We start from the raw sequence: 60,459 nt of genomic DNA, 5'->3' as shown, positions 1-60,459 counted from the left end.
AACAAAAAAATGGGGAAAAAAGGGAACAAATTGAGCCTTTGTGATGGCTGCTGCTTTTACATCCGTAGAACCAGTTTGAAATGGGTTCTTCATTAAGTGATCTGCTATGTGCAGACAGCACTGGTTCTTTCATTGACTTTACCCTGAACCGGGTCAGAAACTAGACTGGGGATGTTTGGGGAAAAAAGCAGCTGAACTCCAAAGAAAACCTTTGAAGGACCTTCATAGGGGTTGGAGAAAAAAGATTATTGGAGGAAAAAACGTTACTGGTTTCTTGGTAGCAAAATTACTATGATTAAAGACTTTTGCAGAAATATCCTGATATAATTTAATGCAGCATTACTTACACTATGAAATGGGTGTTTTTGATTCAAACAGAGTATGAGACTTTAGTAGGAATAATATAAAGTGTACACACTCCTGTTAAATCACCAAGTTTTTGTGATGTAAAATTTAGGCAAAAATCTGAAAATTAGAGGAAGGCCTGTAATACTTTATTGAAGCACGTTTTCTGGTTCAACTCGAGCATTCGGTCTTCTTGAGTTCACACCTGCCAAATATAATAACTTTGGCTAAATAAGCTCAGCTGTCTTAGGAGGATTTCTTCCGACATTTACATCCTTTAGCCAAAGCCGTCCTTTACAGAGAGGTTATAATAAGACCCAAAGGATCTCAGTGTACACAACGGGAGAAGGGTGCAACCTTTACAGTATTACATGCAGGACATAGACCACTGAAGACAGTCACCAATAGTTTAAGAAATATATACAAAAACTGGGTGTTTCTCTACAACTGATCAAATCTACATCTGACCGCACGCAGCCTCCGGTATTCTCTGTAGGGCTGCAACACTTTTCTTCAGGTGGAGTTTTTTTCTTGTGGATGAAATTATGAATAGTTATTTACAAAAAAATCAGTTTTCAAGCAAACCCTCGAGTTATTGCTATGAAATACGGGTTGTATTTTTCAGCATCATAGTTAGTCCAAGTATACATCCCAAATAACAAAAAATTACACTAAAATTAAAGTATACGAATGGCACAAGAGTCCAGAACTAAATCAGAAAATCTGCGGAGTCACCTGAAGATGCTGCGAACAAGAGATGGAGACCTTGGAGACGTTCTCCAAAGCTAAGTATACAAGATGTGGGATAACCAGACGTCTATCGTAGGAGACTGTACGCTTAAAACAAAAAACTTGCCTTTACAAACTGTTAAGTTTCAGGGTGTTTCTATTTATGCAACAAGGTTATTCCAGCTGTATACCAGCTTTTCGATTGTTCTTTCCCTTTAGTGGTTTTGTTAAGTGATTCGTGTAGGATGTCAAATATATGAAAAAGGGTTTAAAATGATTCATCAGGGACTCTTTTACATCCCAAAAACAGGGAAGTGAACACTTTCCTGTTATGAGCCACTGTATTTTGCTTTGTTTTTATTCTTATTTATTCTTATTTATTGTTTACTCGTTTCAATTATAAAGCACCTTCTTCCAACTCAAACAGTTTTCTATAAATAAATGACATTTTGTTTCTGCTTTTTATTAAGCATCCTAAAATCCTTCTTTCATACATGTATAAGTTTTATTTTCACCTTTTTACCTATAAATTACAATATAAAGCTCTTTAATGTTTTTTGTTCTAAATTGATATGTTTTAAAGCAGATATTGCAAAAACACTGATAAGGGCAACTTAACAGTAATCTTACCGAACTTTATAAGCAGCATAAAGTGACGGCAGCACAGAAAGGCTTTAAGCTAGTGGTGTCCAAACCTTTTGCCATGGGGACCAAGAATGCCAAACCTAAAGTAATGAATGTGTTCTTTTCCCTTATTAAAATTGGAAAAACATCGTTTTTATTTTTATCTGTTTTTATCTGTCTAATTTCTGTACAAATTGCATCGTAACTTATTTTTTAAAATCAAATGCATCAAACGCCTGAGTTGGCGAACCCAAATTTGTGCCATTCGTAAGGTTTGGTCGAGGGTCGCAAATGGCCCCCGGGTCACACTTTGGACACCCCTGCTTTAAGCTGAAACAATTGTCATAACCCAAAACCACCAACAGGATGAAGAAACTTATTTTGAGCTCAGCTCTACGTTACGTTTTACAAAGGTCAGCTTACCATTTGTCAAGTATATAAGAAATGACATTGGCTTGAAATTTTGCTAACACCAAATACACCACAAAAAATAAATAAAAATCACATGTACAGGTATGTTTAATTATACAGTTATACAAGTGTCCAACTGCAACATGTCAAACAGGAAACAGTGTAGCCTGAGGTTTTAGCCAAAACAGTCCTTGTGTAGCAACAGATTCAGTTTAATCACTATACTGCCAAGCATACATATTCCTGATTAAAAAGGCTTTAAATCAAAGACGCTGAGATCTTCCTTTAACGTCACTGTAGGCTGACTGGCAGTGTAACCTGATTGTTTTTAGTGGCATCTGTGTCATTGCCCTGTTGAATGATGTTAGAAGGCGACATCTGAGGAAATATAACCAAAGGAACCAAATGTGATGCACATGACAACCTGTATTAACAGTTCAGATGTTATGCTTAAAACACATTTATTGCTAATGTGTATCATTTCTTTTATTGTATTTAAGCTTTCCTCGGTCTGCCAGGACAACTGTATGAATTTACAGTGCCTTGCACAAGTATTTACATTTTGTCATGTTCCAACCACAAACTTCAATGTATTTTATTGGGATTTTATGTGAACGATCAACATAAAGTGGTGCATAATTGTGAAGTGGAAAGAAAAATGATACAAGGTTTTCTAAATTATTTACAAATAAAAATCTGAAAAGTGTGGGGTGCATTTGTACTCGGTGCTTTGTGTGGTGGAGAATTAATGCCGCACATGACTGAACACTTATCTCCACAGTGAATATGGTGGTGGCAGCATCATGCTGTGGGGATGCTTTTCTTCAGCAGGAACAGGGAAGCTGGTCAGAGTTTGGTAGAGACATGACCCAAAAACCTGCAGCTTCAGGTAGCAAAATTCAGTATTAAATTACTCCTTTGTGTTGGTCTATCACATAAAATCCCAATAAAATACATTGAGGTTTGCGGTTTTAATGTGACAAAAAAAAAGTTGGATGAGTATCAATATTTTTGCAAAGCACAGTAGAAGATTGTCAGTCTGATTTGTTTGTTGCACAGCCCAACGTCGTGTTAAGCTAATTATTTAGTTGTAGGCCGGAAGAGAAGTCTGTGTAAAAGACTTGTGTTTCTGTTCACAGCGGCAGTGAGTCACTGCTGTCTGAGTCCCCAAGTTATTTACAACAGCACCCATGTTTAGCATATCTGTATGCACATGTACAGCCATATGAAAAGGTTAGAGAAGCCATCTCAGCCTGCATAATAATCCCTCTACGTTAAGGAAAACAATAACAGTGGTATGTCCAGCATCTCCTAGAAACATCCGAGTACTGGGGTGTTTTCCAAACCAACAGTTGTAGGAAATGCTTTAAAATGCCAGAAACATGCAGTGCAAGAATTTGTGTACCCTTATAATTTTGCTGATCTGAATGCATGCAACAGCCGGATACTGATTACTTGCAACATCAAATTGATTGGATTAGCTTGTTAAGCCTTGAACTTCGTAGACAGGAGTGCGGAATCACGAGGGGAGGCATTTAATGTGTCCAAATTGCAAGTCGCACTTTTCTTCAACTCTCCTCTGAAGAGTGACGGCATGAGGTCCTCAAAGCAACTCTCAAAAGATCTGACAAGGACTGTTCAATGTCATGGTTTAGGGGAAGGCTAAAAAAGCTGCCTCGTTGGTTTAAACTGTCAGTTTCAACTCTAAGGAATGTAATCAGGTAATGGAAAGCCACAGGCATAGCTGCTGTTAAACCCAGAGCTGGCAGGCCAAGAAAAATCCAGGAGCGGTATTTTCTTAATGGTTACAGACAACCCAAAGATCACCTCAAACGACCTGCAAGAACATCTTGCTACAGATGGTGCATCTTTCTACAAAAAGAGCAGTTTGCTCAAAAAATCTCTGAATGGCAAGATGAGGAAATAAAAGCACGTTCACACCACAAACAGTAGCTTGTTGTGTGTGAAAAGCTTATTTAGACAAGCCGCTCAATGTGCTTCGGACAGATGAGACAAAAATCATGGCGGAAGAAAAACACCTACCCACAATAGGATTTGCTGGAGGTTCCATCATGCTGTGGGGCTTTGCAGAAAATTCAGAGATCAACCCTTATTAAAGTCCGGTTTGGGCTGAATTCAACCAGATATCAAGAAATTCTTCAAGATAAAGTTCAGGCATCAGCCACAAAGTTGCAGGGGTTGGATATTTGAACAAGACAATGACCCAAAACACAGTTCGAATCCACAAAGGCATTCGTGCAAAAGGAAGAAGTACAATGGACGTCAGAGTCCCCAGACTTGAATGTCATCGAAAATATATGGGATGATTTGAAGCAAGCTCGGCAGCCAGCGAGTTCAACCGAACTGAGGCTATTCTGTAGGGAAGAATGGTCAAACATACCTCCATCTAGGATCCCGACACTCAAAGGTTATAGGAGGCATCTAGAGGCTGTTATGTGTGGAAAAGGAGGATCAACTAAGCAATGATGCAATATCTCTGTTGGTGTGCCCATATTTACGCACCTCCCTAATTTTGTTATGATGCATATTGAAGTATCTGTAACTCCAATAAACTTAACGCCACCACTCAAATACTGTTTCCATAAGGCATGAAGAAAGGTTAAGAAGAGTTCCCAAGCTTTTTCATATGCCTGTGTGTATATTATACAGCATGGAGAATACATCCAGTGCAGACTTGTGCAACTGTCCATCTGGCTGTTCATATGCCCTCAGCAAAAACGACAAGCTTCTCAAAAGCTCCTGGAGCCCAGATATCCTGTCAAGGCAGCATAAAAGGAGAAATTATGGCTATTATTGTGGAATGTGCATTTCTAATCTACAGTCCGTCTGGACGAACAAAATGCCAACATTCAGTAACAATTAGTGGTATTCAAACACCTCTATTGCAGGTAAAATCACACTATGAAGAGGAGATGGTTGTGCTCTCTAGGAACTGAGAAGTTCATTTAAATACTTAAAGGGGTAGCACGTAATAACAGTCCAAATTATAGTCTGTGTCCAGAACCATGTGAATTTCAACTAAAACAGGAAAACTGCTCCCAGAAAATTCCCCTGACTGCCTGCAAGAACCTCAGGGAGCTCCGTCCTTCTCCTTGCCTCCCTGCTGTTCAGATTTATCCCACCTGGCAGACTAAACTCAGCTGGAGTGAGGATCAACAGAGATGGAGCAGGAGATGGAAAAGATTTTTTTTTAAAAGGCCCGATGGCTCATTAAAAGGAAGACGTCTCTGTACTGTCTCCTCAGATCGGACAGGGTATGGTATGAGGAAGACAGGAAGAGCAACTCAAACTCCCGAAGATCTGGAAACAAAGATCAGGAACAGAGTGGAGACAGAATAGGAAAGAATATAAAGGTTAGGGTGGAAAAGGGAAAAAAAAAAAGCTGTGCAATACTGCTTATTACATTTTTTAAATCGGAAAATGGGTTAGGCTTGATTTTCTCGTGCTTGGTCTGACTTAAAAAACAGACTCATCTTTTATTACTGGAATAAAGTCAAAACAGCAGGTAGAAGCTAGACATGGCAGACTTTGTAAAGGTGCACCTAGCAGGATATAGTGATATAGCTCATCTAGTAGTTGCCAGCTTCCACTTACCTTAATGCTCACCCTCTACCGATGATCCACATGGCCCTGTCTTTCAGTGTTTAACCCTTTCTCTCTCCTAGACATGGCAATTGACTGAGCTTTTACTGTAACTAACTCTATGTGCTCTCTTTCAGACTCTAACCTTGAAAACTGGCTCAGAGTTTATCTGTTCTTTCTTTCTAGGTGAAACGACTAAAGGAGCTACATCCATTAACATTTACTTTTCCTTCCCATAGAAAGTACTCCTGAATCAGTGCTTCTTTGTTCTCTTTGTGTCTCTGCTCTGTTCTCTCAAACCCCCAGTCAGTCGTGGCAGATGGCCGCTCACACTGAGCCTGGTTCTGCTGGAGGTTTCTTTCTGTTAAAAGGGAGTTTTTCCTCTCCACTGTCGCTACATGCATGCTCAGTATGAAGGATTGCTGCAAAGTCAACGCCAGTGACTGTCCACTGTCTCTACATGCTCATCTGGGAGGAGTGAATGCTGCAAGTCACTGACTGGATGCAATCTGCTGGGTTTCCTTAGATAGAAAAACCTTTTATCCAATTTGAATAAATAACTGAATCTGATTGCACTGTTCAATGATTAGGATTAATAGGAATGTATGTACCTGACTGTTGTGAAGTGCCTTGAGACGACATGTGTTGTGAATTGGCGCTATATAAATAAAACTGAATTGAATTGAATTATCATGGGCCAAATATGCCACACACACTATATGTAGCTGATGATTACAAGTAAAATTGAAAATGTGTGGCAAAAACCTATATAATTAGAGTATTTAATGGTCTTGTAATCCTGTATTGTAATCCTCATTTTCTCAGGTTTTACCTATCAGTTAGTGGGTGGGGCTAACAGTCAGCCAAAAGGTGATTGGTCTGCAGGTTAACTGACCAAACGCGAGGGCCCACTTACCATTTATTTCATGGTGGAATCTAGCACGGGAAAATGAAACAATGAACAGCAAACTAAAATAATTACAGATAATTTTAATATAATTGAAGTTTTAAATAGTTACATATTAATTTATCAGAAAAATATTACTAATTTTGAAACTTTGTTACAGAATTGTTTAAACCTTTGGTGTTTTATTAATGCCATTAGTAATTTCATTTACATAATCATGACTTTTCTGAAATTTAACAACTGCCAGTTTCAGTGATAAAAGTCTTTAAGAAGGAACGTGAGAATACGGTATTAAATACTGGAAAGTGTCAAAATTTGGCAGCAAGATTGATTCTGATCAGCTTACTTTTTGTGCAAAGTTGATTGTTAATGAAGCACTTCACCTGTGTCCCTTAAGGAGTAAAACATGCTTGCCAGAGAAATATGCAAAAAAAAAAACATTTCCAATTTTTATTTAAATCAAATCCATTATGAACTTCAGTTTCCACCATAATTTGTAACTCCTTAAATGCCAGTTTTGTAGAGTAAATATTTTCTTTAGAGAAAACTCATAGCTGAATTTTACCATCCCATATGTGCAACTTTGAGTTATTTTGGGGAGTATATTCCAAACATGGGAGTGTCAAAAATTGGCAACATTACTAATTCTGATCATTTTTTTGTTTTATATTTTGTGCTAAGTTTTTAAAAGTTGTCAAAAGGTTGATTTTGCTCATCCAGGTAAAGTGGCAGATTTATAGTACATGACCAAATAACCTCACCTTGTGGAAACAAACATGAAATTGTGAAGGGCTTTCAACACAAAAGATTGAAAAAACAAATTGAGGATTAAAAAAGGATATGAAAAAAAAATAGGGAATCAAAATTACCCCCAAACTACACAAATCCAGTGAAATTTGCATAAACACAGCAAAACTTGTTCTTAAATAAAAGTCAAAAAATGTCAAGTGACTGAGGATCAATCATTTGATAGATTGTGGCCTGTTTAGTCCTTGATTTCAAACTGTATTATCAACATTTACTTTGATTTAAATAAGATGAATTAAATTAACCTCTACAAAGTGTTTCAGTATTGGACAAATGGTGAAAATGGACCAAACACACGTATATCTACGCAGACACGGATATTTTAAAAAGGCTCTGCGGCGTTCCAGAACTGGGATTAGGATCAAAAGCTTGATTCGTACCGTCCTTTCCGGATGTTCCTGGATTGGCAGCGATGAAGGGAGGACAAAGAGCAGAAAAAGAATACCAGTGAGATCAACCAACCATAATTTATGCCTGAACCACACTGGGAAAAACATGCATGGGCTTCAAAAGCTTGAAGAGCGAAGCGGCAAACGGGAATCGGAAGAGCCTCCTATCATTTAGCATCTGCAGATTAAACTCTGCCACCACGGCTGTGTTTATCAGGATTTCTGAGATAATGACAGAAGATAATGTGTTTGTTCTTTTGGATGGTGCAGGCATGCCACAGCAAAGCTGGCACAAAGATAACAGCAAAGCAGAGTGTGAATAAAGCAGAAGGAAAACCAGCAGTGGAAAGAAAGATCTTGTTGATATGTTTCTAAATACAACTGAACCTTGCAGATTTAGTCTCATATGCTCATCTGCCCAGATTCGGGTTCATGACTGCATCCCGTCACAGCAGGCTTTAAGGCAGGAGCAGCAGCTCCTTCCTGCTTTCGAAGAAGGGACTTATTTTTACAACATACTGCATAAACCTTTGGTCAAATGAAGAAAAAAATTTTGTTGCAAGACACTTTTTTTCTAAATGAGGAAGTCACTGCTTTTATAAAAAACTACAGCAATTTATTCCAAAGCATTCCCTGTCTGTACCAAACACCGTCTTCAGTGGCACAATATTTTCCGATAACTGATCCTGGTGCTATGTTCGTCCGAGATAAACCCACATAATTACATGAATTATCAGACCGTTCTGCTGAGCATCAAACTGGCCATCGTTTCATCCTGATTCCCGACTACCTTCTGTAGGACAAATAGACTCTGGAAATGAGTGACTTTCCTGGAGCCATGTTGTAACGCTGAGACCTGCAGCGCATTGTACGTTCTGGTACTATTCATTCATAACGCGGACGAAGACCTCTTCAGGTTTTACAGATAAAGGCTTTAATTTGTTTACCTTGTTACTACTAAATTTGTAAAGGATTTGGCATTTTATTGCATAGAGAGTAGGTCAAATCTATCAGTCCTTTTAAATAAAAACCAAATAAAACCAAAAGCTGGTCAGATTTCTGTTATTTTAAAAAGAAATTACCAAAACACTAAAACCCAAAGAAATTGTGAAGAAAATTCCATGTAAAGAAATAGTTTATTAAAAATCCTCTGCAATTATTGACATAACTGCGGTTCCTTCTTAAACAATGTTTTTACTTCGAATACCATTCATTTAATATCAGTCCTGCAGGCCATGCAGAGACTAATGAGCGACTGAAGTTTAATAAGTCATAACTGAACAAACATGAAGACTGAACCATCTACAGCACATGCAGCAGCGTTAAAAAGCCCTTATGGTCTCTGTCAGGTCGGATCAAACAGCAAACCGAAGGAGCATCAAGCAGCAGCTGCAAGCATGTTTGGAGGAGCACAGCACACAGAGACACATGGAGATACACAGACATGCAAGGAGGCATGCCAGGACTCTTACTTAAATCCCCAGCCTGTGCCCCCCAGGATTATTGCAGCCAGCAGAATTGCACCAGCGACCGAACCTATTATGATATTGGTACCACTGGGACCTGTGGGAGCGAAGTCAACCAGTGAGAATCAGAGAATAGAGCGGGAATGCTGCAGAAGTATTAGCAGGAGTTTCACTGGTTTGTGTTGTAATGGAAAACTGCAGTCTGAAGGATCTGAGCAGGTCAAACTGAGGTCTGGGAGGAGAACCCGTAGGATTGCTGGAGAGGCTAAACAAAACCGTGACAGTACCTCTTCTACAAATACGGTCATTTGTCAAATATTGAGGTGAAAACTGAGGTCTGATTAATTTAGGAAACATGAGATTTATACTGTTAAGAAACTTTGTTGTAGGGAGATCTTGGAAGAAGTTGTGCAGACAGGGTTCCTTCTATTTCCTATTTAAAAATGCCAGACAACCTAAACTCGTGTTTTGTTGTACACTACGAGTTCTATAGTAAAATGACTATCATTTTTATTTGTTAAACCAGCCATTGTTCAGGGGATTCACTTTGTGATTGGCAGATAAATACACTAAAACAGCTCCGTGTGGTTACCTTTGTACTTCTCTAGGCCCTCTGGTGGGGTCGGAGTGGGAATGGAGTCGAACACGCTGCAGTCCTTTCCGGTGTAATCGGGATTACAGGTACACTTTACCTCGTTACTGCAGGTCTGAGAGGAAACAGGAAATCTTTAGCTTTCACAGATTTAAAATATATCCAGAAGAGGGACTCCCCCAGTAGACAGGTCATGCGGAGCCAGCGTTGGACCAGGCACTGACACGAAATGAACACCATAAGGCCCAGGTGGATGTGAAGCCCACAATTGCGGGCACACAGAAATCCGTCCAGGGAACAGAAACTAGCAAGGTTTCTGTATTTTCTACAGAGGATGACATGTGGGAACCCCTGTGGGCAGTTCTTTGGCAGCCCCCACTGTGGGTATCCTGCAGAAATCCCTCCAGTTGACCCAAAATGGTAAACATGTAGTAGGGCAGCAAACAGCACCGATGCATCGGTTGGTTCTGATCAAGTCCAATTGGGGATTACTCGTACTCGTCGTCTTCCGCTTATCCGGGACCGGGTCGCGGGGGCAGCAGACTCAGCAGAGACGCCCAGACGTCCCTCTCCCCAGACACCTCCTCCAGCTCCTCCGGGTGGAGCCAAAGGCGTTCCCAGGCCAGCCGAGAGACATAGTCCCTCCAGTGTGTCCTGGGCCGTCCCCTGGGCCTCCTCCCGGTGGGACGTGCCTGGAACACCTCCCGAGGAAGGCGTCCAGGAGGCATCCGGTATAGATGCCCAAGCCACCTCAACTGGCTCCTCTCGATGTGGAGGAGCAGCGGCTCTACTCTGAGCCCCTCCCGGATGGCCGAGCTCCTCACCCTATCTCTAAGGGAGTGCCCGGCCACCCTTCGGAAGAAGCTCATTTCAGCCACTTGTATCTGGGATCTCGTTCTTTCGGTCATGACACAAAGTTCATGGCCATAGGTGAGGGTAGGAACGTAGACCGACCAGTAAATTGAGAGCTTTGCTTTTCGGCTCAGCTCTCTCTTCACTACAACGGACCGGCACAGTGCCCCCATTACTGCGGCAGCCGCACCGATCCGTCTGTCGATCTCCCGCTCCATTTTTCCCTCACTCGTGAACAAGATACTTAAACTCCTCCACTTGAGGCAGGAACTCCCCTCCAACCTGAAGAGGACAAGCCACCCTTTTCCGGTCGAGTACCATGGCCTCGGACTTGGAAGAGCTGATCTTCATCCCAGCCGCTTCACACTTGGCTGCGAACTGCCACAGCGCATGCTGTGGGTCTTGGCTAGAGGGGGCCAGTAAAGGACCACGTCACCTGCAAAAAGAAGAGACGAAATCCACTGGTCCCCAAACCAGACCCCCTCCGGCCCTTGGCTGCGTCTAGAAATCCTGTCCATAAAAGTTATGAACAGGACCGGCGACAAAGGGCAGCCCTGCCGGAGTCCAACATGCACCGTGAACAGGTCCGACTTAGTGCCGACAATGTGGACCAAACTCCTGGTCTGCTTGTACAGAGACCAGATGGCCCTTAATAAAGGGCCCCCGATTCCATACTCCTGGAGCACCCCCCACAGGGCATCACGAGGGACACAGTCAAATGCCTTCTCCAGGTCCACAAAACACGTGAACCGGTTGGGCAAACTCCCATGAACCCTCAAGCACCCTGTACAGGGTATAGAGCTGGTCCAGTGTTCCACGGCCGGGACGAAAACCACACTGCCTGTACCCTGGCGTAGGCCTTACCAGGGAGGCTGAGGAGTGTGATCCCCCTGTAGTTGGAACACACCCTCCAGTCACCCTTCTTATGAAGGGGGACCACCACCCCAGTCTGCCAGTCCAGAGGCACTGTCCCCGACCGCCACGCAATGTTGAAGAGACGTGTCAACCATGACAGCCCCACAACATCCAGAGACTTGAGGTACTCAGGGCGGAGCTCATCCACCCCCGAAGCCCTGCCACCGTGGAGCTTTTTAACCACCTCGGTGACTTCAGCCTGGGTGATGAAAGAGTCTAACCCCGAGTCCCCAGCCTCTGTTTCCACCAGGGAATGCGTGATGGCAGGATTGAGGAGATCCTTGATGTACTCCTTCCACCGCCCGATAATGTCCTCAGTCGAGGTCAGCAGCCTCCCACCCCCACTGTAAACAGTGTTGGCGAAGCACTGCTTCCCCCTTCTGAGGCGCCGGACGGTTTGCCAGAATCGCTTCGAGGCCAACCGGTAGTCCTTCTCCATGGCCTCACCGAACTCCTCCCAGGCCCGAGTTTTTGCCTCTGCCACAGCCCGGGCCGCGGCACGCTTGGCCTCACGGTACCCGTCAGCCGCCTCAGCAGTCCCACAAGCCAACCACAGCCGATAGGACTCCTTCTTCAGCTTGACAGCATCCCTTACTGCCGGTGTCCACCACCGGGTTCTGGGATTGCCGCCGCGACAAGCACCGCAGACCTTACAGCCGCAGCTACGGGCAGCATTATCGACAATAGATGCGGAGAACAAGGTCCACTCGGACTCTATGTCGCCAACATCCCCCGGGATCTGGTCAAAGCTCTCCCGGAGATGGGAGTTGAATACATCCCTGGCCGAGGGCTAAGCCAGGCGTTCCCAGCAGACCCTCACTATGCGCTTGGGCCTGCCAAGTCTGTCCAGATTTCTCCTCCTCCAGCGGATCCAACTCACCACCAGGTGATGATCAGTGGACAGCTCAGTCCCTCTCTTCACCCAAGTGTCCAAAACATGCGGCCGAAGGTCTGATGATACGACAACAAAGTCGATCATCGACATCCTGCCTAGGGTGTCCTGGTGCCAAGTGCACTGATGGACACCCTTATGTTTGAACATGGTGTTCGTTATGGACAATCCGTGACTAGCACAGAAGTCCAATAACAAAACACCACTCGGATTCAGATCAGGGAGGCCATTCCTCTCGATCACGCCTCTCCAGGTGTCACTGTTGTTCCCCACGTGGGCGTTGAAGTCCCCCAGCTGAATAATAGAGTCCCCGGGAGGGGCACTATCCAGCACCCCCGACAGGGACACCAAGAAGGCCGGGTACTCTGCACTACCACTCGGCCCGTAGGCTGAAATGATAGTCAGAGACCTCTCCCCAACCCGAAGGCGCAGGGATACGACCCTCTCATCCACTGGGGTAAACCCCAACACGAGACGGCTGAGCTGGGGGTCAACAAGCAAACTCACACCAGCCCGCCGCCTCTCCCCGTGGGCCACTCTAGAGTAGAAGAGAGTCCAACCCCTCTCAAGGAGATGGGTTCCAGAGCCCACGCTGTGCGTGGAGGCGAGCCCGACTATTTCTAGTCGATATCTCTCGACCTCCCGCACAAGCTCAGGCTCCTTCCCCCTCAGCGAGGTGACATTCCACGTCCCTAGAGCCAACCTAAGCATCCGGGGATCGGGCCGCTGAGGTCTCCACCTTCGTCCGCCACCCAATCCTCTTCGCACTGGTCCCTCACGGTTCCCCCTGCAGATAGTGGGCCCACTGGGGGATGGCCTCGCGTCTCTCGTTCGGGCTTGGCCCGGCCGGGTCCCGCGAGGAGCGACCCGGCCACCAGGCGCTCTCCAGCGAGTCCCAACCCCAGGCCTGGCTCCAGGGTGGGACCCCGGCTCCGCCGTACCGGGCGACGTCACGTGCCTCGATTTTGTAGTCGTCATGAGGGTGTCTTGAACCACTCTTTGTCTGACCCGTCACCTAGAGCCTGTTTGCCATGGGAGACCCTACCAGGGGCATTTAGGCCCCAGACAACATAGCCTCTAGGATCATTTGAGCACTCAAACCCCTCCACCATGTTAAGGTGGCAGTTCAAGGAGGGGTTGGGGATTACTCAAAGGGAAAAAAAAAACAGCAACCTGTCGGTGGCATTTGGGAACTCTTACACAAGGTCCATGGTGGGTTACCTCTGGGATATGGGTGAGTTTAGCCTGCCCACTGAGGCAATTTTTCTGGGGATGAGGAGTGTGGACTCACCCCGTGCTGGGAGCAGATGTGTGAGGTTGAGGAGCTTGGGCAGGAGCTGAGGTTAAAGGTGGCGACAGGGAGGCAGCGGTGCTCCAGACACATCATATTTGGCCCACATGGTGTCCCATCCTCCACGTAGCCCAGATCCACACCATCATCCAGTACCGCATGACCCCCTCTGGAACTCACACAGTCACAGTAAATCAAGTACTCAAGCACCGTTTATCTTGACATTTTCTTGTCCTGCCTCACCTGCAGTCCATGTATCTGTTCTGGTGATGGATCGTCAGACTGGTGAGCTTTCCCTGCAGTTCACCAAATCTGGGCCTTTCTGTCAGATTGGTGCAAAGCAGGAGCCCACACAGAACATCTCTGCATGACAAAAACAGACATAACTGTGAAACTTAAATCTCTATGAGAAAGATGTGAGTTTATACACTGAAGGTTTTGTAAGGATGTTCTTACTGTTTGTTGCACTGCACCCATCCCTGTCCACCTGGGTTTGGCCCACAGTTCCCTTTCTCTGTCCCCTCTGAATTCAGCTTTTCATAACAAAATCTGTCAGCTGAGTCTGAGAGAGAAGAACTCTTTTAGTCATCAACCACAAAATATCCAGAGCCTAAAGTGTTTTATTAGGGTTTCAGGTGATAGACCACCAAAGTAGCTCATAGTTGTGAAGTGGAAAGAAAAACGATACACGGTTTTCCATATTAACATGCATTTGTATCCAGCCCCAATTGCTCTGACACTTCTAAATAAAATCCAGTGCAATCGACTGGTTACAAAAGTAACCTAATTGGTAATTAAAACTTTCCTTTTTGATAAAGCTTATAGTTAGAGTGGCTTAGGTTATCCTGAGCTATCTCTGTAGTTATGCAGCTATAGGCTTAGGCTGCTGGAGGACATAATGACCACTTTCTGCTACATTCTCATAATACTCTTCAATGATCCATCATTTGATGGTATTTTAGCTTTTAACTTAATGGTCTGTTTTTTTCCTCTTTCCAGAAGCTACATGTGGCCTGGCCCTGTGTTTAGTTGTGACACCTTCCTGGAGGGAGGCATCGGCCAAGCAGCTGCTGCTGACAACTTCATGCTCACCTTTTTACAGATGATACACTTGGCCCTGTCTTTCAGTGTTTAACCCTGTCTCTTCTAGACATAGCTACTGAATGAGCTTCTACTGTGACATATGCCCCTTTTCCACTGGCTCAATTTGGCCCTACTCAACTCCACTCCACTCGCTTTACGAGTGTTTCCATTACTGTTTTTTCCGTACCGGTACCTACTTTTTTGGTTCCTGATCCTGAGCAGGTATGACCAGGGCTGGGTAGGGATTATATGTGACGTGAACAGACTGCTGTTCACTGATTGGCCATGGGAGGAGGAGAAATGTGAAGGTTTTTGTTGAGACAGTGCAGGGAAAGTTAATAAATCCCAAGAGCAAGTACAAGGACCACCGTGGCCGGAGCATTTACAAATCATGAACCAGCATGAAGGCTGACAGAAAAGAAAAAGGACAAATCAGCTTTCTGAATTACACAAAGGCAGAGCGCTGTATTTAATAACATCGTAAACCAGCTGATCACACATAAAATCCCCAAAACAAAACCATATTGAAACAACATGTTTGGTTTGGACACTTATTGACGGTCCTTTAGAGAACCAGCGTATGCAGGAGGAGGGAGCAGGCAGAGAGCAGCTGCCCGTAATCAGACTGATTGCATCGTACCAAACGAGAGGAAGAGCCCACTGAATCTGTGAAGCACGAATATGCAGTTTTCAATCTAAAACTTCAAAATGGTGAAACGGTTTTGCGCTTTTAAGTCCTTGTCTTCGTTATTACCATGGATAAGACAAAAACGTCTTCACCAGTCCAGACAGCAGCGTCTCTCCTCTCTGCTTCTCCTGCCACTACCCCTAACATCAGAACCCATGAGCCTTATAAGTTCTGGCTGGGCTGTGGTCAAGACAATTATCCTAGTGGATCATTTTAGACAAAATAAAAATTAAAAAAAATAAGAAATTCTTGCAAATACATTAATACAAACATTATTAGTATTTAGTTTGTTTTTGTTTTTTATTTATTTTTTATCATTTCACGCAGATTACTTTAATGTGACAATGTAACACAATAACATTAATAGCAGCACAGCTCTACACTCATGGCTGGAGGCAGGGCTTCAGCCACCATAGCTTCAGCCTTTGGCGGGTCAGTGGAAACACCTGATGCCATACAGAGTAGAGCGAAACAGAGTGGTGCAGAGCCGTGCAGGCTAAAAAAAGCCAGTGGAAAAGGGGCATATCTGTATGTGCTTTCTTTCATACTCTAGACTTGAAAAGTGGCTCAGAGTTTCTCTGCTTAGCTGTCTTTCTCTCCTAGATGAAGCCACTAAAGGAGCTACAACCAGTGATGATTCACTTTTCTTTCCCATAGAAAGTACTCCTGGATCAGTGCTTCTGTGTTCTTTTTCTGTCTCTGCTCTGTTCTCTCAAACCCCCAGTCGGTTGTGGCAGATGGCCGCTCACCCTGAGCCTGGTTCTGCTGGAGGTTTCTTCCTGTTAAAAGGGAGTTTTTCCTCTCCACTGTCGCTACATGCATGCTCAGTATGAGGGATTGCTGCAAAGTCGATGCAAGCAACTGTCCACTGTCTCTACATGCTCAACTAGGAGGAGTGAATGCTGCAAGTCACTGACTGGATGCAATCTGCTGGGTTTCCTTAGATAGAAAACTTAACCAATCTGAAAAATAAACTGAATCTGACTGCACTGTTTGATAAGTTAGGATTAATAGGAATGTATGTACCTGACTTGAAATCTGTATGATTCGATTGCACGGACTTTGTAAAGTGCCTTGAGACGACATGTGTTGTGAATTGGTGCTATATAAATAAAACTGAATTGAACAGTAAATAGTGTACCTGTGTGTAATTTCATGTTTTGAATTTCAAAAAAATGCCCTTGCCAAGGAGATTTAAAGAGTCACAACCATTAGAGGGCAGTGGGGCATCAAAAACAAAGTTAAACATTAAAGCCAAACTTACTGTAACCCCACAGAGTCCTGCACTGGGCATCTCTGGTCTTACAGCGGCCACCATAACACCGACCCTGATGAGGAGAGTGGACGTGAAGTTAAAAAGAAGAAAATCCTTCTCGGACTGCAAGAAGATAAACGTGCTATTTCACCTGTCCGGCTTCACATGTGTACCCGTCCAGTTTGTGGACATTGTGAGGACACTGAAAGAGACGGATCAATCAGGCACGCTTTGCGTTTTCTGAATATTCTCATAGGAAGCCTTATAAATGTCTTTCATTCACCTGGCTGGAATCTCCCATGCAGGTCTCAGGAATGTCACAGTCATTCACAGCATCACGGCACATCACTCCTCTGAGCTCATACTGTGGGACAGAAAAATAAGACAAAGGCACCAGAAGACAGAAACAACCCAGTGAGTAACCTTCAAAACAGGATTAAGACTCAACTATTAGAAGACATGTTGGCTACAGAGATTGAAAGAATCTATGCAAGTATTTTTTCTTTTTCCTTAAGTCACATTTTAAATAACTTAAGTCCTATGAAATCTGATTTGGCTATCTTTAGCTGACCTTGCAGCAGAATTCAAGCACAATAATTATTTCCTTGTCAGAGAAGCTTCACAGCTTTCCCTGAGTGTTTGCAGAACATCTTAGACCTGGAGATGTTTAATAATAAGTTGGGGATGATAGCTGACGGAGCTCACCTTGCAGTCCCTGCAGCAAAGCCCATTGCTGCAAATGGCGTTGTGGGTCAGAGTACACTTTTTACAGCAGTTGGCTCCACTTTGGCTACATTCCTAAAGGCCAGAGAGAGGGGTTGCAGGACATGAGCCAGGTGTATGGAGGCAGCGCTGGTAGAGCAACAACCACGTTTCAAAGTGCTCAACATATTTCAGTTTGAAATCCTACTCCTCCTGTGTTTTATTGAGATTAACATGTTTGTGCTTTTTCTTAAAGTACTTTCAGCTGCATTGAATGAGGGGTGCTATATAAATATATATAAATACCTGAACCCTGTGTGCATTATTTGTGGAATAAAACCACAGCTTTAACATTCATTTTCGCACATTTAGACCAAGGGTTCCCAAAGTGCCCCACTTTGGGAACCCTTGGTCTAAATGACTAAATCATGTATTTTTGTGCAAAAGTAGCACCTTCCACATTTATTGGCAGACCTGCTGTAAAAACCCTTAAAAAATGTTTTCTTTTTTTTTATTTTTTTTATTGCAGCTTGTTATGAGCTGGCTCAAAGACCACAACAAAAAGGCAGACACACCATGCATACAGCCTCTTATGAGTAATTTATTTAACACAAACTAATTTTCTATTATAAGGCATGAAACACGGTGTGCATTAATGAATGTATGTATGTTTAAGTGTTAAAGCAAGCAAAACAAACTAAGAACCAAAGAGTGGCAACATACCTGTGGAGGAGAACAACGGCATGTTAGGTTGAATAACTGAGGACCTCACCAAGTCCCCAGGTGCTCCTCATAACATTAATCAGTGTTGCAGAATGAAGGTCAGTTTCTAAAGCGACCACAAGGAGGCCTGCATGGGTCGCAGCACAGCAGCATAATGTTACACTGAAAAATCTTTTAAAATATAACCTTTAATTTGAAAAAAACTAATTCAGTTTTTTTGGAGAGGCCATCTGAGTTTTAAATAAAATGTTCTGGTATTTCCTAGCCAAGCTGCCATGCTCTAACAAAAATCCCAGGGTGATTGGAAGAGAAAAAGACCCACAGCATCACAAGTCCTACAAGTCATCCTTATCTTAATCTCACCAAAATTTGAGTTAAAATCCCAGAAGAATTTAGCAAACTCTACATATTTATGTTTGTGACGTAGGACAGAAAATGATTTTTCTTGTATGTCTGCCAAAGAACCAGTTGGCATATAGATTACCTCCAGTGATTGTTACTGAAACCCCCACCGGTCTCTAGTACAGGTCCTTCTCAAAATATTAGCATATTGTGATAAAGTTCATTATTTTCCATAATGTCATGATGAAAATTTAATATTCATATATTTTAGATTCATTGCACACTAACTGAAATATTTCAGGTCTTTTATTGTCTTAATACGGATGATTTTGGCATACAGCTCATGAAAACCCAAAATTCCTATCTCACAAAATTAGCATATTTCATCCGACCAATAAAAGAAAAGTGTTTTTAATAAAAAAAACGTCAACCTTCAAATAATCATGTACAGTTATGCACTCAATACTTGGTCGGGAATCCTTTTGCAGAAATGACTGCTTCAATGCGGCGTGGCATGGAGGCAATCAGCCTGTGGCACTGCTGAGGTCTTATGGAGGCCCAGGATGCTTCGATAGCGGCCTTTAGCTCATCCAGAGTGTTGGGTCTTGAGTCTCTCAACGTTCTCTTCACAATATCCCACAGATTCTCTATGGGGTTCAGGTCAGGAGAGTTGGCAGGCCAATTGAGCACTTTAATACCATGGTCAGTAAACCATTTACCAGTGGTTTTGGCACTGTGAGCAGGTGCCAGGTCGTGCTGAAAAATGAAATCTTCATCTCCATAAAGCTTTTCAGCAGATGGAAGCATGAAGTGCTCCAAAATCTCCTGATAGCTAGCTGCATTGACCCTGCCCTTGATAAAACACAGTGGACCAACACCAGCAGCTGACACGGCACCCCAGACCATCACTGACTGTGGGTACTTGACACTGGACTTCTGGCATTTTGGCATTTCCTTCTCCCCAGTCTTCCTCCAGACTCTGGCACCTTGATTTCCGAATGACATGCAGAATTTGCTTTCATCTTAAAAAAGTACTTTGGACCACTGAGCAACAGTCCAGTGCTGCTTCTCTGTAGCCCAGGTCAGGCGCTTCTGCCACTGTTTCTGGTTCAAAAGTGGCTTGACCTGGGGAATGCGGCACCTGTAGCCCATTTCCTGCACACGCCTGTGCACGGTGGCTCTGGATGTTTCTACTCCAGACTCAGTCCACTGCTTCCGCAGGTCCCCCAAGGTCTGGAATCGGCCCTTCTCCACAATCTTCCTCAGGGTCCGGTCACCTCTTCTCGGTGTGCAGCGTTTTCTGCCACACTTTTTCCTTCCCACAGACTTCCCACTGAGGTGCCTTGAATACAGCACTCTGGGAACAGCCTATTCGTTCAGAAATTTCTTTCTGTGTCTTACCCTCTTGCTTGAGGGTGTCAATAGTGACCTTCTGGACAGCAGTCAGGTCGGCAGTCTTACCCATGATTGGGGTTTTGAGTGATGAACCAGGCTGGGAGTTTTAAAGGCCTCAGGAATCTTTTGCAGGTGTTTAGAGTTAACTCGTTGATTCAGATGATTAGGTTCATAGCTCGTTTAGAGACCCTTTTAATGATATGCTAATTTTGTGAGATAGGAATTTTGGGTTTTCATGAGCTGTATGCCAAAATCATCCGTATTAAGACAATAAAAGACCTGAAATATTTCAGTTAGTGTGCAATGAATCTAAAATATATGAATGTTAAATTTTCATCATTACATTATGAAAAATAATGAACTTTATCACAATATGCTAATATTTTGAAAAGGACCTGTATAAGCCACAAAAACGCCTTAGTTGCTTTTGTTTAACAGTAATAGCAAGGGGTAAAAAAAGTATGGCACAGGTGGTTTAGTAAAAAAGGAAGATTTTTTTGAAACAGGATTTTAAATGTATAAGATTATGCCTCTGCAATAAAAGATACATTTTAAGGCTTTTAAGGAACATCATTATAGGAGGTGCCAATAGGTGTGGAGGGTGCTGTATGATTTCTTAAAAATGTAGTTCATGACATTTAAGTATGCTTACCAGCAGTGATCCACAGTCACATTCCTCTCCCAGCTCCACATATCCATTGCCACACTCTGAGGGATCCAACAGCTACACAGAAAATATCATAAATGAACAGCATCATATCTCATATTCAAAGCTCACTGTTTCAAATAGAAAGTAACAATTACTTAGTAATACGAGTTTTCCTCACATCTCTGTCCACATACAAGTGTTAACACTGTAAAACCTGACTAAAAGCAGCCAGCTGCCTCTCACCTTTGTTGGCTTGTTAAACAGGCAGCTTCCTCCTCCCTGCTGGAGGAAGCGCAGGTACTCATCTATACTGCAGCGGGAGAACTTCCTTGGCAGGTAGTAGCTGATGGATGCAGACAAAAGTTTTCATACGCCTTGAATTTCTGAACATTTTGTAAGGTGACTTCAACCTTCAAAGCATTTAACTGGTGTTTTGTATGATAGGTCAACACAAAGTAGAGTATAATAGAGCATATGAACATGGCACAACTGCAAATCTACCAAGACATGGCCATTTATTAGACAGGCAGCCAAAATATCCATGGTAACTCTGGAGGTACTGCAGAGATCCACAGCTCAGGTGGAAGAATCTGCTGACAGGATGACCTAAGTTATGCAATCCAAAAATCGGGCCTTGGTGGAAGAGTGGCAAGAAGAAAGTCTTTGTTAAAAGAAAAACAAAAAGCCCAGTTTGCCACAAACCATGTAGGGGACACAGCAAACATATGGAAGAAGGTGCTCTGATCAGATGAGATGAAAAATTAAATAAACATACCATAAACATCTAGCCAGAGCTACAAATAACAGATGAGAAGCAAAATCATGTGTCACACCTTTCAGATCTTTATTTGTAAAACTGTATCATTCCCCTTCCACTTTATTATGCTCTACTTTGTTTTGGACTATTAGTAAAAGCTTTTGGTTGTAGCCTGACAAATTGGGGTATGAATATTTTTGCAAGGCACATAATGTTAATCTACTTATTGAATTTCTTATTTTCTTTCCCCCAAAATCTTTCATACCCTGTATCCTCCATGATGCAGCCCAACCATGGATCTGGACACCTGCAGCCTCCTGGACAAAAACAAAAAACCTCTGTAGTCAAAAATAAATTATTCTACAGAGCTGAAACCTAACCTAATGGACCAGTGAAAATGAGTAAGTGTCTCAGTATTTGGTAAGATATGAGTCTTTATTGCATGTCTGATTTAGGATGTATTATAGGATGATTTAGGATTTAGTGATGTAACTCGGTCTCTGAATCTGGCAGTTACTTTGTTACTGAAGCATTCTGCTAAGATCAGTGATGTGTTACCTGCAGTTGTTCGTTCTTTGTTCCTAAGCATGCCGATGTTCTGCCCAAGACTCTGACACAAAGTGATGGCCATCGGACCCACACTGCCAAACTGAGGAATCGCAGAATAAATAGATTAAAATAACTACTGGGAAAAGTTAGCATGAGAGCAGCAGATTGCTGCAGGTTATGCATCACCTCATTGATGCCTCCACCCCGTGTCACTGAGCAGATGCCCCCAATGTAAGCTGCTTCGCTGCGGCTGCTCATGAACGTCCTCCCTCTGAAGTACAAACAGGGATTTGATTAGACAAGAGAACCGATCAGTAAAATAAATTTTTTTTTTTTAAAAACCTACGAGAAGAGGTGCACAGCATCAAAGCGCTGCTTGATGCTCTCCTTCCTGTACTTCATGAAGTCTCGCAGGGTGAGCAAGGCGTCATCGCCGACGGCGATCTTGTTTTCAGACGACCAGGTTTCCATGGCCACCAGGACGATGCGGGTGTTGAGCTGCTCCTTGTAGATCTAGAAACATGGAAAAAGGGATAACCAGGAAGAATTATGCAACAGGTGAGGAGCAGCTGTCTCAGCAACTGAAAGATTTCAGCCGATTTGCTTCAGTAATGTGGGATAATTCAGTGAATCGGTGCATTTGATTAACAGAAATTCAGAGGAGACTTTTTCAAGATTGTGTGGCTTGTGTGCAGCTGTAAAAGGTAGTGCAAACCCAAAGCTAATCTCACACAGTAACAAAAACCTGCCTTAAATTAGAATCACTCAATGCTTAAAGCATTTAAATGAATTGTGACATTTTTGATCCATGCAATTAGCTTCTGTCATGGTAACTTTCAAGGAGGAACGTGCACACATGAACATTTCTGTGCATTTTCCTAACTATTTGCACATTTCCATAAATCTAGTGATTATTTGAAGCATTTGTTGGACCATTTGAGTTTATATTCCTTCATCTCCGAAGTAACAGACAACAGAGCTGTGACAAACATAACTGAATGGGGACCCAACTTTATCTTACCACCATACAAAGCTACAGGGATTGGACAATGAAACTGAAACACCTGGTTTTAGACCACAATAATTTATTAGTATGGTGTAGGGCCTCCTTTTGCGGCCAATACAGCATCAATTCGTCTTGGGAATGACATATACAAGTCCTGCACGGTGGTCAGAGGGATTTTAAGCCATTCTTCTTGCAGGATAGTGGCCAGGTCACTACGTGATACTGGTGGAGGAAAACGTTTCCTGACTCGCTCCTCCAAAACACCCCAAAGTGGCTCAATAATATTTAGATCTGGTGACTGTGCAGGCCATGGGAGATGTTCAACTTCAATCTCATGTTCATCAAACCAATCTTTCACCAGTCTTGCTGTGTGTATTGGTGCATTGTCATCCTGATACACGGCACCGCCTTCAGGATACAATGTTTGAACCATTGGATGCACATGGTCCTCAAGAATGGTTCGGTGGTCCTTGGCAGTGACGCGCCCATCTAGCACAAGTATTGGGCCAAGGGAATGCCATGATATGGCAGCCCAAACCATCACTGATCCACCCCCATGCCCAAGCCCAAGATTTGCGCTCCTTGCACCATTGAAACCGACGTTTGGCATTGGCATGAGTGACCAAAGGTTTGGCTATAGCAGCCCGGCCGTGTATATTGACCCTGTGGAGCTCCCGATGGACAGTTCTGGTGGAAACAGGAGAGTTGAGGTGCACATTTAATTCTGCCGTGATTTGGGCAGCCGTGGTTTTATGTTTTTTGGATACAATCCAGGTTAGCACCCGAATATCCCTTTCAGACAGCTTCCTCTTGCGTCCACAGTTAATCCTGTTGGATGTGGTTCGTCCTTCTTGGTGGTATGCTGACATTACCCTGGATACCGTGGCTCTTGATACATCACAAAGACTTGCTGTCTTGGTCACAGATGCGCCAGCAATACGTCCACCAACAATTTGTCCTCTTTTGAACTCTGGTACGTCACCCATAATGTTGTGTGCATTTCAATATTTTGAGCAAAACTGTGCTCTTACCCTGCTAACGAAACCTTCACACTCTGCTCTTACTGGTGCAATGTGCAATCAATGAAGACTGGCTACCATGCTGGTCCAATTTAGCCATGAAACCTCCCACACTAAAATGACAGGTGTTTCAGTTTCATTGTCCAACCCTTGTAGTTAGATTTAGAATTCTCCAAACGCCTAAAACATTTTTTAAACATCTTTAACCTAATAGTCATGTTTGAGGACGGACAAAAACCCAGGACCTTCTTGCTGCAAGGTAACAATGCTACCAACTGCACCACCTTTCAGCCCCTTATGTGCACAGGTGAGCCTGTTAAACCACAGTCCCAGTAAGGTCAGCACAGTATCCACAAAATCAAAACTCACTGAAAAACAGCAGGAAACATTTTTGATTGCGGACAATTTCTCTATAAACACGGCTGTTGATACATTTGGTAGCCCAATAGACCTCTATGAAAGGTGCTATAATTAAAAAAGTTGAATATGCTGGTATTAACTGTCTCTACAGTATTACTAATTGCTGATTTAATTTTCAAACCCAATATAAATTCAATGATCCGCCCTTTAAGGTAAAAGAGACATTTATGTCTGCCACTTTCAAGCATGATGCAGCAAGAGAAGATGGACAGCAAGCTGTTTCCATGGAAACCTATAAACCTGTTAGCGTCCAGAATGTGAAGGGTTCTTGATCCAAAATCATTTGTCTGTTTTAAAGGAGCAATCACCCATCTGTATCACAATCATTAAATAAACTTTACATTCTTCTTTGTTTTCCATCTTTTTAATACAAAATCTTTGGTCTGTCTCACCTGAGACTTAAGATATACATTAAATGGTTAATCAGCAGCTCATTACACATTTTATTTTGCAAAATAATTTTTCTTGCATAAAGAAAGGCTTGAAAAGAATTAGGTACATATAAGACATGCTGTTTCCCTATTGTAAACATGTTATGAATTTTAAAATTATAACTTTCTCAGAACTATAAATCTGAATACACAAATCTACAGTAATCTGAGAAGAAACCTGAAATACATCAAACTTGGAAACTGTACCCTCCAGAAGTGTCTCATCTCAAAATAAACTACAACGGATTAGAAAAAAGGACCCGACGTAAACCGGTAGCTCTTACACCATTTAAGCCCTGTCCATTTTAAAGTACAGTAGAACCATTTTAAATAGAGAAATTTCTCACCAAATCTGCCATGTTCACTATGGATTTGGCAAAAATCTTCGTTTGTGTGGTTGATCTGCGAAGCTGTACAAACTAACAGAAAAAAAAACAGAGCTTCCATCATTTAACAACTCTTTTTACAAGTTTCAACCAGTGAGACACAGACGAAGTACACCTACCAGCTCATAATCATTGACAATCATCAGTTCAATATACTTGGTCTCAGTCTGAACAGTGCGTTGACCTCGCCTCACCTGGGGAAGACAAAAACACAAGTCCTGAGCCAAACATTGAAGTTGTTCATGATAACCTTCAAACAGCACAGACACACCTGAACCAAACACAATATGTGTGCCCATTACTCACTGAGCATGAACACAGACTCACACCTGCTGATGATGGTGAAACTCTAGTTGTCCTTGAGAGGGCAACACCACTTGATGAACAGCAACCATTCATTCATGAAACTGAAAACGGTTTAAAACTGCAGCGTCTGAATACTTTCAGAGCCTAAATGCAATAAATTACATTTCTTAATAATAATTATCACTACAAATTAATTCAAGTTTCATCATCTTGATCACATAGCACAGCACAACACGTAAAGCTAGAAATGGTAATGAGGAGAGCATTACTTCATTGAGGCAGTGGAAGGCAACATTTGTAAAAAAAAAAAAAAAAAAAGTCAGAAAATGTTATTTCTTTACTCAAATAACTGAGAACTTACAGAGTTAAAGGTCTTAATCAGGAGCTTATAGGACCAGAAATTATAGTTCACATTTATATTAAATGATATGGTAAATTTGAACCAGGATTATAATTACAGACAAAAATGAAAAACCTACAGTACATTCATCCTCTTACTGATATGTTTAGTCAGTCAGTCATTTTCTACCGCTTATTCCATAGTTTACTCATTCTTTAATTTCCTCTCATCTAGATTATTGCAACTCACTTTTCACATCAAGAAAAAAACATAGCCTTGTTTGCCTGCAGTTGGTTCACAACTTTGCAGCGAGATTTTAAACAGGAATAAACAGAGGCGCTCACATCCCTCTGGTTTTAATGTATTTGCACTGGTTACCTGCTCAATATGAAATACATTTTAGTTAGTTAGCTGTGTTGGACTGGTGTTCAAACATTTAACATCTAAAGCACTTGCAAATTTTCTATATACCAACTCTGCGTTGGTGGAACGTGTCCTGAGTCAACCAAGAATGCTAGTTTTAACATTAGCACACTAAAACTACCATTAGCATGCTAAAGCGAATTGTGAACTGGAAGCTGCTGGAATATCAGAGTCATTGCTCACTGTGAAGCCAGTATTACGTTGACCTGGACTGAGATGGTGGTGACCAAGAAAGAAGCCCTAGCTCTACAACTTTTCAGCATGATGTTAATTCACAAATGGAGGAATTTTTCATGCTCAAGGCAAACATTGAGCTATTTGTCCAAATAACAAAAAAATATTTCCTGTAGTCAAGGTAAGGCTTTCAAACCTAAGAACATTGTACCATTTGTTATGCACGATGGTGGCAGCATCATGCTGTTGGACGGTTTTGCTGCCGCTGGTACTGATGCATTATACAAAGTAGTTAGAATAATGAAGGAGGACGACTAACTTGAAATTCTCTAACTCAATATTCCAACATATTTTATGTTAAAAATCCAGACTCTTCCAGATTTCCTAGTCCTTTTTTAAATTAAAAATACAAACCGCTCACTATAAATATACTGCAGATTTGCCTATAGATTCGGAATCGGCTGTTGATGGACGAAGAGAAAAAATGAAGAACAGGTGTATAGATGGATGGACGTATGGACAGATTTAAGGCAATGGAATGGGAATAAAATCTGGAAATACTTTTTCTATATTATGCAGGCCTGGAAAATGTTTGGATCAAATTCCAAACATTTCCAGTAGTAGGAACCCTTTTAACAGCTAGATGGTTGAAACCTGGACACAAATGGTATTCCAACAGGACAATAATCCAACAAACATATCCAAACTGGGGTTGTTTGGTTTCCAAAGCTCTGACCTTACACTTTTGAAAATGAATGGACTGTGCTTAGTCTGGGTCAAGGGTGGAGGAAATTGACAATAAATGCAAACTTGTGCATGTGTTTTTAAAACTCATGCAGGTTATTTATTGCATAATTGTCCCATTCTGAGAAAAGAAGAAATTAAATAAATCATAAAAACCCCAAAAAATATTTGACATTCATGTCCATAAATAACATAATATACTTCCTTGTAATACATGCTTGTCTCCTCTCTGACAGTACTGACACTTGTTGGTGATATGTTGTGCATGGATCCATGTATTAAGACTGACTTGTCTTTTTGAGCGCCTCAGGCCTCTGGTGAAAATATTTTTCTCTTCTTCAGACTTGTCTAAATCCTTCGCCACGCCGTCTCCTTCATCTGTTTGCCCCTCAAGCTCTGTGCTGTTCATGAAGCATCCTGCAAGATGCACACAAGCAGAAAAGTGACTAGTCATCAGTCCGTGGATAGAAGTAACTGTGTATTTTAGTCCTCTGATATGTGGAAGAGATCGATACCAAGCAGCGGGTGGAGGAAGGAGCACAACAAGGGAGAGTAGGGGGGAGGAGGAAGGCAGATTAATGAGGAGAGGTAGAGGAGGGTATGGGACAGAATTTAGCAAGGGCGAAGAGGACAGGCGGACAACCTGATAGCTAGAGGGTGACAAGGAACGGAAAAAAAGCAGAAAATTTAAACATGAGTTGCAGAACATTTGATTATCTTAGCTCAGTTCAAGGACAGAACTAAACATGTCTCAACAAAAAGTGATAGCGGGTAAATCCTAAACTTTGGATCCATTCAATCAGTTTTGACTTTACATCTGCTAACATTTGCTTCTTTTACAGATAAACTTATAAAAGTCACAAGAATTTCATCACAGCAGATTTGTAATGCATGTTTGTCACTCTGAGTAATATTTTCTATTCACTCCACTTTCATTAGCATGAAAGATATTTCTGATCTGAAGCCTAAAGATCAGAAATGTGAGTCCTACCTGGACAGGGGAGTGAGAAGAGGTCAATATCGGGCATGCGATACACAATGTGGTCTTTCTGCTCCAGAGGGGTGACAGATAAAGAAAAACAATCATCAACATGTAAAAATAGAGAGGAAAACCTCCCGCTTCCCATACAAAAGTTAATGACATTGCAGTGTGAAGAAAACATTGTCATGTGTGGTAAACACAGATCCCTGAGAGGAAAGTGTACTAATGCAAAATTAATCACCCACGTAGTCATCATAATGGCTGTAACAAGTTCTAGTCACGGTAGTAGACTTAAGCTGGGGATAAATACTTTATGAAAACGACCCAGCTGAGACAAAAAGCATAGCAGTAAGGCAGAGAGTGAAGGCGTTTTATGACAAGCTGAGAGACTATTGATCCATCTCTCTATGTAATTGAGCCGCACTTCGATTACTGTGGTTCTTAATGAGAAAAAAGCTCAGACTCCTCCATTCTAAAACACTCTGCATTCAGTCCCTCCCCTTTCTTTTAGTACTACATGAATTTAATAATCAGATCTGAATGAGGCTCACAATATTTTGTGAGTTATATGTCTGTGAGAAACTGCCTTCCTTCAGATGTGAGAAAGAAGAAATATCTCAGTGGAGGTGGACTGTATTAACTCAATATTTTCCATTCAGAAGCTAACAGATAGAGTAACACTGTCTGGACAGACGGAAAATCATCCAAAGAGGAGGCGGCTGCTTTGGTAACAATCCAAAGTGCTGAAAGATATAGTGTCTCATACTAATTCAAAGTCTAATGTATGCCTCACTGAACTCACCTCTCTATTGCCAACAGTTTCAATCCCATAAGTGAAATTGCCATCAGAAAACATTCCCCTGAGAACAGTTTAAAGTAAAAATGTTAGACATACTTGATTCAGAGAACATGGATGAATCAGTTTTTTTTTTAAGTGTTTCACTCACTGCAGGCCATGGCAGGTTGATATTGCAACCCAGGAGCCGGGCAGCCCCCGCACTCGGCCGTGGTAGTAACAATGCTCCCCGCCCTGAAAACAAATAATAGATTAGAGCGAGACATTGAACCCTCCATCATCCTGTAACGTGTTCATGTCAAATTTCAGAAAATGAAACCAGTGCCCGTCTGAGAACCTTGTGCTGCCACTGATCACCTGTGCCCTGCAAGGCAGGTATTTTCCATCACCCAGGTGGATTGGCTGAGGTTTGCTAAATGAGATCAGTTACTGCTATTGAACTTGAGATGAAACGTACTGTGTAATGATAAGTTCATAAAAAAACAAAAATAATTCTTCCACAAGATTTAAAAAAATGTAGATGTCTTTGTACACATACTTTCAGCCAGTAGCTACATCTCTCTGCCCATTCCCTGCATAGAAAAACCCAGGACTCTGCCAGTCATATAACAATCCACTCCAAGGTTACAGTGTGTAAGATGATAAGGAGGTAGACTGCATAAGAAATCTTCAAGGACATAAACTGTGCAGTACAGAATATGTTAACAGCATGCGTATTTATGTTACTGACTACAGTAATAGCATCTTCTTGAACGTGTTTTAAAACCAGAAATATTTGGTTCCCATTAAACGTAGCTTCATTGCAAGGAGCAGATAACCTCTCGCCCTTTTTTTAAACCACCACCATTTAGTTTAGTCTCCAAAAAACAGCACACAACTTTCATCTACTTCCATTCATAGAGAACTATCTGAAAACTCTCCTAATCAAGACCTGATTTGTGATTGGTTTTTAGTTTTAGTTTTGTTGCTAGCACTCACCAAGCTAGGCTAGCTAGTTTTCGCCAGAGATTTTATAATTATTGTTCTCCGCAATGCATTGCAGAGAAATATATACGCTGGGTTAAGAAAATCAGTACAAAAAGGTTTGTTCATGGAAACAACATGGAAGTTGAGATGAAATGACAATCTGTGGGTATGAAACAGGGACACAAAATGACAAATATGGCAAACTGACTCAGATATTTCTTCACAGATTGAACTAAACAAATAGAAACAAAATGCTAAAACCAAAAGTCTCAAGTAAAGTAAAATAGTTTTTAGTTTTGATTCACTCATTTATTCCCTCAAGTTAGTAGCCTCTTTTTGTCCAAATGATTCATAACCAGAGATAAGTGGTTTAAAATGGCAAGGCACTTGAGCACACTACTGTATGAAGAACACATTACTGTTCTCCTAAATGCTAAATAACCTGTGCTACTGATAGCAGTGCTTCCACTCTTACTGAATCATAATGATAAGTAAATATTCTGTTTAAAGGTACTACTAAAATAAATTACCGTCCAGCAAAGTTTATTGCAATGTAAACTATATTCTTATGTCCAGTTGCTGAATTCTACAGATCTCTATACTGTCTCTATTTGAATGTCCACAATTCTGCATGCAGTGTACTCAACAGATGATAAAGAGGCCAAAAAGCCAAAATTAAAAAAGAGTCTGACACTTTAAACCCTTTTTAAGGCTGATCAATATTTAAACATCTTTTCAACGCAGGTTCCAGTAAACTGCAACAGTGTAAGTGACAGTCTCAGTTGACATTTTCAGTTTGGCTGAGTTGCTGACAGGCCTTACCCACGCCTCCAGATTCTTCCACTTGATTATTCATAATCCCCCGCAGTGCTCCAACTGGACGATCTTGTTTTGAATATAGTGTTTCAGAGCCGCCTCTCAGCTCAAGGTACAGATATGGTCAGATTACAACAATCTGTAAGGACCCTCTGTGATGTCACTCAATAAAGTCATGCATGTTTTTATAGTTTTAAGAAGCTTAAGTGAAGGAATATTACATTCACATCTCTTTGTTTGTATATTCTTGGAAATTGGGAACGTAATAGTATGCTCTCATCTGTTGATCCGTTAAACAGGGAGTCAATTTCAGTTTTTTTTAATAGACTTCATTAAGTCATGTCTGTCACCAGAGTCTGCTGCTGTCCAGCTCAAATACCGATATGAAAATATATGAAGCAACTATTTCCAGATATTTTTCTCCAGCGGTCAAACATTACTGAAACAACTTCTCATGCAACGTGAACTTTATGCTGCTAGTACCGGATTGGACCTGTTTGCCTTCAAAACTTCAGATTCCACAAGGTGTCAAAAATAGTCAATATTGACATGAACCAAGCAGTGGTGGCCAATCTGTTGGCTGCACGTCGGTGATTGTGGAGGTCCGTGGAGTACAATGAACTCACAATCATTTCCTGCTGGAAATTGTCTTCAGAAGATGGGCACAATGAGGTCTTAAAGGGGACATATGTTTTTAAATCCTTCCTTTTTCCATTTAAATCATTCAGTTGTGATCTCTATAAAGTGGAACTGCAATGCTTTGGTCTGACTTTCTTGCTATTGTAGCTCCACAGGCCCCTCTTTTGGCCCCGTTCTGAGGTGTGTCTGAGAGCAACTAGTGTTGATGCGGTCTCTTTAAATGCTATTAAGGTACTTCACACCCCAGCCCCCTCCAGGTCGCAGAGCATTCCACTCCACCCCGTTCAGCCATTTTTGTAGTTTGATAACAGAGATAAAATTAGCTAGCGGTGTGGAAACTTCTTTTCCCCAAATTGATTTAAAGATGTCCACAACAAAAGACTTGATCATCCAGCCTTACATGTTTGAGCCAGAGTCTGACCCAGAGCGAGAGGAGAATGAAGACGACCGACTTGCAGAACTATGCCTTCAAACGAATGCATCGCAATGGTGTGTTATTACTCTATTTACACCCTCTCCATCCACACCAAGAAACTACAATATGTAGCATCGTTTTACTATAGTGCCCCTGCATGAAACCAATTTCCCCACTGATGTGGGTACATTTCCATGAAAAAAAACGTTAACCAGGCACTGATGCTGTGTAATGAATTGTGTGGGTTAATACACCCAACAACCGAACACTTGCAGCGTTGGCATACTTGAGCTTGGACTACAAAATCACAGCAAGAAATAAAAATTGCAGATTTGCGAAATTGATCAGCCAGAAGTCCATGACCTTGTTTATTAATTCCACCACAAATACTGTGACGTAACAGTTCAAAAAACGTAATAGGGAATAGAGAAAACTGAATGGACTGAAAAATATGACCCAAACAGAATATAAAGATATCTACACAGCACCTGGAGAGACAAAATTAAACTTTTCTGCACTACTACAGACTCAAGTATACAACAAAATGTATTTAAGTGCGAAAAAGGTAATTTTGTATGATATGTCCCCTTTAAACGGGAGATTCAGCAGTGTGTGTTATGCTCTATTCCAATGTAGAAAACTCTGTTCACTCCAGCACTTTTTTTGGCAACTAATCAAAAAGGACTTTAAAGTAACTTTTTAAACCAACGCATGCCTAACGAATGCCTAATCTAGACAAACTCTTAAATGATTACCCCCGATTCTTTTTACGCATAGAACCTAAAATTGTTCAGTTTCGCCCTGACCAAAAACTGACCAAATCATATGGCGTTCTTCTTTCTTAAAAGATCAAAAAATGAAATATATCTAGCCTAAGGAGTAAGGTTTTACTAAACAGTAACAGTTACTTTCTTATACATTCAGACAAAGATGCACCACTTCTTCTCTAAGGAAAGAAAATACTTTCATTAGTCACACTGGACAGTGAGACACCCCATAGCACTTAGCCCAGGGCAGGATAATAAATAAATAAAAGGTTGGATTACGAGGCTAAATGGAGGAAATCAAATTGCCTGACACAGCAGACACACACTGACTTAGAGGGCTTTTTAGAGAGGTTCTGTTGGCGGTACAAATAATGGCTCCTAACTCCTGTAAATAAACCCTGTTGCATAAGAAATTATGCATAAAAGGTAAAATATCACCACCGAAACATGAGTAGGACACAACATATAAAGTGAGTGATGAAAAAGCAGCTTGAACTCAGAAATGGAGGACAACAGACAGTTGTAACCACAAGATTGAAGCCGACGACTAAAAGAATTAGAAAAGCTAGAGTGCACTCAATGTCTGCACTTAGAAATAATGATATCAGAGGACCAAAGGAAAGGTAATAACATACATATGTTTGACAAGAAAACACAGAACTAATAAAGGAGAATTTTGTTTTCTAATTTGTGTTGTCACATAAAATTAGCGGCATCCATCACAAAATGACTAAAAAGAAAAAAACTCACTTCCAAAACAGGATTAACAGAATGAGAAATGCAAACTGAAAAAAGGAAGAAAACTCAAGATTTTTCCATTTACTACGACATGTGTTTCCATGCAGCCAGAATAAACATGAGGAATCATATGTTTCTTTCCCAGTTCGATTTCAGTTGTTTACCACTGAGGAAGGTAAATAATTTTTTTGGGAGCAAAGATGAGCAAGATCCTTAGCTTGTTACATGTCTGAGGCATCAATCAAAATGTTCAAAAACAATGTGTATAGCATGGAAGACCGTTTAATTTCCCAGATAGGACTGCTGATAGGCAAAATATTAATTTGGGAACCATTATCAAGCACAATAACATGGAGTTGCATTTACAAATCTCATTTTAAAACTGAAATGGGTTGCAACATATAATATAGCCTGTACTTTCCTTGAAGGAGCAGGGTAAATTAACCTACAGATAAGCCTGTAGGCTTCGGAAAATACCCGATTATAAGTCATCTCATAATACAGTCTGATGCCAGAATTCAGGAAGTTTCCAGAAAAGTAACTTGTAAGTTCCAGACAAATCCACAAATAAACCTCGAGGTTTCTGGGAAAGAAACCAATAAGTTCTAGAACAGTAACCTGTACATTGTAAGATGCTAAACTTTATGTTCCACAAAAAAAACCTTAAGGATCCAAAAAAGTAACTTGAAAAATTAAAGCTTATGAGAAAGTTAACTGTGCGTACCAGCAAAACACACTAGAAACGCCAGAGAAATTACCTTTCCAGATGACAGTTCCAAAAAGCAACCTGTACGTTTCTGGAAAAGTAACCTGTAGGTTAATAGGAATGTAACCTGTAATTTTCTTGTCTAAGTGACATGTAATTTTCGTGAGAGTGTAGGCTTCAGTTTTTATGGAGAGTCACTTGCTGCTTTTGGGAAAGTCTCCTGTATGTTTATGAAAATTACATGTATGTCTCCAGTAGTAAAAACAAGTAATTTTCAGCAAAGGTAACCTAAAAGTTCTTAAAAATTTTACCAGTAAATTCCCAAAAAAGCAACATTTAAGTTTCAAAAAGTAACCATTAAGTTTCTGGAAAAGAAACCTGTTAGTTTATGAGAAAGTGACCTGTAAGTTACAGAGAAGTAGCTATGCATCCCATAAAAATAACCTGTTAATTACTGGGAAAGTAACACGTTATTGGGGGAGTTACCTGTAGGTTTCTAGGATAGTAAAATGTAAGTTTTGGGAAAGTAATTAGTAGGTTTATGTGGAAGGTAAACTGTATGTTCCAGGGTAATTAACAAGTGAGCTCTACAGAGTAACTTATGGGTTTATATGCAAGTCACCTGTAATATTGAGAGAAAGAAACCAACATTTTCCAGGAGAGGAACCTGTAGTTGTTTTTCCCCCAGAAGAGTAACATATTAGGTTCGGGAAAGTAACCTACAAGTTTATCAGTAATGTATCCATAATATTTCTTGTAAAATAGCCCCCAAGATCCAGAAAAGTAACCTGTAGGTGTCACGGTGAGGTTTTGGGGTGGACCGAAGCGCAGACAAGAGCTTGGCGGCAGCATTTCAAATAATCTTCAGCTTTATTCAAAGTTACAAGCGTAACCAAATAACTGCAGGTAAACCAGAGATCCAAAACTTACATCTGCAGGAACATGGTATACAGATCCTTCTCAAAATATTAGCATATTGTGTTAAAGTTCATTATTTTCCATAATGTCATAATAAAAATTTAACATTCATATATTTTAGAATCATTGCACACTAACTGAAAAATTTCAGGTCTTTTATTGTCTTAATACGGATGATTGTGGCATACAGCTCATGAAAACCCAAAATTCCCATCTCACAAAATTAGCATATCATTAAAAGGGTCTCTAAACGAGCTATGAACCTAATCATCTGAATCAACGAGTTAACTCTAAACACCTGCAAAAGATTCCTGAGGCCTTTAAAACTCCCAGCCTGGTTCATCACTCAAAACCCCAATCATGGGTAAGACTGCCGACCTGACTGCTGTCCAGAAGGCCACTATTGACACCCTCAAGCAAGAGGGTAAGACACAGAAAGAAATTTCTGAACGAATAGGCCGTTCCCAGAGTGCTGTATCAAGGCACCTCAGTGGGAAGTCTGTGGGAAGGAAAAAGTGTGGCAGAAAACGCTGCACAACGAGAAGAGGTGACCGGACCCTGAGGAAGATTGTGGAGAAGGGCCGATTCCAGACCTTGGGGGACCTGCGGAAGCAGTGGACTGAGTCTGGAGTAGAAACATCCAGAGCCACCGTGCACAGGCGTGTGCAGGAAATGGGCTACAGGTGCCGCATTCCCCAGGTCAAGCCACTTTTGAACCAGAAACAGCGGCAGAAGCGCCTGACCTGGGCTACAGAGAAGCAGCACTGGACTGTTGCTCAGTGGTCCAAAGTACTTTTTTCGGATGAAAGCAAATTCTGCATGTCATTCGGAAATCAAGGTGCCAGAGTCTGGTGGAAGACTGGGGAGAAGGAAATGCCAAAATGCCAGAAGTCCAGTGTCAAGTACCCACAGTCAGTGATGGTCTGGGGTACCGTGTCAGCTGCTGGTGTTGGTCCACTGTGTTTTATCAAGGGCAGGGTCAATGCAGCTAGCTATCAGGAGATTTTGGAGCACTTCATGCTTCCATCTGCTGAAAAGCTTTATGGAGATGAAGATTTCATTTTTCAGCACGACCTGGCACCTGCTCACAGTGCCAAAACCACTGGTAAATGGTTTACTGACCATGGTATCACTGTGCTCAATTGGCCTGCCAACTCTCCTGACCTGAACCCCATAGAGAATCTGTGGGATATTGTGAAGAGAACGTTGAGAGACTCAAGACCCAACACTCTGGATGAACTAAAGGCCGCTATCGAAGCATCCTGGGCCTCCATAAGACCTCAGCAGTGCGACAGGCTGATTGCCTTCATGCCACGCCGCATTGAAGCAGTCATTTCTGCAAAAGGATTCCCGACCAAGTATTGAGTGCATAACTGTACATGATTATTTGAAGGTTGACGTTTTTTGTATTAAAAACACTTTTCTTTTATTGGTCGGATGAAATATGCTAATTTTGTGAGATAGGAATTTTGGGTTTTCATGAGCTGTATGCCAAAATCATCCGTATTAAGACAATAAAAGACCTGAAATATTTCAGTTAGTGTGCAATGAATCTAAAATATATGAATGTTAAATTTTCATCATGACATTATGGAAAATAATGAACTTTATCACAATATGCTAATATTTTGAGAAGGACCTGTACATGGCAGTAGAGGGTAGACCCGAGCTGTGCAACGAGAGGAACCAGCAAAGGACAATGAAACAAAACCAACTAATATACTGAGGGAGAACAAAGGCAGGTAATCAAAGGAACTAAGAACAGGTGAGACAAGGAGGCAGAAGGATCAAGTGAACCTTATAAAACTATGCATGAGGAAAGGGACTAATTAACACAACAGTGAGCAGACCTAATTGAAACTATAGACCAAGATAAATAAAGCATAAAAACCAAGAATAAACATGAACTAAAGGAAACTGAGAAAATGGAGGGAACACTACAACCTAAGAATTAGCAACACCATAAAGAAACCCTGACTACAAAAGTAAACAAACCTAAAGCACACTGACTGAATAGACTGGAAAGGAAGCAGAGAACATGAGGACTAGAATGTAAACAAACAAAATATAAACAATAAGTAAACACAACCTAACCAGAGGGGCTGGAGAATAAAGCTAAACTAGAGGAACTAAACGAGAAAGGACTACAACTAGGAAAGAAACTAACAAAGAGAAAATAAGACTAGTAACCTAGTAGAATATAAAAGAGGACAAATACCAAACCATAAATAAACACAAAGATACTAAATGGGAAACTGAACTAGGAAATACATGGAAACCAGAGCACCACAATAAATAATAATAATAATAATACAGAGAAAACCATACTAAGTCAAAACTAAGAAGGCAACAATAACCAAAGGAGCAATGAACGAGGAGGGTGACAACACTAGGGGAAAATAAACAATCAGGAGAGAGAGGAAGTAACCAAAACAACCACGACTACCAAAATACTAAATATAAACATAAAAAGTGACTAAACACAAAGTTCAAACCCTGACAGTAGGATCCAGAAAATAACAAGTAAACTCTGGTAAAGTACAGATGGTTTTATGTTTTGCTGCCATTTCTTGTGTAAAAATATGTGTCATGCTTGAGATGGATTTATGTAATGTAACTGGTAGTCTTGAACTTTGTATAAAATCAAGCAACAAGTATTAATGCAAAAAATTCAAACCATTTGAGATTTAAGAGGTTTTTCAACAGCCCTCATAAAATAACTTTGTTAAAGGACAGCTTAAAACCACATGGTGCACACATTACAAAGATGCTGGCCAGTGCTCAACAGGAAATATGTGTGTCTTTTGAACAACAACAAGCTTGAAGTGTTGCACAATTTAAGGACGAAACAACAGCGAAACAATTTATCTGCAAACACAGGAAGTGGTATCTGAAGAAGGAGCAACATTACTGCAGCAAAAGCTTCTGGTCCAAACCTTTTATGGAAAAATGTTGAAAGGAAAAGCAGAAGATATTCTTTTATATGTAAAGATAATAATACGAGTTCTATATATTCAGTCTATAATGTTGAGAATGAAAATAACTGCTGTTATTAGGAGGGACTCTAATATTTTACAAAATGGTCCAGGTTATTTCTGATTTGAAAAAGTAGCATTAATGTATCTAAGAAAATTGGTGGATTATAGTTCTTTTTTAAAAATTTCCATAAATGTAATACAAACAGAAACAAATAATAAACTAAACTATTTTCCCCCTAAACTTAATGTCACATTTCTATTCCCAACGTTTCAGTAAGAACCAAAACCCTCACAGTCTGCGACTTTACTAGCTTTACACATTTTGTTAAAAATGTCTGGTTGAAGGATGATCGAATAGACCCAGAGTGGCTCCTGACTGCTGGCTCCCATAGCAACCTTTCACTGATTGGTCAGGTGGTTCTTTTGCAGACAACAAGAAGGGCGACAGAGGGACGAGCAAGAAAAAGAGACAGGACTGGAGAATAAAATGTAGCAGAGAATATGGTATAAATGATAGGCTTCTGTGAGAAATGCTGTAAATCCCTTTTTTGAATTATTAATGTGATTTATTTTAAACAGATGTATAAATAATGGCAGAGAGAGCCATGCCAACAACTGATTCATAAGTGCTTCTGAAACTGTGCCAAAAAGCTCCTATTCAAAGCTGTTTCTTAAGGTTCACAATGTACAAGAGAAAATAAAAACTACATGAGAACACACTTAAAAGAAAGGCAACCAAGTACTTTAAAAATTCAAAAACATTTCCTATTTTAATTGTCTTTTTTGGCCTGGAGTGCAGTATAAATTCTGCTATCATCTGTAGAAGTAACGGACTTCTCTCTAGCTTCTTTTCCTGTCAATACGTTAGTCAACATCCTGCACATCAGCTACTTTTCTAACAATAATTACATGAGCAACATGACTGCATGTGTAGTTTTGATAAATTACGACGATGCATAAAGCAAAACCTTAGCTTTCCAACTGAGCAATAGAGACAATTTTGTTACAAAGGGCAACTCTAGCCAGCAACAAAAATATTTTCAGGAAGCTTACTTCTCATTTAGCGAATTAGCTAAGTCCTTTTAATGTCATTTAGATGCAGCTCACTTGACAAAAATGTGTAAGATTTTATCTTTTACTGCAGTCGCATGTTATCAGACTGAAAGATGTGTAAAATCCAACCTTTTGGAAAAGTCCCACCAATGCCACAATTATCAGCATCTCTAGCAACTCCTTTAAATAAACGTAACTGAGGCAATTATATAATTTACGCTTTACTTTTTAAGTCAATTACATTTTCCAGATTTTTACTTTTTGCTCTAAGCCCCTCTTAAAAATGGGAAAGACTCTTATCTACAGAGAGCAATAAATACAAGTTCAAATAAGGCCAAACAACACACAAGTGTTGACTCAGACTAAAAGATACAAAACATATTGACCCATCTCTCCATAATGTTGCTATTTAACACCCACTCTTCCATTCCTCTGAACAATTTTATGTTCTAGCTAAGAGAAAGGCCCCATATTCAGCTGGTTCAAGCCATGGATTTCATTCTAAAAGTTAAATCCAGAGGAAAATATAAATTTTGTAAAACTGTTTGCCCCCAGACAGACATGAGTGCTGTCTCAGTTTTTCATAAATTAGATAAAGAAAAGCTATTTCCTCAGGATAATTAGGATTTTTAAAGGCCTACCGTATTTTGTGACAGCTCCCCATTGTCAAAGTGACGCTCCACATAATCTGTAGACAAGAGGTTGCTGTAAAGTAAAGGTAAAACATATTTTAGAGAAAGACTATAAGAAATAGGATGTTCGGTTTAAAAAACAAAACCTCCATTGATTGAAATGAAATTGACCTGATTAAGATCAAAAAGTCTATACATATAATGCATTTTAGGCTTTCAAGGTTTTATTTTTGACATTTGAAGAGCTGCACAGTTGGTAGCATTGTTGTGTGCAGCAAGAAGGTCCTGAGTTCAAATCCCAGCCTCGGGTCTTTCTTGATGGAGTTTGCATGTGCCTCCACATGCAGAAAACACTGGTTTTCTCCGGGTAGTCCCACAGTCCAAAAACATGACTGTTAGGTTAATAGGACTCCTAAAAATGCCCTTAGGAGTGAGTGTGTGTCGCCCTCTGATGGACTGGACATCTGTCCAGTGTGTAACCTGCCTCACTAATAGGAAGTAAAATGCGTTTTAGCCTTTTAAAGTTTTATGTAAAACATCTGAAGAATTGTATAGCCTGCAACAATAAAAACACAGGTTGTACAGAATGTGGGGGAGTGAGATGCACAGAAATAGAGCCTTTAAGTGACTGCTATAAGTCATGGTCCCTGATGGGTCAGGAATGTGCCAAGGCGCCACAGGCGTGTTTACTTACTGGTTCAGTTCCAGGTCAAGGATGAAGGATGTACCAAAGGCCTCCACCAGGAAGCTGCTCTGGGCCAAATGGATGGGCTGGGAAAGAAACGGACAGTAAATAATAAAAATAATGGGAAAATTGAGGGCACAATAACAGTTATTTTATTTAAAAACTGATTTAAAGGAGTTTTTAAGTACATTTTGAAAATTATTTGAAGTAGATTATTATTATAATTATTTTTGTACATCCATAGTCAATATTTTTACCAGGTCAAAAATTACAGGAAAACAACTAATTTAATTTCAAATAATGCATCTCTAAAAAAGGCAGCAGAAATTATTGAGTTTATGTGCAACCAGTAAAGAATGCTTCTTAAAAAACATGTAATTCAAGCACAAACGTTATTATAAAGCTGTAAAAAGCTGCCATGACTGCTGGACCACAAGGACAAAAAATGGCTTGGATAAAATTATTGATGCTTTGTCTGCTAACGGTTTTACATAGCCTGTTGAAGATAGGACTATGCCTTAGTTTTCTGGAATATAATTGCTCATCCTGCTCCTCTGAACTCGCTTCTTGTTTGTTTTAGGTGTTTTCCTTCTTCTGTCTGATTTCAATTAAGGGCTCATTAACAGAAAATTGTTGAACTTGATGATAATCTGTGGATCTAAGTTACTGCTTTGAATCAGACTCCGGAAAATTGTTCTTTAAATTCCTAGTAAGTTTTTTGCAGGTTTGCTCACTCACAAATTAATAGTTTTTATTGTTTATGAAAGTTTAATTTTATTTTGGAGACACAAAATTACCAACGACCCCAGAAAAAAAACTTGCAACATGAAATTTACATGTTGATTTGTGTGTTACTGAGTGAAATAGCTGGGATATTGAAAGATATTTCTTGTGCTTGGTCACCAGGTTTGCTCGTATCTCAGGAGGGATTTTCTGGCTGCACTTCACAGAAACTCTCTAAATCCTTCAGGTTTATTTGGTGCAACAAAAAGCTTCTGGTCCCTCCGCTGATTGTTGGTTTGGAGACTGAATGCAATGTTCTCCTCTAGCCACACCAGTGTTAGACACTGTCACACTGAGAGACCCATCCACACCCCATATTTAGTGTTCTGGCTAAGAGAAGAAGGTTCTGCCCTAAGATTTTAATGGCACGCGGCTCCATTCATCAGTCCCTCAAAGCAGGGAAGTTGTCCTGTAACCTTAACGTAACATCAGTTACAAAGCATAATGCTCCTACTTTGTGCTACACACAGATGGTGTTCTGCAGATCACACTCAGTATTTCTATTCATCCAAACAAGCTAGGTGGGGTATAAGCAAAAGTATTCAATTTTGGTTACATCTGACCACAGCAGATTTCCTCCAAACCTTCTCTGAATCATCAGGATGTTCACTAGCAAACGTAAGACAGGCCTGTGATCATATGCTTTTTACAGCAGGGGGCGAAAAAAATTTAATCCACAGAGGAATTAATTAGCAACAGTGTTTTCATGGATCATGGACCCAAATGTCATCGGATCATTAACAAGCTCCTCCCATGTACTTGTAGGCTGATCCCTCACCCTCCTCATGATCAGCCTCACCCATGAGGTGAGATCTTGCATGGAGCTCCAGATTGAGGGTCATCTACGATCTTCGTGGGATTTCTCCCAATTAACACCAACAGATACCATAAAAACTAGAGCAAACTTCCTCAATCACCAGGGAATCAAGTAATTATTTCTCTCACTGTACCACAAGAAGGAGCACGATTGAAATAAGTAGAACAGTTGGAGTTACATTATTGTAATAAACCACATTTTCTCTGCATTTTGGGACAAAGCTCATACAAACAACCCACTCAAATAAAGGACTGGGCATTTTCCTTACATACGTGAGAGCTACAAAAACAAACATGCATATAAGTGGAATAATGTAATAACCTTACTGTTTTAGGTTTTATGTAATCCACTGTACATCACATATGGCTATCAGAGCTCTCTATAAATCAAACAATAGATAACATCTCCTTAATTCAAAACCATAAATCTGCGAAACATATTAAAGGACGGCATTGATCCCAAATAACAACTCACACGAATGACTCACCAATTTCTCAAACATTTCACGCTTTAAACATAAATGGCGAATGAAGCTGTGAAAAAAAGTGACAGTGTGGAGGAGTGAAAAAGCTCATGGTTAATGTCACATTTCTTGACAGCAGGATTCGCAACAAAGACTGATGAAAAAAGGGCCCCATCCAGCTGTCCTAGCAGGAAACTAGCTAGTTCCAGTCTAAATCTCCACTCTGACCATATATTAAACCACTTAAAACACATTTTATGTCCAACTTGATTAAACTAAATTCGCTTTGTGACCAAAGTGAATAACAGGGGTCCCACAGGTTTCATGTAGATAATTCATAGTTATCTAGATTCACATTTCCAGAGTGCTCTGGCTTTTCCAAACGTTTACATTTATGGCGTATTATACTACAGAGGTCGTGGTTCAACGATCAAATCTGCAATTCCAGACCCGGTATGTATCTGTCTGAGTAAGAAATACAAAAGGATGGACATTGGGATGGATGGATGGATGGATGGATGGATAGATGGATGGATGGATGGATGGATGGATGGACATTGGGATGGATAGATGGATGGATGGATAAGGGAATAAAGTCTGGAAATACAAATAATTTTTCCAGACTTTTCCAGACTGCATAGAAACCTTAATATAAAATAATCAAAAATGTTCTGCTATTTGCCACCCTTCATCTAAATTCCCATGGAAGGGGTTCTTTAGTTTCATCAAGGAGGTCATGAGACAACATGTTGACCACAAAGGGCAGCTCAGGGTCAGACTTGTGTCGCTGACCCATGGGTCAGCTGCTAGCTGACAGTGGGCAAAGGAAACGTAACAGGAGACGATAGGTAGAGGTGTGAAAGAATAACTCCTCCTTTGCACGAAAAGGCAAATGTAAGGAGACAAGTACAGCTATTTGCATGTAAAACCTTTTCTTTGTCTATCCATTTCATACTTTCAAATCTTTTAAATTCTCAAAATGATGCTGGCCGAAGAAAATGAAAATCTAATCAATATTGTATGGGTAAAAAATAAACACCATTAGAATTAATCAGAATAATGGAATTACTAGTGTGATTTCTACTACAACAAAGAAATAGTCGCAAACATAAAAATATGGGTTGAAGGAAAGTCAATGGGGCTGCAGGGTAAGACAGCTGTGGCACGGTTGGTCCTGAGCCCAGGACCCAGGAATTGGGTTTGAATACCGACCTGGGCTCTCTCTACATCGAGTTTGCGAGCTGTCTCTGGGTTTTTCAGCTTCCTCCCACATTCCACAGACATAACGGTTAGGCTAATGGGTTAGTCTTATTTGCCCTTAGGTATGAGTGTGTGTGTGTGTGCATGCATGGTTGTTTGTCTTGTGTCTCTCTGTGTAGCCATTTGATGGACTGACAACCTGTCCAGGTTGTACCCGTCTCTTGCCCACTGGAGATAGGCACAAGCCCCCTGGCAACCCTCCAAGAATAAGCAGTTATTGACAATGGATGGATGGAAAAACTATACCGATCATATGTTGCTGGAGTTGTTTGGGTTTCCATTATGTTTAAGAGGATTATGGGAACTCATTAAATGGTCTTTTGTACGTAATTTTTGTAAGTTTGAAAAAGTGGCAGTTTTTAAATTGGGCTCCATGGCTTCCTGTCCAGGACGGCACACCACAGAGAGGCGCCGCATGTTGAGAAAAAAAAAAAAAAAGTTTTCTATGGACTTTCTAAGGCTTATTTCATGCTTAGTTAATGGAAATGGACGACCACTGTTGTGTGCAGACTTAAACTCGTTATTGCTGGAGACCACGTGTCTGATGAAGATTAAATTGTGTATCTGAGCAAGAGTGATTCAGTTGTAAATTTTAGAGGTATTTAAATGTTTTTCCAGGAAGTCTAGACTGAATTTGTTGTGAATGTGTTGTGAATTGGCGCTATATAAATAAAACTGAATTGAATTGAACTGAACTGAATTTCATCATCCCTAAATCAAACTCTTACCCATATAGTGCTTTTTATTTGCAGGTATAAACCATTATTACTTCTGATGATATGCATGTCAATAAACATGTAGCACAGGTTGTAAAACAACTATTTGTGAAGATGGTCTTTTAGTGTTTTTGGGGATAAAATACACTGTTATTGTCATAGTGAGCAATGCAATAATTAGCAAATCTCACTCTTCTTCTGACCTGCAGATTCTGTCAACGAAAACACACAAAATAGTATTTTTAATGTCTTCTAACGCATTAGGGCCACATAGGACTGTCTTTTTTTAATGCAAGTGTGAAAAGATACTCATCTAATTAGCTAGATCAATTAAAACCTGATCAATATTTAATGTTTTTGATAAATTACATAGGTTTGCTTTCTTTTTTGCATGATGTGCTTAATGGGGGGAAGTAGCTGTGCATATGGTTTCATGGGGTGGCAGAAGGAGGGGGTGGCAGAAGGAGGGGCTCACCCAGGGCACCATCCATGCAAGAACTGCCTGGGTGGAAACTAAAAAGTTTGGGAAATAAGTTTTTCCTCCCTTTAAGCCTCAGAATGCCTTATTTTATTAATTACGGTTTTGACTGAGATATTTTTTTATGTATACGTTAACGAGCTGGGTATGTATGGGTTTAAAGCTCACCTGCTGCATGCCATCTGGCAGGTTTTTGACCCGGGTGTCCAGGTGGTTGTGCAGCAGCTCCTCGTCTGAATGGATCTGCAGCAAGAGCCGCTTGGGCTGGACGACCTCCTCCGCAGAGGGCAACCTCCCCCCCAGCCTCACCCATTCCCTCACACCTGCATGGAGGACACACGGGGGCAGTTCACCAAGAAAAAAAACTACACTGAATAGATGTGAATGCTGGGTCCCTTCTCGGGGTCTCCTAAGGGTTCGTTGTTGCCATTACGCTCATTTTCTCCGTTTCTAATTAGATGTCTGCAAATGTGGTGGATTTAAAAAAAAAACAAAAAAAAACGACAACATGATTTTAAGCTGTGCAGAAAGCGCAGGAGCACCTTACCTGTCTCGGCGCACCTCGCACAGACTGCAGCGAACAGCAGGCATCTCACAAGGAGCATGATGCTCACATAGCCCCAGTGATTTCCTCAGTGCTGCCCCGTTAGACGGACTGACAGGAGCCGTGAGGAGGAGACTGATGCTGACAGCGAGGACGAACAGGACGGCTGATTTCCTTCAAACGCGACGCCCACATTTCTCAAAGACATTTCCCACTGTTCGCGGGTGAAAACGCTCTGAAGGGGTTCAAAACACACCCGTCTGTGCGCGTCGGCTGCTTCAAAAGAGCAGGAGACCGCGCGAGGAGCCCGCGAGCTTGGAAACAGAGAGCACGTGGGGCTTTACGTGCTCACCCCCTCCCTACATGGAGAGATGAGTCCTGATGGGTCTCAAACTAAGCAGCTGGGAGCTCCTAAACATGAGTTCAGTCATCCAGAGAACCCTGGATGAACTGGTTTACCAAAGCAAAACTGAAGCCACCACTTTACCTTGGCAGCCACAGTAAAAGACGACAAACAAATCTGAATATCAATATGAGCAGCAGTCTTTATGAAGCTAAAATAGTTGCAAATGAACCTCCAAGTCTGAGATCATGCTTCTTAACTGGAAAAATGAGGACTTCAATCTTCCAGGACAAAGGTCACCATCAAACGGAGAAGTTCCAGTATCTTGATGTCTAGTTCGGGGGTGATTCTCCCAACCTGTGAGTCGGAGATGGATAGAGTAACGTGGGCCCTGCAGAGAAAGAGCTGAGTCAAAAAGCAAAGTTCTAACTGTACCGGGCCAGCTACATTATGACTCTCACCAAGGGTTATGACCTTTGGGTCATGATCGAAAGAACAGGATCCAGGATACAAGCATCTGAAATGAGCCTGCGCCCTAGGGTGGCTGGCTTCACCCATATACAGGTCCTTCTCAAAATATTAGCATATTGTGATAAAGTTCATTATTTTCCATAATGTCATGATGAAAATTTAACATTCATATATTTTAGATTCATTGCACACTAACTGAAATATTTCAGGTCTTTTATTGTCTTAATATGGATGATTTTGGCATACAGCTCATGAAAACCCAAAATTCCTATCTCACAAAATTAGCATATCATTAAAAGGGTCTCTAAACGAGCTATGAACCTAATCATCTGAATCAACGAGTTAACTCTAAACACCTGCAAAAGATTCCTGAGGCCTTTAAAACTCCCAGCCTGGTTCATCACTCAAAACCACAATCATGGGTAAGACTGCCGACCTGACTGCTGTCCAGAAGACCACTATTGACACCCTCAAGCAAGAGGGTAAGACACAGAAAGAAATTTCTGAACGAATAGGCTGTTCCCAGAGTGCTGTATCAAGGCACCTCAGTGGGAAGTCTGTGGGAAGGAAAAAGTGTGGCAGAAAACGCTGCACAACGAGAAGAGGTGACCGGACCCTGAGGAAGATTGTGGAGAAGGGCCGATTCCAGACCTTGGGGGACCTGCGGAAGCAGTGGACTGAGTCTGGAGTAGAAACATCCAGAGCCACCGTGCACAGGCGTGTGCAGGAAATGGGCTACAGGTGCTGCATTCCCCAGGTCAAGCCACCTTTGAACCAGAAACAGCGGCAGAAGCGCCAGATCTGGGCTACAGAGAAGCAGCACTGGACTGTTGCTCAGTGGTCCAAAGTACTTTTTTCGGATGAAAGCAAATTCTGCATGTCATTCAGAAATCAAGGTGCCAGAGTCTGGAGGAAGACTGGGGAGAAGGAAATGCCAGAAGTCCAGTGTCAAGTACCCACAGTCAGTGATGGTCTGGGGTGCCGTGTCAGCTGCTGGTGTTGATCCACTGTGTTTTATCAAGGGCAGGGTCAATGCAGCTAGCTATCAGGAGATTCTGGAGCACTTCATGCTTCCATCTGCTGAAAAGCTTTATGGAGATGAAGATTTCATTTTTCAGCACGACCTGGCACCTGCTCACAGTGCCAAAACCACTGGTAAATGGTTTACTGACTATGGTATCACTGTGCTCAATTGGCCTGCCAACTCTCCTGACCTGAACCCCATAGAGAATCTGTGGGATATTGTGAAGAGAAAGTTTAGAGACTCAAGACCCAACACTCTGGATGAGCTAAAGGCCGCTATCGAAGCATCCTGGGCCTCCATAAGACCTCAGCAGTGCCACAGGCTGATTGCCTCCATGCTACGCCGCATTGAAGCAGTCATTTCTGCAAAAGGATTCCCGACCAAGTATTGAGTGCATAACTGTACATGATTATTTGAAGGTTGACGTTTTTTGTATTAAAAACACTTTTCTTTTATTGGTCGGATGAAATATGCTAATTTTGTGAGATAGGAATTTTGGGTTTTTATGAGCTGTATGCCAAAATCATCCATATTAAGACAATAAAAGACCTGAAATATTTCAGTTAGTGTGCAATGAATCTAAAATATATGAATGTTAAATTTCCATCATGACATTATGAAAAATAATGAACTTTATTACAATATGCTAATATTTTGAGAAGGACCTGTAGATAGGCTGAGAAGCTCTGTCATGCGAACGGATCCATTGATTCTCCACATCTAAGAGTCATCTGAGATGGAGGCCTCCTTTTACTTTTCAGGGCACCCCTCACAGAGAGGGTAACATGGTTACGCCTCGAGAACCCCAAAACACCAATGGAGACTGTTCCTGGAGAGATGTGTCTAGGTACCACCTCCTAGTCCTGTTGCTTTTGTGACCTGATCTCAGATAGGCATGACACAATCAATGGATGAACAGATAGATGGCACAATCTGAATACTAAATATAACATACATTTATCATCCAGGGAGTAATCCTGACCTGCAGCTTTTTATGGGTAGGACGCAGCTGGAAATGGATATACAGATTAAGCCTTGTCCACAGATAACTTTGTGCTGCTCTAGTCTGTCAAGGTGAAGAAAGAGCTCAGCCGAAAAACCAAAAAATACCATCTCTTTAGTTAATCTAAATTCTGACCCTCACTAATAGCCATGAATATGGATGACTCAAAAAACATCCCAGGAAACAAGAAGTGGAAATACGCTCCTAAAGTAGAAAAGGAGACAAGAGCAGCTCCTCTTCTGCATCGAATGGAGTCAGCTGAGGTGGTTTGGACTTGTGATAAGACACCTCCTGAGCACCACTCCTTGGTGCACCTCCCATTGGATGGAAACCTCAGAGACCGGAAGTTTCTGGTAGGACTCTATACCTTGGGATCCCCAGAATTAGCTGGACAGTGTACTGCTGGAAAGAGATGTAAGGATTTCTCTCCTGGACCCATTACCACCACGACCTAATCTTGAAAAAGCAAAAGAGAGTGGATGGTGATACTCTTAGAATACAAAAAACTTTAAAATGTGATCCAGGGTTTTTACTTGGGTCTACTGGTGGCTAATTGCATAGACTGAATCTTCATGGGATGCTGCATTTGTTTTGACTGACTTCACTCTGTTAAACCAGGGAACCAGAAAAGTCCTGACCTAATCCACCTATCTATCCATTGTCTTCGGCGTAGTCATGGCCAGGTCGGAGAGAACCTCAGATATCAAATATTGTTTATGCCAGCATGAAGATGGTCTGATGAGCCAACAGGATACATCGACCTGCAGCTGCCCTTTCTTTTTAACTTCCATCTTTCTCCAACAAGCAGTCAGCATTTTGTAAAATGTTGGGGAAAGAAGTGTCTTTAGTACAAGAAATATTTGTCTAAACATTTATTTAAAAAAAAAAAGACTGTACGAGGTTAAACTTATTTTTTTCATCGAGAACATCTGGTCTTTACAAATGGAATGGGAATTCATTTTAGTGAACTGCGTTGTTTGGGACAGAGCAGACTGTACTTCTTGAGGAAGCTTAGGTCCTTTGGTGTTTGCAGCAAGATGCTGCATATCTTCTATAAGTCTGTTGTGGAAAGTGTGATCTCTTCTACCATCATCTCCTGGGGAAGCAGCATCAGAACCTGGGACTTAAAAAAGCTCAACAAGCTGATAAAAAAGGCTGGCTCTGTTCTGGGGACTTCTCTGGAGATCATTGTGGAAAGACGGATTCTTCATAAAATGAAGAACATTATGGAGAACCCTGAGCATCCTCTTCATGAGACTGTCCTACAGCAACAGAGTGTCTTCAGTCAGAGGCTTCTTCAGATCTGCTGTAAGACGGAGCGCTACAGGAGATCCTTCCTGCCCACAGCCATCAGCATCTACAACGGCTCTTTGAAGAAACCTACATAATATGAGCTATAACATTTAATTTCCCTTTGGGATTAATAAAGTATTTTTGAATTGAATTGAATTTTGATAGGTTTGATGGCTGGTGAGAAATCAAGCTCCAGTAAAACCTTTACTGACCTGCGGGACCCTACTGTGAAATACCTACCTCCATTTCACAAAGCTTGTCCTTTGGCTCACCTTCACAAGGCAGGAGAAGCTATATGACATTAATCAGACAGTGTGTGTTCTCAGCTCTATGAACACTTTGCCGGTTTGAACCATCAACATCTCACGTGGGAGCTGGTCCAGGCGCAGCACTTAGAGTAATTGAGTAATGCCTCCCCTTTCAGAAAAAGGCCTAATTAAATTCTCAATACCACCGTGTGTTCCCGGATAGAAATACTGAATGACTGCAGTCAGCAAAACAAACAATATTACATCAGGGTCTACGCATAAAGACACAAACTAATTGTGAAGTCAAAGAATTGTAGAAAATGCAGAAATCAAAGAGGCATCAAAAACATAAAAATATGTGAAGCAGCACCTTTAAAAACAGCAACTTCATACACTTACAAAGCATAGTCTTAAAATTTATTCAGTGTTAAAACATCCCACCCAGTTTAAAAGCCATGTACTCAGTGCTGAACCTCAACAATCTGCACCACAGTTCTGGAAAAAGTTGCAGAGTCCACATCCTCTCCACACAGCGACGCCGCCGGGGTCGACGGCTGAAGAACGGTGTGCAGATGTGACTCATAGCTGCTATCGTGCATCCAGGGACAGGGCCTGTGGAGCAGCTCTTGGTCAAGCTCATGGTTCTGATAGGCGGTTGCCAGAGGCGCCGCTGAGGTCGGATCCAGCCGTGTCAAAAGGTCGCAGTCCCAGTCGGAGTCTGATGCCCCCGAGGAGCGCATGGTCAGGTCTGGGATGAGGGCTGGCTCGATGCTCACAGAGGTAGAGAGTGGATGTGAACGCTGAGAGTCTCGACTGGAGATTGCACATTGAGTTTGGTCATTATCTACAGAGAAATTCAACTCTGTTGCTTTTGAGGGCAGGAAGCACAGCGGCTGAGCTGCAGCAGAATCCATCTGAAACAGTGCTGGAGTGAAATTCTGAACAGCAGGGAAGGAAAATGTGCTGCAAGTCTGTGTAAAGAGAGCCTGAGGGCAAGGCTGTCTTACTGGAAAAGAGGCATTGCTAAGTAATAAGCAGTCCACAACATCTGCCATATTGTCACTTTGTTGTGTTGAGGGGTGAAGCCTTTGTTCGCACCATCCACGTTTTTCTTCAGTTGTTTTCCTCCTCTTACTGCTTCTCTGTTCAGGGCTGGCCGATCTACAGCGCTTTTTAGGGTCCGGTGCCACAGCTGACAATTGAGGGAATGAATTAGATCTACTTAATGATCGAGTAGGACACTTTAAACTTTTGTCACAAAGTGAGTTTAAACCCCTTTCTTCCTCCAAACTGGTCCGAGCCAATAAGACAGGAAGTAAGGTGGGGAGCAGAAGTGCTGACCCACTCGCCTCAATGTTCGTTTCAGACATCCGTGCTCCCCAAGTCTCCTCTGAGTTGTACTTTTGAGGACTGAGGATAGGGGGGTCTGAGTAAGGACAGTGTGGATCCATAATGCTGTGGGAATAGGGAGCTTGTGGGCTGAGAACTGGAGGGAAAAAGTAAGGGTCTGGGAGGAGACATGGAGCATCAGGACAAGAAGCTTCCAGCTGTTGGTTGAGTGGTTCAATAGTAAGTACAGGCATAGTGGGGCTTAAAACCTGAGGCTGCACTTCAGTGGTGTAGTGGTGTGTTTCAGTATGAACAGACTGGTTATCAGTCAGTTGAAAAGAAAGGTTTTGGCTTTCAAATTTTAAGTCTTTTGATGGACTTGGCAGGTGGCAGGAAAGTGGACTTTGGGCAGGATTGGGAATATGAGGATTGAAGGATGAATCTTCTCTTTCAAGGACTTGAACAGCTTTCTCCACTTCAACATCAGCACACAGCTCTAGCTCACAGTCATCACCGAAAGGCAGAGGAGCAGCTAGTCTACTGAAAGAAAAAAAAAAAAGAACAATTGAAGGAAACAAAGTCTTGTGGTTTACAAACGTCTACTTTGCAAAGCATTGTTGCTTTGCAAAGTAGACTAGAACTTTTGATACATTTTATCCCATTACAACCACATACTTCAATCTATATCACTGTGATTTCATTTCACAGGCCAACACAACGTACAGCAGGATTGGGAAGAAAATGGTTTCTATTCAACACCCTGAGGGAGTATTTTTTTGTCACCTTTTGCTGCAGTCTGAGCAGCAAGTCGTTTGGGCTGCATCTCTGCCAGCTTTACACGTCCAGAGACTAAATTTTATTCCCCATTCTTCTTTACAAAATAGCCAGAGATCAATCAGATTGGATGGAGAACATCTGGGAATATAAACTTTGCCACAGCCTTTCAACTAGATTTAGGGCTCCACTTTGATTTCCCACAGCATGATGCTACCACCACCATGTTTCAAAATGGGGTCAGGATCCGTTTTGCACTACTTTGTGTTGGTCAATCACACAATAAAATACACAGACGTTGTGGTGAAGGAGTAACATAATGTGAAAAAGCTCAAAAAGGTGTGAATATTTTTTACAAAGTACTGTATATATTGGTCAATATGCAAGCTATGGCACGGCGCTGGTGGTGTAGGGGTTAAGCACGCGACCAAATACATATTTTCTGTCTGCCTATTGTCAAAAAATGAAAAATAAAGGCTTCTCAAAAAATATATATAAATACCGCAAGCTATGAGATTGTACCTTTCTTCTGATTGCTGAGGTGGATTGGAGTCGAATCCTGGGAGCATTTCAGCCACAAGCTGATCCACAGCTCTGTAGTTTGAGGGGTCAAGCACAAATGAACGGTGCTTATCTGACTGTGAATGCTGCAACGACCAAGAAAAACGTGTAAGCACACAATATACAACAGGAACACACAAAAAAAGAAAACCCTAATGACTCCTACCTCCTCCAGATTCGTAAAGGTTTCATGACAACATTCACAGTAGGACGTGTCCTTTTTGCGTGCTCGCCAAGGGGAAGGGTTACAACTGAGCGGGGTTGGAGGTTTTTCCTGAAAGCTGTTTTCAACTTTCTTTTCCCTAATTACAAATTAAAAACATATTAAACATCAAATACCAACAAGATTACCTGCTTGACATTTATAGTCAGATACCAAGTGAAGGATTCATTTTATTCCCACTTGGCCAGCAATTTAACAGTCTACAAAACACAGCTGAACAAACCTCTTTTTATCGTTTCCTTGCACCGTGGGTTGGTCAAACAGAGGAGGAGGAGGGGACTCAAAGGGACTAAATCGACCCAAGAAGTACAGAGAAGGAAAGGCCACAGACTGCATATGCAGAGGCTTGTATTTCCTGTTATTGTGCCAGAAATAAAGACAAAAATATACAAGATACAACTTGAAATAAAGAAGAGAAACACAACATGAAGTTTAACAATGCTTGGACTTGTTTTTCTTATGGAAAGGTCTGATAAAAACCCTCTGAAATATTCTTATTCATTAGAAAAAAAAAAGTTTGTATTTGATAACTCATCTGACCCCAACTGGGATCACTTTCCAGACAATAACCAGAGAACTCCAATCACTTAATTGAGAGCCCAAATGAAAGGATGTGTTCACACTTGAAGATCCCCTGTAGGAATAACAGCAGAACCTCATCAAAAAGAAATCGAATACCCTTCAGCACTGATCTCCTGGGGAGCAGCTCCTCTGCGGGGGATTTGCTTGTCACATTACATGATGAGACATCTTAACAAGTTCAATTGGAAAAGTCGATTGGAGCGAAATGCACACCTACTGATGAGTGCGTTGTGAGCAGGAAGCGCAGAACAAAGCCCAACATTACTTTGTGTCAACATAATTTTACTTGACTTCCAAAACATATATATATTTATTGTTTCTTTTTTAAATTGAGAAAAATTAAGAGGTATATCTTTCATTGGTAAAGTGTTTCCATTTTTCCATATAAGTGTACTTTTAGGATAAAAAATATAAGAAATTATAAGTAAAACTCACCGGTTTATGTCTTCAATTTTAAGATATGGAGCCCGTAAAGCTGTAGCTGTGAAGAGGACATGAGAACAACCAGGAAATGTTGCATTAACTAGAATTGTAGAGAAGTAGAAAACTGAAAAGAGAGAAACTAACCTTTGACAGCAAGCAAACTTTGTTTGGTTGATGATTTCTACATAAAACATTAACAAAACAAAGAACGTATCAGTATTTAGACTTCAAATCTTCATTTCCATACATCTTATGGTTTAATACATTTACATAGATGTCCATTATTAAACCCTATGAAAAAGATCAAAGCATGACCAATCAGTTTGTGCAATTTAAAGTATTATTTTAAAATCCAGCTCTTACCTCAGGTCTCTTGTGTTTAGCTCTGACGCTCTCTCGAGTTAAATACTTCAGATATAAAAGGACGTCTGGCATCAAATTAAGGGACAATTATCAAACTTCAGCAACACAAAAACACACATTTTAGCAATAGACTATTTCTTTTAAAGTTAAAACTCTTGGTAACAATTGGAAAACAATATTTTACATTCAGGAAAACCAATTTGTGCTTTTTTAAAGTTTTGCATGGCGGAGAACTTCAAGAATTCAAGACCTTCATTGTGATTTAACAGACTGCTTTAGTTTAACGATAGAACAGAACATGACGCCATCTGCTGTGAGTGCAGGCTACTGCATGTCTTTGCCACACAACTTAGCTGAATGGATACCATCCGCAAACACAATCTTGACTCCCCACGATTGAGCATTGGACAACACACTGCTCCTCTGCTGCCGCTCCTACAGAACACATCCACCAGAAAAAGGTAGCAGTCAAAATTCAAGACCTACAGAGCACAAATCTACAAATAAAGGCTTATTTCTATTGGTTTTTTTTGTTGCACCGACTTACATTTTTGCAAATAGCTTTTTCAAGAAGAGCCTTCCCCCGGCTGCCACAAGCCTGAGGAGACAAAACCAGCTCAGATATACAGTAAAGTATGCAGCATTTTTACTGTAACTGGGACGTGGATGATAAAAAAACAAAAAAACAATGATTTTTATCTCTTAAAAATTAATTTGGATGATTTTCATAACTATTACACAAATCTGATCATGGACACTAAACATAAAAAAAAAAAAACTGAAATATTTACAGAAACTATAAAGACTTTTTATAAACTAAATTAATTAATTAATAGAAAGAAAGGTGTTCCAGTAAATATGTGAACTATGTTGCTATGTGAAAGAATAATAAAAACTCATTTGCAGAAACTGTTCTACAAGAGAACCCAGTCTGATTATAAGTGAGGATTTTCAAAGCCAGAAGGCTCGGTTCTAACTCACCAATGCATTTTTTTCCTACAGCATCACACAGCTAACAGTTTACAGAGCCCTCCCAAACTATTCTTACCCACTACAGTTTTCCATGATTTTCCGTGCTACAACTACAAACTTAAATGTGCTTCGTATGGATTTTATGTGATAAACCAACACAAAGTGGAACAAAAAGAAAACATAGGTCTCAAGGTTCTTTCTGAAAAACTCTGAACACTGAGGAATGCATTTGTGCTCAACCCCCTTTACTCTGATACTCCTAAATAAAATCCAGTGGACCCAAACAAAGTCACCTAAACGGAGTCTACTGTCCACCTAATTTAATCTCTGAATTAAGATCTCAGAGGTTGGTTGGAGAACATTAGTGAACAAATATGATCATTAAAACGGAGGAACACAGCAGACATGCCAGGGATAGGGTTTTAGAGCTCTTTAAAGAAGGGTTTGGTGAAACAGTATTACAGACTTTAGACATCTCAGAGAAAACTGTTTAATTCATTGTCCACCAAAGGGAAGAGTATGGCACAAGTGCAAACCTGAAAAGATACCTCAATTGACAGTCCAGACGTTATTCAGACAAGCGTCAAGAGGTCAATGGTAACTCTGGAGGAGCTGCAGCTCAGCTGACGGCAGCATTTCAGACATATGTGGATGCTTTATGGAAGCAGGGCAAGAAGGAAGCCATTGTTGAGAGGAATTCATTAGAAGTGCTGTTTGCTACTAGCCAATTAAGTGACACAACAAATATGTAGAAGAGATGGGACCAACGTTAAACTTTCAAAAGACTATTAGAGGTGGAAAACTAACACTGAACATTGCCCTGAACACATCATCTCCAAGGTGAAACATGGTAGTGCCAGCATCATGCTGTGGGAATGCTATTCTTCAACAGGGACAGCAAAAGCTGGTTCTAAAAAGTACTGACTCAGTGGGCTGAGATTTCTTTGCAAGAATTTTTAAAACCATGTATCCATTTCTTTCCACTTCACAGTTATGTGCTACTTTGTGTTGTTCTATCCCATAAAAGTATAGTAAAAGTTTGTGATTTAATCTTAACACAATGTTTAGAAGAATATTGATCAGTTTTCCACAATTTGTGTTTGTTGGTTAGAAAATGTTTTACCACCAGTCGAGGAGTCACTGGCTGCCGTTTGTCCTTGCTGAGGACACTATCCGGCTTCTTTAGATTTTGACCTCCTTCATTCTTCTCCTTCTCGTCACCCCTAGTAACCGCACTCTTTTCCTCTTTGAGGCTCTCTGGGCTTCCAGTCACAACGAAGGTCACATCTTTGTGCAGAAAACTCTCAACCCTCTTCAGAAAATAAACAAAACAAAACATCAGTTTCTGCTGAGAGACACAGTATGACGCACATTTCTGTGAACAAAATCCAAAAAACATTAAGGATTACATTTTAACAGATGCCTCTATTGTAGCTTTATAGGAATATTCATTTTCTTAGAACCTGTAGGACCTTCACACATGCTTACCCCTCCTAAAAGAGATATGGCCTCCAAGAGCAGGGGTGTGGCGCGTTTCTTCACATTATCAAAGTAGAAGGTCTTCCCCTCTAGTTTCTTGTCTCCAGCACAAAGTCTGCCAAGAAGCTCATTTGAAGGCTGCTGGGGCTGCATGGTCTGACTGTTGTAAAGCAGTTCACAGCGATACAGCAAAATACAAGGAATGTAGACTGATTGAAAACATATCAAAGTCAAACTGTGAGTTTACTCAAATTCAGTTCCAATCTACGGTTGAGGCTGTGCGGACAAAATCTTTCACAAATATAAATATTTTCTCAGTTAATGTTGGTATAGGCCAATAACCAATGTATGGACTAATCTGTTTCCAATATCACTGGTATTAATGTTAATCAATTTAAAAATAGCAAAGATTGAATTACTTAATTCAGAATGCTTTGCAACACTAACAAGTACTAGAATATTTTGTTTAATGCATAGCATGAAAAAATAGATTTCAAACGGAGAAATTCCCATATTTAAAAAAGACAAAAACAGGAAAAACAGTTTAAATAGTAAAAAAGAACTTTAATAATGTATAGTCTGATGTATTGTTATGTATTACCATCATAATTACAGGCTCTCTATGCCAGTGATATATTTGGGCATTCTTGTTGTTTAATGCAGCATAAAAAGGTTTCATCCAGAATTAACTTTTACATAAAATGTTGCTGTTGAGATGAAAATATTGAATCTTATTTTAAGTTTTTTTTTTGTCCAGTAGCTGGATAAACTACTTATTATTCGGGGACTATGTTTGCTGTGAATCCAAAGCAGAAAGATATTAACACTCTTCACTCATTTGGTTATTTATCGCAAATAAGGGTCGTTATCATAGCATTTACCAATACCGCATATGTTTCTAATATCATGCAGCCTAATATATATATACACTGTTTTTTCCACATACTCAAGTACATCTGGAGTCAGACCGACCTGTTTGCACCAGTATACTCTAAGTATATTTAAAGTATTATTATACTTAGAAATGTTTGAAATTTTGAGACAACTATATACCAAGGGAGAGTTTTATGCTAGCATACCAGCAATTTGACAATAATTTATAAAAATGTAAATGCATAAAACTATTTGGCAAATTTTTGTTCTTTCTTAACAAGCATAAAATGGGCATTTATGAGCAGGACTCGGAACTACTTACGTAATTTTGTGAGAACGGATCATGTTTCTTAAAAGGAGCGTCCCATTTCTCCGTGAATTATTTTAACCACTTTCTGAATAAGGTGCCAAGGGATAAGGAAAGGAAGCCTATGTCTGATGGTACCTCTTGTTTACTGAAATTTGATATTCTGTCTTTACAACTGGCAGTGTCCAGCATACTATCAAACAAAGTTTGCTTTCCAAGTTATTTTTAAATGAAGGAAATTTGCAATTTCTAGATCCATTTCCAAAGATGTCACAAGCCATGAAAGACATGGTGAAAAACGTGGAAAAACCTTTAATAAAGTGTCTTAAAAAGAGTTTATGTCCATCCACAGAACAGCACACTCGTTTATGTCAGAATGAACTGAAGCTTGTTAGTAAGAAAAGACATTTTAATTATATACTACATTTTCATAGATAAAGTCTGAGTGCTTCACAAAGAGTTTAATTTTTTTAATATTACAAACAAAAAAACTAAATTAGAGCTGCACTCTTCCAGAAAAAAATCTGATTCCAATACTATTTCTAAAATTGGTGATAATGATATCCATTGCAATTAACTCTCATTTTCGGGGCACTTTTTCTTTCTTTTCCATAGAAGTTATAGTTATGTAAAGATTAAACCAATGACATAAAATATAAAATCCTACCAAATATTGCATCCAAAAAGTCCTGTGTGATTGCAACACAGATATTGCACTGCCGATTATGACTCAATATTATGAGTTTTAATTATTTAAAAAATCTTAAGGAAAAGCACGTCTGAATAAGAAAGGCCCTCATAACTCAACATAAAAACAAAATCTACTAGCAGTAAATGTGAACTTATTGGAGGAGCTCACACAAACAATTTTCTTTTTGATTGTTCGTTTTACCTGCAGATCAGAACATTAAAAAGAAACCTTGTTGCCATATTTAAAGGAATATTAGAATACATCATCATGCAATAGTTGCTGAAAATGCATACGCCTAAAAAAAACTCCAGAGTTAAAATCTGTAACTGTACTCAGTATTTTCAAATTTAAATTTATATAAATTCAACTGAATTTTGTGCATAAGCGATTATATACAAAGGTTTTCTGTGGTACCCTTTGACAAGCACACATTTACTAAGACATGAGAAACCGTTACAGTACATCTAAAAAGGTCCAATGTACCTTCTTCATTAGATTTATACAAGGCCTTTTTTGTAATAAGCTACATTTGACCGATTAGAACAAAACACCTACAACTTTTTGACATTGCTGACTTGTATCCTTAACAGCTTTCTGGAACAATCCTCGGCCACTGCTGAAAGTTTAAAGTTATCTGCTTGCTCCTCGATGATTGAACGGAGTTTTTTTTTTGTTTGAATAAATCTTGTGTATTTGTGTGACAAGCTACAACAGCGCATTAAACTCACCAGCTTTAGCTGACATTAGCTAGCCTAGCAATCCTCCTAAAACAGACGCTGAGCCCCGGAAAAAGGTCTTAAAATGTGGGTTCACATTTACACAGGAAATTATTAAATAATTTTTATTACTTTGACTATGTACTTACGTTTAGTTGTGGTCCTGAAAAATATTTACAGAAAAGTTGTTCATTTACCTCATCATGAGATGCTAATAACTTAAACCGCCGCCTTTTCAAAAACAATAGCAACGTCACTTCCGGAAAAGGCTTCGTCCTTAATTTGTGCTCACGGTAAAAAAAATAATATATAATAAAATCTCGATTTATATACTTATTATTTGTAGTTAGACATGACATAGTCTTAAATAAAGTAATTTCATTAAATATGGACGTACAGTTTTTATTACGATGTGTGTTTAAAGTCATAGAAAAAAAGATTACATCATTTATGAAAGAGGTTTTTCCGACAAGAAATGAACGCAACACAGAACATAAAATGTGTTGCTACTTAAAAATAATAGTTTGTATAAAATAACCCTGCATTACATGTCCAAAAAATGTTTTTTTAAATCTACCTTAGGGACTATAATGATCAAAATACATATTTAAATACAGAATATAAAAATATGCGACGGACTGGCGACCTGTCCAGGGTGTACCCCGCCTCTCGCCCATAGACCGCTGGAGATAGGCACCAGCTTCCCCGTGACCCACTAAGGAATAAGCGGTAGAAAATGACTCTCTGATATAAAAATATTCTGTATTTAAACATAATTTAGAAATCATAAATTGCTTAGATCACAAAGATCAGAGCAAATTCGGCGATTTCCTGTTCCAAGTATTTCCTGTTGTAGCTTGTCAGCCTTGTGTTCATTTCACTTTTTTTCTACTCATTTCAAATAGAACATATCTGTATGTAATCAATTAATTTATCATCTACTGCTATATAACAAAACATAGCTTATAAAAGGACTAAAGAAAATAGAAGTTTCATTCCAACTTTTAATTTACACTGTTTTGGTCTGTCATCTGCAGAAATACTCAGATGATTCTGCAGTTGTGGAGTGGATCAGAGATGGACAAGAAAATGAGTACATGGAGGTGGTGGACCGCTTTGTGGCCTCGACACTATTATTCTCATCTTGAATGTGAATAAAAAAAGATTGTAGATTTTAAGAAAAACAGGAATAGGTCAAACACTATATCCATCATGGGAGAAGAAGTGGAGGTGGTGGAGGAGTATAAATACCTCAGTGTTCACCTGGACAACAGACTGGAGTGGAGATGCAACTGTTATGCCGTCTACAAGAAGGGACAGAGCAGACTGTACTTCTTGAGCTTGAGGAAGCTTAGGTCCTTCAGTGTCCTCAGCAAGATGCTGCATCTCTTCTATAAGTCTGTTGTGGAGAGTGTGA

The 60,459-nt window shown here is 40.6% G+C and overlaps 2 protein-coding genes across 8 annotated transcripts; both read right to left on the bottom strand.

Annotated features, from left to right (window-relative positions):
* Window positions 1-1,516: 1,516 nt before the first annotated feature.
* adam11 (ADAM metallopeptidase domain 11) lies at window positions 1,517-45,675 on the bottom strand. 5 transcript variants are annotated; one of them, XM_047375996.1, is made up of 27 exons: window positions 45,371-45,674; window positions 44,992-45,146; window positions 40,316-40,392; window positions 39,631-39,694; window positions 29,145-29,227; window positions 29,000-29,057; window positions 28,207-28,264; window positions 27,505-27,632; window positions 25,348-25,422; window positions 25,190-25,261; window positions 22,313-22,479; window positions 22,153-22,237; window positions 21,976-22,066; window positions 21,683-21,734; window positions 20,904-21,003; window positions 20,664-20,735; window positions 17,555-17,647; window positions 17,133-17,213; window positions 17,001-17,051; window positions 16,859-16,922; window positions 14,280-14,385; window positions 14,067-14,186; window positions 13,824-13,992; window positions 9,874-9,988; window positions 9,288-9,378; window positions 7,807-7,824; window positions 1,517-5,430 (listed from the first exon to the last, which is right to left on the bottom strand). In XM_047375996.1, exons 1-27 carry the CDS (start codon window positions 45,426-45,428, stop codon window positions 5,415-5,417), a joined length of 2,319 nt encoding a protein of 772 aa, XP_047231952.1. In that variant the 5' UTR covers window positions 45,429-45,674; the 3' UTR covers window positions 1,517-5,414. The 5 variants fall into 5 exon arrangements, with proteins under 5 accessions (XP_047231952.1, XP_047231951.1, XP_047231953.1 ...); XM_047375995.1 differs by lacking the exon at window positions 9,288-9,378 and having other exon boundaries at window positions 45,371-45,675; XM_047375994.1 differs by lacking the exon at window positions 1,517-5,430 and having other exon boundaries at window positions 6,683-7,824; window positions 45,371-45,675.
* Window positions 45,676-50,152: 4,477 nt separating this feature from the next.
* On the bottom strand, window positions 50,153-59,305 carry dbf4b (DBF4 zinc finger B). 3 transcript variants are annotated; one of them, XM_047376230.1, is made up of 12 exons: window positions 59,192-59,305; window positions 56,465-56,618; window positions 56,100-56,288; window positions 54,552-54,602; window positions 54,370-54,439; window positions 54,005-54,069; window positions 53,786-53,822; window positions 53,654-53,699; window positions 52,860-52,991; window positions 52,580-52,715; window positions 52,375-52,499; window positions 50,153-51,618 (listed from the first exon to the last, which is right to left on the bottom strand). In XM_047376230.1, the coding sequence occupies exons 2-12, from the start codon at window positions 56,606-56,608 to the stop codon at window positions 50,211-50,213; spliced, it is 2,403 nt and encodes an 800-aa protein (XP_047232186.1). In that variant the 5' UTR covers window positions 56,609-56,618; window positions 59,192-59,305; the 3' UTR covers window positions 50,153-50,210. The 3 variants fall into 3 exon arrangements, with proteins under 3 accessions (XP_047232186.1, XP_047232188.1, XP_047232187.1); XM_047376232.1 differs by having other exon boundaries at window positions 50,153-51,615; XM_047376231.1 differs by having other exon boundaries at window positions 56,465-56,615; window positions 59,192-59,285.
* Window positions 59,306-60,459: the final 1,154 nt, after the last annotated feature.

The sequence above is a fragment of the Girardinichthys multiradiatus genome, chromosome 10 (genome assembly GCF_021462225.1).
Source record: "Girardinichthys multiradiatus isolate DD_20200921_A chromosome 10, DD_fGirMul_XY1, whole genome shotgun sequence".
NCBI lineage: Eukaryota > Metazoa > Chordata > Actinopteri > Cyprinodontiformes > Goodeidae > Girardinichthys > Girardinichthys multiradiatus.
Note: the sequence above shows the minus strand (reverse complement) of the source record. Positions and strands in the feature narration are given on the sequence as shown.

Coding starts and splice junctions, on each gene's coding strand:
- adam11 (XM_047375995.1), bottom strand. CDS start 45,428: ATGCTCCTTGTGAGATGCCTGCTGTTCGCTGCAGTCTGTGCGAGGTGC. Junction 21,004..21,682: donor TGCATCATGGAGGATACAGG/GTATGAAAGATT, acceptor TGCATCCATCAG/CTACTACCTGCCAAGGAAGT. Junction 17,214..17,554: donor TTTGCTGCAGGGACTGCAAG/GTGAGCTCCGTC, acceptor TCTGTCCCACAG/TATGAGCTCAGAGGAGTGAT.
- dbf4b (XM_047376230.1), bottom strand. CDS start 56,608: ATGCAGCCCCAGCAGCCTTCAAATGAGCTTCTTGGCAGACTTTGTGCT. Junction 54,440..54,551: donor AAAAAGCTATTTGCAAAAAT/GTAAGTCGGTGC, acceptor TGTGTTCTGTAG/GAGCGGCAGCAGAGGAGCAG. Junction 53,823..54,004: donor CTAAACACAAGAGACCTGAG/GTAAGAGCTGGA, acceptor TGTTTTATGTAG/AAATCATCAACCAAACAAAG.